The following is a 72,089-nucleotide window of genomic DNA, read 5'->3' on the forward strand; positions in this document are numbered from 1 at the left end:
ACTGGCTCCCTCCCACCACTGTGACTTTTAGATAGCTAGACAAGCCCAGAGGAGATGCAAAACAATTGCAGAAGGCTGCATCCATGTCGGGAGGGTGAAACCCCCATTATTATGAAAACGTTAACCTTCCCTCTTCTGGGAAGAAATAGCTCACTCTGTCAGGGGATGCCGTGTTTAAAGAACCCTGTGGTTTCAAAACAACTTCGAATGTTCCAAAGAGCAAAAAAACCCATTTATCTGCTCTGCAGACCCACAATTATATTATTTGGGCTACTGACTTGTCACCTAAATCTTCAACTTGATTTGCAAGAAGTGTACCATACCAAAGACTGGTCTCTTTCTTTTCCTGCTTTCCATACACAAGAAGAGATTATTTCAAGTCAGTTGGGAGCTTACCTCTTCACACTTCACTATAATTTGTAATTAGCGACATGATGGGCCTGGCTTTTCCTTGTAATTTTCCAAGAAACTCCACTTTCACTCAAGGTGAGATAACGTCAGTGTAAGTTTATTTGGGTAGGTGAGATGCTCAATTTTCAGCAAAGAAATTCATGTTGGAGCTACATGTTTTACTCAACTTGGAGCCTCATTCTGGTAAGAAGATTGGAAACCTCAACAAAGATGATAACCTCTGGTTACTCTGTGCTAGCTTGTTTGCCAGATCTTTTCCTTCTTCTCTCTCCCGAGCGTATGGTACCCTTGTGCTTCCTGGCGCCTTGTGTGAATGGAGCTGTGGCATTAATTCTGGCCTGTGAGTCAGAGTGAAATGACACGGGCCACATCTGGACTGGAGCTTTCATTTTCTGTCCCAAATGCTTCAGAACTCACTGTGGATGACAACAGCTGCTTTCATGATGGAGACTTCTCTGACCATGGAGGAACGGAGCCTTAGTTGTTTTCTGTCCCTGAGGTTTTTGTACGATTTGTCACAGCAGCATAGCCTAGTCTATCAGGTTGATATGCACTCTCTCTCATTCACCCTTGTGTAAATAAACCCTGGCCTGATTCATTCTGATCCCTAAGAAACTAGAGACTCCAAGATAGAGTTTCATTAAAACAAAAAGTTCTAATGTAGAATGAAAACTGTATCATTCTGAATACTGTATTTAGTTTGCCATTTATTATTTAATATTTAAACGATAAATAGTACACCTTTGGTAAACAGGCAACCATGTCAATAACAGGAAGGGTGAGGAAGAGCTAAGAGGAGATGAAAGGAACACTATTTTATCTGAAGACGCTCACAGTGAACTGCTGACACAGGGATTTCATGGCGGACTGAACAAGCAGAAGTGGGAAGCATTTAGGAAGGATAGGATCAGTTATTCAGAATAGCCCTAAATGACAATTTCTTCTCCACTACTCACACATAAACTTTCCATTAAGGGGGAGAGTGGGAGGGGAGAAGGGTAGGGAAGAATGAGTTTCCTTAAATGATCCTTTATACTAGGATGTCTAGGGGAACACAGTTTTGAGCATAGAAGAAAAGAGATGAAACAACCCATGTAATAGGCTTTTTTTATTTTAAATCACTTTTGAGAGCCAAAGAGGTCAGGGATTAAGTGATTCCTCTTGGGGTTAACAGCTCACTGTTGTAATCTTAGTGCTGAATGTAATACTTGGAATATAGGAGGAGCCTGATAAGGTTGTAAAATGAATGGCTGGGTGGGAAAAAAGTTGACATTGAAATACCCCTCACTGCAAACTGAAAGTCATGTTTTTTATTTTTCTTTTTTGTTCCAAAACTTTGCAGAAAAATCTCCCATGATCATTCCATACATTTATCTAGAAACAATGAGTTCCTGAGTTTGTGGCACGCTCACTTACCTCCATAGACAGTTATTATTATAGCATCTGTTTCCTAGATATAGTGAAGCACCAACTCAGTGGACCAAGGGATGATAGTGTGGGTGCCCACTGATTGCTGAAACCGAAATCCAGCCTTCTACCTTGACACACACCCACAACATAAGAGGAAAGACCAGCTGAAGTCCAGGCTCAAGCTATCAGGATTCTAGTCCCAGCTCTGTTGCTGTATCTTTCCTTTCTAGAGTTCCTTTGTTTCCCTCTCTATAAAATGAGGAGATTAGAATACTTTAAAAAGTGTGTACTAAGAATCACCAGGACCTTTTTAAATAGGCAGATTATAAATTGGCATACCCAGAGTTTCCGGTCCCTGAGCTCTGGGGTGGGGTCAAGGAATCTATTTTTTAACAGATCTCCCAGATCGTATAGGGTCATGGCTGATTTCTGACAACACACTTTAATATCATCAAAATGGAGAATCTTTAAGTTGAAAGTCTGATGGTCAATATTTCCATCAAAATAACTACATAAATATCTCGTTCTCTCCCAGAAGGTAATTTTAGGTGTTCGGTAAAGAAGTCAATCCCTGCTAATATGAGATTACTTTTGAGTAATGGAACATTGTAGCCCATATAATTAATGCATCCTCCTTCCTCTTGTCAACTCTGCACGAGGGCCCTAGGAGGGCCCTGCGTCAGCATTTCACACAGGCATCTTCGGATGAAGCAGGGTTCCTTTCATCTCCTTGTTAGGGCCTCTTTATATTTCCTTACCACCAACTTAAAAAGGCTGGTGTGGGGATTTCATTAATTTCTTAAAATTGTTTAGAGATACATCTCTGAATTCCTTTGGTGTATTCTTTTTTATAACTCAAAAGCACTGTTTTCTGGGTTCCTATTAAGCTCTGTACTCAAACACTCAGGGGCTTCCAAAAGAAAGAAATCATTTGTACGACTAAGTGAGACCCCATTTTGCCCAGGAATAACAGGGTAGATTTGGTACATGCTAAATTCTTGCCAAACATTGAATAAATCCTAAAGGCTGACATAAGGCTTCATTTTCAGGAAAGATAAGAGAAGATTTATAATAGAAAACATGATTTTCTTCTCTAGACCAACAATGCATGGGCTTTAGAGGACTCAAAGTCCCTAAATCTTTTCCGCCTAACTTTTCCCTAAGAGCCAGTATCAGAGTTGCCTTACTTCCCAGGTTATCTCAAGTGATTTGTCATCCCAGGCATCTTGCTCAGGGAAATCTGGGGTTAACCATGTGGAGTCTGTAGATTTCAATCCTAGAATTTTAATTCCCTGCCCGAGGCTCAGGATGGGAAGTGCAGGCATGACGCCCACCTCATGGCTCGCCCAGAACAGAAGCGCTGAGCATGCAAGATATGCAGCGTCAGGTCTTGCCCCAGTGACATCCGAAATGGACCCTTGTGGAAAATGTCATGAAATTCATGACCAACTGATATCAGCCACAAGGAGAGAAGAGGCTGAAAACCAAGAGTTTGCATCCTATTTGGATATGGTTATGTTCTAGGTGACTCATTGACAGCTACCCTCATCATCTGCTTTTCTAACTCAGTTTTACTTTCCTCAATTCAAATATTGGTAATTTGCAGCTGCTTCTACTGTAACAATGACTATAGTTCAATTATGTTCCTGCATGTGTCAAGTATAGTACGGTCTAATTTAATCTTATTACACATCACCATATTGCAATTATACATGCTATCCAAGTGTTAACACATATTTAAACCTGCTATTCCTTTGTCACTGATTTACAAAGAGGTACCTGAAAAGAAGCAGATGTCATAATTACACGCTTATTCAGCTCATTTTAAACGAAGTCTCAAAGTAAATTACAGATGAGCCAGGCATGTCTTGAAATTAATGTAGTGATAGGACACTAATGCCACGATTCATTACGGTTTGTCAATGTGCCGTACTTCTGGAATGTGCGATAAAATTATATTAATACTCTGTGCTAATGAGATTAATGAATATGAACATGCAGGAGAAGAATAGGGTTCTTTGTTCAACTATTGAAAAAATAACATATAGGTAATTAAAAAGAATTAATCAAACCATGTACAACCTCATTTATATTAAATTAATTTGTCTGGTTTCATTTCTAATAATTAATCACTTTTTGCAAATTACAAAGCACTTCAGGCGGACGGAAGCACTACTGTAGGAGTAGTGATTCAGAATATTTAGAACCATCAAGGTGGTCCCTGTGGGTTCATATTAATTAAGGTTTAACAGTTTGGAAAATTGTAGCAATATTTTATGATTCATGTAATTAAACTCTGTAACAAAATGTCACAACTGCTAGTTACTTCTGCGCCTGTGATTTATATCGTCCCCTCTTTGGAAAGGAAGCGGCAGAAATGAAGTCTTCTTAAATGTGCCGACACTGTGGATGGGAAAACAAGCTGGTGGGTTCAATGCAAACTGAAGCACTTCACCGAGGGTGCGGTGCAACCTTCCACTCTCCAAATTCACCATGTGGTTATGCAAATTAGAGGGAGTCATATGATCTGACATTCGATGGAAGTCTGGGTGGGTGGGGTGTGGGGAATCTCTTCTGACACATTTGCTTAGATAAAAACAAAGAGGCAAGAGCCATGAGCTTCTTTCCAAATGTAAGGGGGTGTATTTCAAATTCAAATTCTCATTGAGGGAGGCTCCTGAGTTTCCAGAGCCCACAACCCTAGAAAGAAAGGTAGCTGTTAGTTCATACTTAAAACTGACTGGATTATGTCCTCAGAGTACTTCCTAGAAACCATTTCCCCTAGTCCCTGGTATCCTAGAAGAAGGACTGAAATGGTTCTCCTGGGAAGCACCTCCTGAGGAATATGGTGTAGGAAAGCCACCCGCGTGCTTTCTGGCTGGGGTGGCTCTCTTCCTTGGCTGCTGGAGGAACTGGAGAGAGGTCTGATGAGGATGGCTCCGTGGATCAGTGGGTCTTGTTCCTCATTCTGCAGCAGAAGCAACTGGGGTGTTTTTTCTCCTAATATTGTGCTGGCTTCTCTGCCTTTCTCTTTCTGGCCTGTACCCAAGGCTGCTAAACCCTGGTGGCTGGCTCTCCCTGCTCTCTTTCCAGATGGATTATGGCTGGATTTTGCCATGGGGAGCTTGCCCAGTCAGACATGGAAAGCCAGGAATAGGAAAGAGGTCAGGTGGTTCTCTCCCATATCTCCCTGCCTTGGTGCTATGTCTCACCTCGAGGCTGAGTCCCTTGAGATGAGGCAGCCCACCTCCAGGGCTCCGGCCTTCTCCGACTCCAGTGACACTCTTCCCACTCCTGCCTCCTTCCGTGCACTAGTGCTTCACGCTGTTTCTAGCTCCTGGGTGCCTCATGATCTCTTGTTTGGTCCCTTAACCCTACTCTCCTCTGTAAACAAACACTTTATAAACATGTCTTTATTTGAAATATCTGATAGTGAATTCATGCCTGGGATCCACCCTCAAAGATTCTGACTCAATTGGCCTGGGGTGGGGTCCCAACATCTGTATTTTTTTTTTGTTTAATATTTCCTGGTGATTCATTGTATACGGTGGCAAATCCATACATCAGATTCCGGGAAGAGCCGGTGTCTCCAAAAATAGTTAATGCTAACATGGTACTTATTGTGGGCCAGTTTCTAAGATCTTTTAAATACATTGATGTATTCCATCCTCATGACAACTCTAATAAATAAATAGATGCTATTATTATTCTCATTTACAGAGAGAAGTAGTTGAGGCAGAGAAAGGGCAAGTAACTTGCCAAGGTCACAGAGCTGATAAGTAGAGAAGCTAAGTTTCAATGCATAGTCTGAGCTCTCAACCACCACTCTGCTATAATGACATGAGTCTTGGCAATTTATTCTAAGAAGTGATTTGAAAATGGAGAGAACCTTTTTGTTTATTCACACTTACATTAAATTATGTATTTATTCATTCATTCCAAAACATTTGAATGAGTGGCTATTATGTTCCAGGCATCAAGGATAATATCCCTCTAACCATAAGGGCTAACAAAGTAAACAAATAAACAAATCTGTAAGTAGAAAAATACTGAAATATCACAGGATGAATTGAATATATTGTGTTGAGGGATCCCTGGAGAATAAAAAACGTGTTCCAACCAGAAACATGAAGAAAGATTCACGGTGAAGGATACATTTGAGATGGGCTACAAAAGAAATAGGATAATCATTAGACAGTGTGGCATGTGGCTAGATCCACCCATAACACACTCTCACCTGAGGATAAGAAGGTTTTTACAGCAGAGGCTGGAGGGAAGGATTGATGTGATGGTTTAAGAATAATTTATCAAGAGTAATTTATTCCAATTGCTTGAATTTGGGACTTTATCCCTTAAATGCAGAAGAACCAAAATTGTTTTTAAGTAAGAGAATGATATGAGTGTACTGGAGCTTACAGATATTGCTTCACTAATGTTGCAGGAAATAACCAGGAAGAAGACACAGCAAGAGGCAGTGCCATCCTCTGAGATACTTGAAAGTCAGGTGAGAGATGATGGGCTTAGAATAAAAGCCTCCACAGCATGGAGGAAGAAGGTGGCTGTTCCTGAGGAATTTTAAATTCATTGATTTTTCTGCTCTCTGATCCAGTGCACAGAGTCTAACTATTAAACATAACGTGTGTGGTCTGGTAACGATGCCATGTGGAGCTGCCCGGTTCTGCCAGGCCATTCGGGAAGTTCTGGTCCCTCTCAGTCCACACTCAAATTGGATTAACTTGGAAATGAGAAAGGCCATGCTTTTTTATGCCTGTGAGCAGATGCTAGGAATTTTGAGGCTCCCATGGGAAAGAAACATAGATCCCAATCAGCAGCCATGGTGTTACATGTCTGTAAATACCACGAATGGGGAACATTTTATTTTGTTTTGTTTGCTTTATAGAATGTACCACCCCATTGTTTCACTCAAGTATGAAATCCATCCATGGCTCCTTTGTAGGTAACAACTTTGTTCTGACTGTAATACTAATGGGATGGGGTGCAAAGCCTGCTCGTAGACAAATGATGATAAAGTGAAATCTTTAAGAAATCATCAAAAAAATGAGGCAGGGCCATCTGAACTGTCTTTCCAAAGTGACAGGGCTAAAGAAGCTGCCAAGACACCAGCCCGAGGCACTGAAGCACATTTATGATTTAATTCCCATTTTGACATCAATCAACATATATTAATAACTTCAGCCAAAGAAAGTAACGTCCCGGGTGTGCTTTCACAGTGACATGCCTGCATCTAGGAAGCACATTTCTGATTGCCAATTAAACCTCAAACAAGCTCAACCTCTCCCACTCATCTCACCCCATAACCTTGCATCATATTTCAAATAGCACTGTGGGGCCCACTGTCATAACCTTAGTTTGGTATTTCCCTTAAAAACTGACACTAATTTTACTAATCTGAATCTGGTCTTATGGAATTATAAAATCTATTAGTTGGAAATGGGGAACTTAGGGATCATAGAGTCCAGCCCCCTACCTGAGACAGGATTTCCTCCAGTTTCTCCTGACAACTTTTTGTCTGCTTCAAATCAATAACTCTAGTACTGAAAAGCCCCTACATCTCAAAAAAGCTATGTGGTTTTCCAGGGAACCTGTGGATTTTAAGTCAGAATCCTAGCTGTACCCCAGATAAACCTGTTCCTCTGTGTGTATGCGTGTGAATATTCAATAATCCTCATCTGAAAGCAATTTTGCTCCCTAGGGTAAATTTGTCAAAGATGGGTTACTTTTAGTTGTCACAATGGTGGTCGGGTGGCATTGCTATTGGCATCTAGTGGGGAGAGGCCAGGGATGCTGCTGCTAAACATCCTACAATGCACGAGGCAGTCCCCCACAACAAAAGGATTATCTGGCCCAATATGTCAATAGTAATGAGATTGAGAAACCCAACTCTATACATACAGAGAAAAATATACAAACACATCCACATACTTAGTGCAGTTTCAGGCAGATTTCCTTTTATTCTATTTGTTAGAAAATGTATGAGTCTCTTGAACCCAAATCTGTTTTCATTCAATCTTAGATCTACCCCACAGAAAAATATAGATTTACAAATATATGAAGACATCTTCCAAAGTTACAATCTCCAAACCAAGCTTCCCCCATTCCTTTCCACATTCCCTTGTAGGTCAGGGTTTCCAATATACTCATCGTGAGTTTTGTGGAAAATTACAAAATAACAATAGTTATTTAAAGAATATTAATGAAAATGGGGGGCCAGTAGGATGAGAAGGAATTTGTTGGGAAAACACTGGCTTATCTCAGAATCCAAGGGATCACCAAAACAACCTGGTCTTTGGGAGAAAGACAAGATTAAAAACTCTAATCTAGACGAGGATTAAGGTTTGTTTTTATGAATCATCCAAACCTCAAGGCCTAACACAGTGGCTGAAATGTTGTAAGAACTCAATAATTATGTGTTGGAAGGAGAAGAGAAGGAAGGAAGGAAAGAAGGAAGGAAGGAAGGAAGGAAGGAAGGGAGGGAGGGAGGGAGGGAGGGAGGGAAGGAAGAAGGAAGGAAGGGAAGAAGGAATGAAGGAAGGAGGCAGGGAGGGAGGGAAGGAAGGAAGGCAAGTTAATGGACAAGGTTTAAGAAGGAAATTCTCATTAAAAAATAATTAAGAGCAATAGCCAACCTCCAGGAATGTTCTTTGTCCCTTTTAGGAGCCTCTGCTATATGGTAAACAATAAACTGTCAGCAACAATAAGCACCCTGCACATGTGTGAAGCACTGACTCCTACCCTTTAAAGATCTCCTTGCTTTCTTTGACTTCTGTTTGTGATGCTAAATTTCTTGCTGCCTCTTTAAGCTTACATGTTTTGGGGCTTTGCAACATGCAAGTCTGTTATTAGAGATTCTGTTGAATTATTCAGGGCTAAATCAAGATGTGAAGACACCTTTTTTGAGACAGAAAATTGGCAAACACTCTTGAAGATGCCTTACAGCCAAAAAAAAAAAAAAAAAAAAAAAGAAAGAAAAAAACCAACACCTACAAATTCTGCTGCAGTTGTATTTATCATAAAATAGGTAATGATAAAAAATTTGTTACCTGCATAAGAATGACATGTATTCCTCAAGAAATTTTTTTGTCTCCAGTGTCAGTATCAGCTTTTGTCAGCCATAGTTCCACAAGAGATGTACCTAATCTGAGACTCAAAGGGTTAATTCTATCCCTTGTAGCTTCTGAAACACAAATAGGATAATGCACCATCAATATTAGAAATCAACATTAAGTGAAAAGATTCCCCCTTCCTTTGACTTTCATTATAGGGCCAACAATATTGAAAACCACAATGACTCAAGGGATTGTGTCAAAATACACTTGATACACATCAAAAAGAATTGCATCAGCAAGACTGAAAAAAAAAATCAATTGTCTTCCTTTCCAAAATGCTGACCCAAAAGCTCAAGCAAAATGCAGTGAAATTTCCTAGAAAGCTTCTGAATGCAGTCTAGGTGTGCCACTGTGCAGCAATTCTTTGAAAAATAAAAAAGAGCATCCTAGCAATGTTCAGTGTCCAAGGTGTATCTCATTCATCAATAAACTATGAAAGCAGGAAGAAGGAGATGATCAAGCAGACAGAAGAGAGCCATGATACTAAGCGTTATTGACTCCCCAAGGCATGGTGCCTGGATGACAAGAATACAGGAATCTTGGACATTTAAGCCAAGGCTCTGATTTCTAAATGCTGATGTAATTCAGTGTCTGAGAAGGAATCAAAGTGAGTATGTTTCCAGAATGTCATCAGTGTACCTTCACTTCAGTCAAAAGTCGGTAGAATATCACTTTCCTTCTTTCCTGAAAAATTATCCTTTGGACTAGAAGCTCCTTCAGGGAAGTTTCCACCTAGTTTTCCATTTCCCCAGCTCCTATATCAAGTCACTCCTGCTATGCTAGGAAGGACTGTGTTGCCTAAAAACTCATATATTGAAATCCTAACCCCCAAGTTGATCATATTAGGAGGTGGGACCTTTGAGGGGTGATTAGTTTATGAGAGCTTCACCCTCATGGAGAAATTAGTGCTCTTGTTTTTTTTTAAAAAAAGACTTCAGAGAATTTCCTTGTCCCTTGTGCCATGTGAAGACACCTCAAGAGGAAGGCTGGCTGTGAACCAGGAAGCAGGCCCTCACCAGACACCAAGTAAGCAGGTGCCCAGATCTTGAACTTCCCAGTCTTTAGAACTGTGAGAAGTAAATTCCTGTTGTTACAAGCCACCTAGTCTATGGTATTCCATTATAGCAGCCTGAACAGACTAAGAACCCCCTGCCCCCTTGATAGATACATTTGAATTGTGTGCTTGAGTTCTGAGAATTAAGTATCATGTGAACAGTTTATCAAACAGCTAATGTCCACTAGCAATCAGGCTGTCTGTGCATTTCTCCTATTTCTAACTCTTAACGGAGGCCTCAACTAAATCACTGATGATTGAGGTCTTTATTTGAGCTGTTACCTGGTGTTTCTCAAGCTGGTGAAAGATACTCTGCTGTTGTGGTCATGATTACCTTTATCCTTTAAAGCACATACACACAAATACACCCCCGCATATCACTCCTTATTTATTAACGTATCCTAACATGTAGAATGCCTGATATTGAAAAGATGCCGTGAAGGTGGTAGTTCTGTCAACAATTCAGACTAACTGAATTCATGTTTAAATGGTTCTGTGTTCCCTTGCCGGCATGCGGAAAGAAACAAAACCTTTTTCAGTAAGAAGTTTCTACAAAGGGTACACCAAAATCTCACAAATCACCACTAAAGAGATTACTCATGTAACCAAATACCACCTGTTCCCCAAAACCTACGGAAATAATATATTTTTTAAAATGAAACCTTAAAATTAAAAAAAAAAAAAAGAACTAAGTCAAGACCTGCCGCCACCCTTACCTCCCACCTAAATTTGCTGCATTGGTTTTCTAGACTTAATAAACAACTTAGTCATCATAAATCATTTTTTAGAACAATGCTGGGGCAGCACTGCCAGCTAAGTGCCACATTTTCTTCCTGTAATCTTGGAAAGCATTGCTAAATGTTCAGATATACAGATTTTGAGGTGATAACTTAGTAAATCTAAGAGTAGTTACACTTATTTTCTCTTTTAGGCTATACCAGTATTTAATGAGCACAAATTTTTAGTCTACAGCCCTGTTACTCTGTTCCTAATTATAATTTAGCTCATTACTGCATTTCTGTTACATGCTGGGTTGCATGTAACAGAAAAGCCTATTATATCAGCTTAAACTATAAGCAGTTTATTTCCTTATGCAACAAAAAGTTCACAGGAAGGCAGTCCAGGGCTGATATGAAGAATCAACAATATTTTCAGAGACCCAGGCTCCTTCTACTCTCTTGCTTCCATTTTTAGCACGTGGCTTTTATCCTCATGTTTACATTCTAGCTGCTGTGTTTCCAGGGATTGTAGCAGCATTCCAGGTGAAAAGAAAATAAAAGGCCCAAGAAGCAAAGAGGCAAAAGGGACTTTTCTTTTCACTTGGGGATGATTTCTGGTCTTCAAGAATTTCTGCCTGTGTCTCCTTGGCCAGAATCTGTCACATGGCCACCTGTCACTGCAAAAAAAGCAGAATTGATTTTTTTAAAAATCTGAGACATTGTCACCCAGAATGAAATTGGGATTCTTGTGGTGAGACACGGAGATGGATGCTGCAAAACTAGTATCGTTTGCTACAATATTTCATGTGTATGATTTGTTTACCAATTAATATTCCCTATGATAAGCTTCATGAGGAATAGGACCATGCCCATCTTATCATTGTGTTCTCTGTGTCTTAATTTAAAAGAAAGAAGAAAGGGAAAAAAAAAGGAAGGAAGGAAGAGAGAGAGGGAAGAAGGGAGGAAAGCAGAGAGAAAAGGGGGAAGGAATGGGAAAGGAAGAGGAGAACTAAAGAAAGAGCAAAATTAACTCAGAAGATGGAAGTAATGGTTAAATCAGTGGTGGTCAAACTATCGACCAAACCCTGCCTGGCCACCTGATTTTGTATGTAAAGTTTTATTGCAATACAGTGGTGCCTATTCATTTGCATATGGCCTATGGCTACTTTTGCATGGCGTGGTTATCACAAAGACTGTACGACCCACAAAGCTTAAATAAAATATTTACTATCTGGCCCTTTACAGAAAATGTTTGCAGATGCTTGGGCTCAATGATTGATGGTTCCTTAGGAGATAGGTCTTACACAAATGTTATTTGAAAATGAATAAATAACATGGCAGCATGGATGAGGAAGGACTCCGTGACCTGATCTTCCCTCACTCGCTTTTCCTGTCCCTTCTCCCTTTCTCTCCTTTACCCCGGACCTAGTGCGACCTCTGCACCCAGGCTAAGTGACTTAAAGGTAAGCAGAGGGGCTTGCAACACAGACACCAGACATTCTGGATTTTCTTATTTAAATTATCCATCCATTATGCCCTTCAGAACCTCCTACCTGTCCAGGCCCCTAGGGATTTTGCCATTTGGCACAGAAAACAAGATGGCTAAATATCTCAACACTTACGGTGCTCAGCTAATACTGAGTGACAAAACAAATGCTATGGAGAGAGGGCAGCAGGAGAATCTGCACGGTGAGCAGCCGGCTTGGCCTGTCTGCATTCCCTGCCTTTGCTCTCAGAGTGAATGGGAGGTTGCCTGGAGCTGGCCCTGCTGCTGTGTTCTTTCCGCCCCCTCTGCGGGGCAGCCTTCCCTAGGCAGGCTGGAGCTCTCAGCAACTTATAGGCCCCCAGGGAGGTTCTGTATGGCTTGGGGGTAGGAGTGTCGCCAAGGTCCAGGCTTCCTTCTTCCCACCAAACTGAGGGACAGGGGGTGTACCGGGCACCCGGGGCATTTTAATGACCTCTCCCCTCCTGCCGAGCTTTATAGGGCTGTGGCCCCGCCTTGATGAGAACACTCCCACACACTGGGTCCCAGCTTCGCCCCCTCGTCTTCCTTTGCGTGTCCTCCAAACGAAGACTAGATATTTATTTCCCCTTTTCAATTCCTTTACATTCAGATCTTTTTCAATTTGGAAACAGATGGCAACGAGAAACGTGGGGATGGCCCCCGAGCAAACCTAAAAGCCTGATTTGCCCGTCCCGTTCCGTGTGGCCAGACCCCCAGCTTCCCTCCCCAGAGGGCAAAGGCCAGGCTGAACAAAATGCCAAACCAGATTTTTACAAATAAACCTGTGACCAAACTGCGGCCATAAAACTTTGAAAACCACTCTGATTGAGACATTTGGACTAATTACCAGGGAGCAGCAGCTACGGGCCCTCTCCTAATGCTGTTTATTACATTCTCTCGTTACAGAGACTCCCTGGGGTTGGTTTCTGAAATAAAGATTTAATTTGAGGGTAAATCAGAACAACAAAAAATGTAGCTCATTGTAAACAATAGTATCCCCAGCCCAGCTGAGTCCATCAATGTAAAAACAGAAGTCCTCCTCATCCTCTCCGTACTGTAAACACGTTAAATGCTATTTATTGTGACTACATGTGTGTGGCCCGGCATAAGTGACATGGGGAGCATTTTCGTGACTGAGAGACATAAACATCAAATACTGCCTCCATCATTCTTCCAGTTTTAAAGTTATAAGATCTAAATATTAATTTTAATAGAAAGGTTAGGAAATTGGAAACTGCAGTACCCACCGAAGTCATCAGAACAGCACGCAGCTTGCAGAGGAAGCGGCAGCATTCCAGGGAGATTAAGGAGGCAGGTGGGGTCCAGACGTGGTCCATGAAATATGACATGTGTCATAAACAGAGGCTTAGGTCCCATGGCTCCCTACCAACCCCAAACCTTGCCCAGCCAATGTTTTGTAACTCAAGTCATGATGTACGTGGATACAGAGAGAGAGGGAGAGAACAAACAGCCAAACTGCCACCCCTAGGAGAGTCCATTTGACCATCTTTCATCTGGAGTCTGGAAAAGGTACAGTTTGTCATTAACCAAACACCCACTATCTCCAAACGCCATGGCTAACTAGGGTAGGCCTGTTGGAGGGATATTCATGTTTTGGCTGCTCATGCGCAGAGAGTTCTAGTTCTACATGAAACCAGAAAGGGGGCAACGCAGCCTCCAGGGTCTGATTCCTTTGGGCCTCTTCATTTGGGAATTAAGATGCCTTTCCTCACTGTGCTCTCACATCCAGTTGCAAAGGACTGTGAATCTGGCGAAGCCACTCATGTAAAAGTCATCGTCACTATGCAACAAATAGCCTGGCATAAGGTTGGAGGTAGATAACTCCTGTTCTAGCCCCCACCATATACCTAACTCTAGACTTGACCTTCAGCAAGCTGTTCACACCTTGCTCAACTACCTTATCTACCTTCCTGGTGCACAGGTCAAAGAATGAATGACCACTCAGTATGCTCAGTGCACATCAGGGCAGTGGTTCTCAACTGGGAGAAATATTGCCCACTCCAGAATATTTGGCAATGTCTGGAGACACTTTGGATAGTACAACTGTGGGCAGGCTGCTGGCATCTAGAGGGTAGATATCAGGGATATTGCTAAACATCCTACAATGCACAGAACAGCCTCCCACAACAAAGTTATCTGGCCCAAAATGTCAATAGTGGCTAGTTAGAAAATCCCACAATGGGGCTTGATAATCACACATAGTCATTAAGTTATTCAACAATTAATGACCTGCCATATACAAGCAACTGCCTTTGATATTTTTATTCTAAGTTAGCATTTATTTTAGTTATCATGGTGTTCCCTAAACACAGACATAAGTTCTGAAGATGAAGAACTTGCTCCCCTATGTGAAATACAGGAGAGAAGATTCAATCTTGCACCGTCTTCTACTCTTGAGCTAAAGTTACCTAATTTAAACCTGGTTTAAATAGTTTAGATACTTTAGAACACTATAAACCTTTTAAGACGTAATAATGTTTGTATTCAAGGAAAACATAAAGTAAACTGGTTTGAACACTAGACCACAAAAACAGAAGCAGGAATCTTGTTCCTAGATTTTTCAGATCTTTAAGTCTTCTAAGAAATGACCCAGACCCAGAGTCTGCCCAGGGTGGGGACATTCCTCCTGCTTGTTGAGTTGAGTTGGACACCATCTTGCTACTCTGGCAAGACCATGCACCTTGCCTGCTATGACATGGTTGTTCATTTTCTGTGCAGAACAAAACCAATGTGAGATGAATGCAGGAGCATGGGACCCAGCATCGAGTTGGTACTTGATAAATATTTCTGAGTAAATAAGTAGATGGGAAACTGGATGAAGTACAAACTAATCAAGACAGTTGTTTTCTCTCTGGGACTCATTTTCTTCACTTATAAAGTAGAAAGATGCTGACATCTGTTCTGTAGATTCTATGGATGCTTGTGAGGAATAAATTATGTAATTCTTGGAATGTCATGTTAAAGAATGGGAATAAAATAGTCCTTGTAATAAAATAGACTCCGTTTTTACTACCACCCCATTGCTGGTCATCCCCTAACCAAACCGATCTGCATCCTTCAAGCAGGCAGAAAGCAACAGCTCTGTCTATCTAAGGAGGATTCCAATTGCCAGTCACCACAAGGGCTTCCTACAACTGAGGAAAGAGAAAAGGAGAACAGAATTATGGAGCTGCAAATAGATAGAAGTTCAGCTCTCACCAACTGCCTAATCTACAGGATGAAAGAAAGGCTGAGCCATCCCACGCTGCTTGTAGCCAAATGATTATCTTCCCAGTAAATGTCAAACAGAAAGATAGGTTACTGGCCCTGTACTCAATTCCTCACCAATGTAGAATGACTTCATGCAAATTTCACATGGTCTCAGATGACCAGGACCATAATTGCCACCCCCAGAATGTCTGTAAAGATTTCCACAATAAATAGCTCTATAGAATAATTTTTCTTCTGTCGTCACATAAAAATAAAAAATGCTAGATTAAACAAAATTAGCAGATTTTTTTTAACTTACAGGACTTTTCAGAGCCTTTAATGCCCTTTGGAAATTTCCATTGGCTGTAGTGTGTAGATTTCAAAATTTACCTACAGACAGAATCTTATGTTCTCAGTTTACCTAGAGAAAATTATGTTTCAAAAAGCGTAGCTTTGGAAACTGGGAAAAACTGTTTCTATTCTGACAAAGGACCCTCCTATCTTTCTTCTAAAAGAACCAATCTGCGCACTCCAAGTGAGGTCTCCCTTACATGTTCTTCTTTTAATCCTAGACTCAGTTTCTTAGGCCAAATGCCTCAGTTTGTGGATGTTCACTTTGAAAAATCAACTCCTCCTGACAATCAGTTGGCTACAAGCAGCGTGGGATGGCTCAGCCTTCCTTTCATGTGTTGATGAGGTGCTTGGTAAGACATGAACTTGTGTTTATTTGAAGCTCAGTAATTCTGCCCACCCCCTTTCTTTGCACCATTTTGTCAGAAGGCCTTGTGGTGACCCGGGACTGGGATCCTCCTTAGATAAACAGAGTTGTTGCTCCTGACTTATTGAAGGGTGCAGGTTGGTTTGATTTGGAGTTGATGAGCAACTGGGTGGTAGTAATCAACCGCTCTTATAAGTCAAGCTAGGTGGACACCATTTATGGACCGCACATCATATACCTCTACCACATTCTTCCTGAGGGAACTACAGTTTATATATATGAACAAGAGGCAGCTAACCCCACAAAACAGCATCTATGAGAGCACTTGACTGAGTATCACCACCTGGGAATGAGAGAGCATCTCTGAACAGAGAAGAGAACTGAAACTATCAGGGAAGACTTCCGGAAGGTTAGTGGAAATGAACCCAGACCTTTACTACCTTGGGGAAGCAGAAAGTGTCTGGACTCAGAGTTTCAAGCTGATAAAGAAAAAAACCTATTTAGCAGTGTCTCCAATCAGGTTCCCTAAAAAGAGAGCATAAACTACAGATGTGGATTCATTAGTTGCAATGTAGAATATCCTCCTCTTAAAGCAAGGGGTCTTCTGAACTCTCCATGTGTCAATCAGTGATTATGGGCCCGCCCTTCAAGTGAAGGGGTAACCTATGGGCAAGAAGTTCAGCAGCTAAGGCCAGATGCACTGGTCAGGCAAAGGGAATTTAGGTGGAAACTCACCAGCATCTGCTATGAACAGCAAAGATAAAAATGTATAAATGAGCATAAGATTTTCATGGAGCAATAAGAAAGCAGTCTGAGTATGAGACAATACGTGAATTGCAGTGTCGAATCAGGCCCAAACAGGGTGAAGGGAAGGATGCATGGACGCATTTCAGAAGCCTTTTGAGAAAGGCAACACATGCCTGAAGGTAGAGCTCCCCCCATCCTGATATAATATATCTGGAATGTGACCTACTCAGTGATTTGATTTTTTTTTCCCTATATCTGATGTTATTGCTGCCATCCATCTACATTTTACAGAGAACACGAACTGAACCTTTCTTGTGTGCGGAGGCTTCAAATAAAAAGATACATGTGCAATTCGCTTTTCCGTTTCTTGCATTTTATGTTGGCCTTTGGTATGGTTTTCCTCTAAAACTCTTCTTTTGGATAAACTAAACGATGGTTCTCAGGGTTACAGGGAAGAAGACAGATATGGGATATGATCATGTCTAATATTTGCAGGCTGCAAGAGGAAATGAGTCATTTGAATAACATAAGCAGTGATAATTCAGCTGAATATGACTAAGATGTTAAAAATAAGGTGTGTTTACAAAGGAATAAACTTCCTGATTGCACTGCTGCTCTCCAGAGAGATGGGAACGGAGCGGACAAAGGTCCTTGGCATCTCATAAATTGCACTCTATTTTTCACTGGTCAAATGTGGTCATAGTGAATTGCTCCTGGTGGTCTCTCATGTCTCTTTCATGTCTACCGGTAAACATTTGAAGAACATGGCACTACTGGGGAATGCTTTTGAGACTTTACATGATAGCCGTGTCACCGGGGCTCTTTGCCTTTGTTTTTCTATAGATTCTGAAAGTAATCTTTAGGAGGTATCCTTTCTTGAGGAAAAGATCTCATTTATATTCATTATCATCTAATTCTCCTTTCTCTGCCCTTCCCCAGTTTCTTTATTGAACCTCAGGACCCTATTAATTCTGTACTCATCAGATCTTGATAATTGATTAATGCAAATCTGTAAAAGTATTTTGAACTCAAATGCTAATGTCTTAAAATGGCTAAACATTATCTGCTATTCAGAAGACAATAATAACTAATCAAGTGCCGTTTTCTTTTGAACCTCATGACTATTATACATTATATGGGCCAAGACACTGGAAGAAACATTTTTGTTAAAAAAAAAAAAAAGTCTGTCTATCTAGAACTTAGATAACTTCTTTCATATGGTCTATTGTTCCTTGCCATGCATTCTCATGCCCTGCTACGTGCACCCTTATAACGCAGAGGTTGGTAAGATAAAAACAACTTTTCTGAGACCAACTTGTGACCACAGCCCTCAACATGACTTGGGTCCTGTAAATTAGATTCGGGAGATTTGGAAGGTAAAAAGCAGGCAGAAATATTTTTTTTTTCCAGCAAGACTGGCTGACAAACAACCTGCAATGGCTATATGTGTGTGCTGTTGCCTGATTGCAGGTTCCAGTGTCTGGGGACCACATTTGTGGGTATGAGACAGCTGCAGGAACTGGTGGTAGAGGCAGTTTCCTACTGGGTGATGTTGAAGCCAAAATATTAATGGCATTTTCGGTATGCACATTATAGTTCAACAAAAGTTTAAATTAGAAAAAAAAAATATATCAATCCCTCAACTTCTGATCCATCCATTTTCTTCAATAATTTTGAAAGTATTTAATCCCTTTTGTTAAATGCCTTTTTGATTATAATACCGAGAGTGTTTTCTGTTTCCTGTGCAAATTCCTGACTGGTATAATAACTTTCTTCTTTACTTCTAAGAACATACATAAAGGACACATTTTAATTTGATTCAGGAATTTGTCTGGCAATGAAATGGACTCTATTGATGGCTGGTGAGATTGGTATCAAGAAGATAGTGCAAGAAGAAATTGCACAAATTATATGACCGGGTTGTTGTTAAAATAATTTGAACACCAGGCATTAGCTTAGGTTCTATAATTCTTAAAGTTCTGTTCAACTCGAGATTTTCTCATTTTACTAATTCCCCTTGAAAGTACCCTCTGTGAGATGTTGCAAAAGTCAGACAATCAGCCCCTGGAAAGAACTCTCAGTCCTCACCACTCATCAGAAAACAAAAAAGCACACGCATTCAGTTCCCACCATTTTTCTGCTGGTCCTGAATTTGAGAAAAACACCAAAAACATAAGTATATTGTAAATAAGGAAGAGGTCTTCTAACTTCAAACAGCAGAGGCACAGAAGGCAAGAACTTCCCCCACCACCAAGAAATAGGTCTGCCAAGCGTTAGATAGAATCTAGAAGCACCTCTCAGATCACAAAGGCAATGTAACAGGATGAAAGGACCGAAGATAGGAAGATGGCTCATCCCATTTTTGCTATCTTTCATTAGTTCAGAATTCCAAGGACTGCACCAATCAGAAAACTGTTGTCTCTTTACTTACATTAGTATTTCTAGTTGAAACAGGTAGAGTTGTGGAACTCCTTCATCAGCTCTTATGAATGACTCTCCTTTGATCTCCATTCATAGATTACAACTTCTGGAGAATATCTGGATATAAAAGGGGATGGAAGACTAGAAGTAATATACTGAACCCAGGCGGTAGCCACAATGAAGAGAAGATAGGACAATCTGTGGTAGTAAGAGTTCACAAATCCCGTATACTCAAAACATCATAGTGCTTTGAGTAGCATCATAGTGCATCATAGATAGTGAAGGCAGAAAAAATTTCCCAGGTAGACAGAGCCATGACACAGCACCAACTTTAAACTCAGAAGAGAACTCAACAAGCATCCATATGGAAAGAAAGCTGGAGAAAATTCAGACATTTTGCTGTCATACTCTGGATTCAGATAGATTTCTTCTGAGTTAAAAACAACTGTACCTTTTTTTTCTCCTTTTTTTTTTTTTTTTTGCATTCATTGTATTCAGGCACAGGGGTAAGAGCTTTCTATGTATCATCTCATTTAATACTGAAAGCGTTCCCGCTATATGTATAAATATTCCTGTTTTACAATGATAAAACTTAAACTATAAGGGTATAGTTAACTAGCCCAAAGATACATAAAAAATAATCGGGAGAGCTAGGATTTAAACACAGACTGCCAAATATTAGAGACTTGACTTTGAGTAACTCTGCTCTATTGTGATTGAGCCCATGGGAAAATTAAGTCTGTGAAATAGACCGAGTGCAGTGGCTCACGCCTTTAATCTTGGTTGGGAGGCTGAGGCGGGCAGATTGCCTGAGCTCAGGAGTTTCAGACCAGCCTGGGCAACATGGTGAAACCCTGTCTCTACTAAAATACAAAAAAATTAACCGGGCATGGTGGTGGGCACCTGTAGTCCCAGCTACTAGGGAGGCTGAGGCAGGAGAATTGCTTGGACACGGAAGGCAGAAGTTGCAGTGAGCGGAGATCGGGCCACTGCACTCCAGCCTGGACGACAAAGCAAGACTCCGTCTCCAGAAAAAAAAAAAAGAAAAAAAGTCTGTGAAATAATAAAGAGAAAATAAGGCCGGGTGGGGTGGCTCAAGCTTGTAATCCCAGCACTTTGGGAGGCCGAGGCAGGCTGATCACGAGGTCAGGAGATCTAGACCATCCTGGCTGATACCATGAAACCCCGTCTGTACTAAAAATACAAAAATTAGCCCAGCGTGGTGGCAGGCGCCTGTAGTCCCAGCTACTCTGGAGGCTAAGGCAGGAGAATGGCCTAAACCCAGGAGGCGGAGCTTGCAGTGAGCCGAGATCGAGCCACTTCACTCCAGCCTGGGCTACAGAGCGAGACTCTGTCTCAAAAAAAAAAAAAAAAAAAAAAAAAAAAAGAGAGAGAGAGAGAGAGAAAATAAAACCACGGAGAAATACACAAAACACACACATACACACACCTCAAACATCTACCAGCAACCTCAGCTTAGCTGTGTTGTGAGCCATAGCTATCACGTCTGGTGTTTGAAGTTTCCATCAGGTAGCCCTCCTTCTGTTACTTCCTAGAAACTTGCAAGCTACAGTCTTTCCATATCTATTTCTATAAGCAAAATCTAGTTCTTTTTCAAGGTAAAGTGTCATACTCATTGTAGTATGTATTTATTTCTTAACCACCTAACACATGTAAAACTGTTCTACTGTTTTTACTAGATTCCTATGGTGTTTATTATTTTTCAAACATGCTGCTGATATTTTAGAGTGTTGTAACTCTGCTCCTCTTTTCCCCATCAGACCTGCTGTTTTTGCTGTGTGATTTTGTAGAGCACAGTGATCTTTAGGGGTATATCTGTTGAATCATAGCAGGCCTGACTGTACATAGAATAACGCAGTAGAGGACGTAGGAAACTGGTATCCTGGGGAGGCAATTAGAGCTTAGCAATATGAGAGAAATGAGGTTTTCACTGTATTTTCTTTTATAATATGTGTATTTTTTTAAAATGGATTTCAGAAATAAAATAACACTAACCAAGCACTGTGACAAATGAACCTAGATTTAACACTTTCTTTTTTATGGAAACCTAACTCTGATGAACACCTGAAACATAACAAGGTAGGGAATCGGAAGAGATAGGTCAATTTAAATTGAAATGAGAATTCACCCAGTTCTCAGTTAAGGGTCTGTCTTTCCAGTTAGATATGAAATAAAGAACTTAATCGAGTTCTCAGCACATACAAAATGCTTAATCAAAGTTGGATGCATGAATGAAAAATGAAATATGTGGACAGATGGGTGGATGGATGATATTTAGGGAAGGAGGGCCTTTATCAAGATTTCTAGTGGTCTGGGTCCAAATCTCACGTGAACACCAGCACTTCAGACCCAAACGAGTTAAAGGTATGGGTGAAACTAGCCAGGAGTCACTAGGAAAACCTCACAGTTTTTCTTTCATTATGTACCAAGGCGTTCTAATTATCGTTGCTATCTCCTGTGCTGTAAAATATTTTATTGGTTGTGCCACTTTGCAGCATTTTGTCTCAAGCTCTTAACTGTCATAAATGCACCCAACTGTCTGCCAATGTGGAATAATAAATAATTATTATGTGAGTGACTGATTTACCTTGAAAAAACATGAAAGGCCTCTAAACCTGGAGTTTCCTGCCCCCCCATAATGTGCATGAAAGAAATGAGCATCAGTAATCACTGTCAACAGTCTCTTGTAACTAAGAATTGAACCATTTATCTGTCCAGCATGTGTAAATTATCATCATTGTCTATTCCACAGGAAAGCCTAACGGCAATTTATGTTATAAAATTAATAAGATATGAGGGTTTAATAGAAATCACTTCTTGTTGTTCTTCTTGGGAACACCAGCCTCTGGCGTCAGCAGGAATCATCTGCCCTACAAATTCAGGCATACCATCCAGCTGTTGACTCTCTTATTTATATATTTTCCTCTTGCCTTCTCTAAGTGAACTAAGAGCAAAGAGCTTGCTTATTATTTTTATGAGATGACCTTTCCCTACATGTTTCAAGGATACTTTCCATTGTGACCAACACAGATAATGCCAGGGAGCAAATGAGTTCTGAGCACTGAATAATTGTAAATGCTCTGACATCCTCTGAAAATATTATCAGAGCTCCAAGTTGCTACATATCCATCATGTCTTCTCTGGGAGGTTTTTTTTTTTTTTTCTCTCTCTCCTTAAACTAAACTGATCTTAACTTTAACTGAAATGCTCAACAGCTTTTGGAGCCTGCCAGTTTTCTCAGTTACCTTGACCTTGAGGATATGTAGTCTCCTTTGGATACCTTCAAAGAAAGGGCTTTGGGAAGGCGATGCATATGTGTTTACAATAGCACAAGGATGTGATGTGAATTATTCTTTTTGTCCTTTGGGGTGAGCCTTCACAGTTTCACATCCTGAAGACACGGTGTCCCTCTACACAGAGGAGAAAAATGACTGTTTATTGCCTAATGGGAAAGACTTTTTACTTTCTGTCCTACTTAGGTTCCTGTAGTAAGTTCAGCCATGTCAGCTGGAATCCAAGGGGGTAGATGTGAACTTAAGCTGTAGGATATAATTTAGGGGACTGAGGAAGTTGGCATGCTTACTGGAAGAATGAAAAACCACACTCTTGACCTGAGATGTTACGTGTTCAAACCAAAAACATCCTGTAGGTTCAGGAAATTCAAAGATGTCTGAGATATGGTTCTTACTCTTGAGAAACTCAGGTTAATAAATGACATGAATATGTATACAGGTAATTCTTTTTTCTGATACAGCAATTCTTCTAAGAGTTTTTTTTTTTTTGGTCACTATGTTTAAAGATGCTCATATATGTAAAGAGTGGTTGCAAAGATAATCTTTGTATCATTGTTTATTGGACGTAGAGTAGAAACAACCAACAGTCCCTTATCATGGACTGGCAAATGCATTAATATTATGACATATCATGTACTTAGAAGACTATAATTCACTTTAAAAAATGAGGTCATCTGTATATACCAGGTACAGACTTTCATCCCCAGTCAAAGGCCATCTTCTCAATGAGGCCTTCTCTGAGCAGTAGATTTAAAATTGCAACTCCGTCTCCCAACATTTTGTATCTTCTGATGCTACATTGTTTTCCTACATAGTATTAAATACCACCTGTTATAATACATATTATGTTACCTAACATGATACATAATATATGTAAATAATTTTGTTTTATATTATTTTTATTTGTCAATGAAAACTTGCCAATCAAAATACTCAATTTGTCAATCAAAACAACACAGAAAATAAATCAATTAGTGTTGCAATTGTGTCTGTTCAAAGCTGCATCCCTAGAGGTTGAACTGTGCTGGTATGTAGTAGGCATTTGATAAATATTTTTGGATGAATAAATAAATGTATTGATGTGGAATACTCTTAAAGACACACTTTCAGAATACAATCTTTTAAGATATATTTCAAGTAACAAAAAATCAAGGTGAAGAAGTGTGTGTAGTGTCTTCGTTTGTGTGCAAAGTGTTATGCATGCTTCAGAGATGGCCTTCAGAAGGAGACACAAGAAACTGAGACAAGTTGTCTCCTCTAGGGAAAAGTACCAGGGACACAGGGTTAAGAGTAGGGAGGGATACTTATGTTTTACTGCATATACTTTCAGAAGCTCCGATGTTTTTGTTTACTATGTCCACATTTTACCTATTAAAATTGGTTTTAGAGTCATGATTAAAGCTATCAGATGATAACAGTATAATGTGATTCAAAAGAAGGGGAACAGGGCAGTAAGGACCCAAGAAGAGCTTGATTACTTCTTCCTTTGAGAGTCAGAAGCATTGCCCAGAGTTCTGGGACACTGGTAAATATTTTCAGGTATTAAAAAAAGGTATTAATAGAAAGGACACCTTTGGCAGAAGGAGTTACTTGGGGAGACAGAGGCACAAAAGAGAAATACACATTTGAGAAAGGTTTTCATTGTAGACTTAAGAGACCTTTCCAAGAGAAATGTTAATGGGACAAATGTATCATCCTTTATTCTCTCCAAAGAATAGTTGCCCTGGAATCATATATGGTGCCACTAAATAAAGAGTTGGATTGAAAATGAATAAAGTAGGGGAAAACAAGATCATCATACTAAGATATGGGAGTCATGTGGATGACTGGGTACAGAAGAAACAGCCTGGGGCTTTCATTGCACCACCTTTGTCCAAGTTGCAAATACTAAGAATTATATGCTCAGTTGTTTCCTTGAAGTCACTCTGTACGCCTCCAGAGGTGTGGCATGGGCAAGATATAGGGAATGATACTGGAATATTCATTTAGAGTACAGTTTCTAACCTAGATGCCTTCAGGGGTCAAGATGGTGACAATTGTGATGAAAAATAGCTGAAAATACTGATCACTTCCCCCAAAGTGCGTGTTTTTTCTACTTTCCTCAAATTACATGGTTTCTTCCATTTTCCCTGAAACAAACAGAACTCTTTATCTGTCTTTCACTTTTCACTTTTTTGGAGACATTATCATAGATAAATGTTTCTTTCCTTCGAAAAAGCCATGAGTCATGGGCAAAGACTTCATGTCTAAAACACCAAAAGCAACGGCAGCAAAAGCCAAAATTGACAAATGGGATCTCATTAAACTAAAGAGCTTCTGCACAGCAAAAGAAACTACCATCAGAGTGAACAGGCAACCTACAGAATGGGAGAACATTTTTGCAATCTACTCATCTGACAAAGGGCTAATATCCAGAACCTACAAAGAACTCAAACAAATTTACAAGAAAAAAACAAACAACCCCATCAAAAAGTGGGCAAAGGATATGAACAGACATTTCTCAAAAGAAGACATTCATACAGCCAACAGACACATGAAAAAATGCTCATCATCACTGGCCATCAGAGAAATGCAAATCAAAACCACAATGAGATACCATCCCACACCAGTTAGAATGGCAATCATTAAAAAGTCAGGAAACAACAGGTGCTGGAGAGGATGTGGAGAAATAGGAACACTTTTACACTGTTGGTGGGATTGTAAACTAGTTCAACCATTATGGAAAACAGTGTGGCGATTCCTCAAGGATCTAGAACTAGATGTACCATATGACCCAGCCATCCCATTACTGGGTATATACCCAAAGGATTATAAATCATGCTGCTATAAAGACACATGCACACGTATGTTTATTGCGGCACTATTCACAATAGCAAAGACTTGGAATCAACCCAAATGTCCATCAGTGACAGACTGGATTAAGAAAATGTGGCACATATACACCATGGAATACTATGCAGCCATAAAAAAGGATGAGTTTGTGTCCTTTGTAGGGACATGGATGCAGCTGGAAACCATCATTCTTAGCAAACTATCACAAGACCAGAAAACCAAACACCACATGTTCTCACTCATAGGTGGGAACTGAACAATGAGATCACTTGGACTCGGGAAGGGGAACATCACACACCGGGGCCTATCATGGGGAGGGGGGAGGGGGGAGGGATTGCATTGGGAGTTAAACCTGATGTAAATGACGAGTTGATGGGTGCTGACGAGTTGATGGGTGCAGCACACCAACATGGCACAAGTATACATATGTAACAAACCTGCACGTTATGCACATGTACCCTAGAACTTAAAGTATAATAATAATAATAAATTAATTAATTAAAAAAAAAAAGAAAAAGCCATGAGTACCTATGTCACAGACAAACATTCTTCACTCTGTCTTCTACTGTGGTTTACTGATGGCACCTACCCACTCTGTGAGAGAGTAGTTTCTATTCAACTGTAGTTTGTTAACAGGCAGGATTTCTGAGTCACTGATGTCAGATCTTCTGACTTACGAGGAGAAACGGAAAATTCAAAGTGTTTATTTAAAAGCGTTACATTTAAAAATGTTGGTGGCCAAATGAGGTTTATCACAGAATTGAAAATCTGGCTTAATCCTCAACAATCAATCATGTAATTTATCACAGTATATGATCATATTAATACATGCAGAAAAAAGCATTTTACAAAGTTCAGCATTCATTCATAACAAAACCTTTCAGAAAACTAGGAATAGAAGGAAATGTAATAAAAGATATCTACCAAAAACAGTACACCCAACACATCATATTGAATGTTTTCTCCATAAGATCAGGAAATAGTCAAGGATGTCAACTCTTGCCACTTGTATTCAGTTTTGTACTAGATGTCCTAGCAAATTCAATAAGTCTAGAAAAAGAAATAAAAGGCATTTGGAATAGAAAGAAAAATGCAACTATCCCTATTCATAAGTAATATAATTCTCTACATAGAAAACCACAGGGAGCCTACAACAAAGATCCTAGAACAAATAAGTGAGTTCAATAAGGTTATAGAATAAAGGATCAATACATAGAAATCAATTTTATTTTTATGTATGAACAACTAACAAATGTAAATAAAATAATTAAAACAGTACCATTTACAATAGCTCTCAAAAGGACATCGTACATACGAATACAACAAAATATGTGTAGGATCTGTGTGCTAAAAATCGCATAATGCTGATAAATAAGATCAAAGAAGACCTATAACAAACAAAAGACACTGTGTCCATGGAGTGAAAGAGTCAATATAGTTAAGATATTGTAAAGATGTCAATTTTCCCTCAAGTTGATACATAGATTTAATGCAACCCCAATCAAAACTCCAGCAAGATTTCCTGTACATAACACTAACTGATTCTAAAACTTGTATGGAAAGATTAATAAATTCAAATGGTCAAAACAATTTTGAAAAATAACAAAGTTGGAAACTCACACTAGTAAATTTTAAGATGTACTGTAAAGCTACAGTAGTCAAGACAGTGTGGCATTGATGAAAAGGTAGACAGATACGCCAATGGGATGGAATAGAAAACCCGGAAGTGGAAGCACACAAACATCATCAAGTGATTTTTGAATTTTTGACAATAATTTAATGGAGAAAGGGCAGTCTTTTCAATAAGTAGTGACAAAAAAAGCACTTCAACATCCATACACACGCCCCCCCCAAAAAAAAGAAAAAAAAGAAGCTTGATCCACACCTTACACTAGACAAAAACATGAACTGATCACAGACTCAAATATAAAACAAACTACTATAGAACACTTAGAAGGAAATAGAACTAAATATTCATGACATTGGATTAGACAAAGACTTGTTAGATATGACATTAAAAGCACAATGGATAAAATAAAAAATGTTACAAGGAAAAATAATGAACTTTATAATAATTAAGCACTTTTGTGCTGTGACAAAAACAAGAGAATAAAGAGATAAACCACACACTGGGAGAAATTATTTGTAAAGCAAATATGTGACAGAGGACATGTACCAAGAATATATAAAGAATCTCCAAGACAACAATAAGAAAATAACAACCAAATTTTAAAAAAAAGGCCAAAGATTTGAGCAAATCGCTCACTAGGAAAGATATATGGGCTGGGCGTGGTGGCTCACCCCTGTAATCCCAGCACTTTGGGAGGCCAAGGTGGGTAGATCACGAGGTCAGAAGATCGAGACCATCCTGGCTAACACTATGAAATCCTGTCTCTACTAAAAATACAAAAAAATTAACCAGGCTTGGTGGTAGGCACCTGTAGTCCCAGCTACCGGGAGGCTGAGGCAGGAGAATGGCATGAACCCAGGAGGCGGAGCTTGCAGTGAGCAGAGATCACGCCACTGCACTCCAGCCTGGGCAGCAGAGCAGGACTCTGTCTCAAAAAAAAAAAAAAAAAAAAAAAAAAAAAAAAAGAAAAAGAAAAGAAAAGATATATGACACCAAATAAACACATGAAAACATGCTCAATGTCATTTGTCATAGGGAAATTCAAATTGAAATCACAATGAAATGCTACTGCACACCTATTAGAATGATTAAAATTAAAAAATCCTGACAATATCAAGTGTCAGTGAGTATATAGAGGGAGAGGAACTCCCTCTACATTTGCGTTGCTGGTGAGAGTACAAAATGGCATAGTCACTCTGAAAAATATACTTGTAATTTCTGACAATATTAAACGTTAAATATACATTTACCATACGACCCAACTATCCTACTTCTAGATATTTACACTGGACAAATATAAACTTAATGTTCATACAAAACCTGTACTCAAATTTTATAACAGCATTATTCATAATTATTGTTTTAGTCCATTTTGTGCTTCCATAACAGAATATCTGAGACTGGGTAATTTATAAATGACATCAATTTATTTTCTCAGTTCTGCGGTCTGGGAAGTCCAAGATCAAGGCTCTGGCAGATTCAGTGCCCTGTGAAGCTTTGTTTTTGGCTTCCAAGATGGTGCCCTGTTGCTCTGTTATCGTGTGACAGAAGGTGGAACGGCAAAAATGATCAATGCTGCCTGAAGTCTCCTTGAGAAGACCATGAATCCCTTTCATACGGATAGGAGTCCTCATGTCCAAATTGCCTCTTAACAGTCTCCCTTTTTATACTATTACATTGGAATCACCCAAATTTTAGAGAGGACACATTCAAACAATAGCAGTCATCACAAACTAGGAACAGCTCAAATACCCTTCGGTGGGCGAGCGAATAAACAAACTATGGTACTTCCATGGTATATCCATACAGTGGAATATCGTTGAGCAACAAAGAGGAGCAAATTGCTGGTAACACACAACATGATGAATCTCAGATGCATTATGCTAAGTAAAAGAACTGAATCTCAAAATGTAATTAATAGTATCATTTTATTTATATGACATCTTGAAAAAAGCAAAACTATAGAAAGAGAGAGCACATCAGTGATTGTCAAAGGCTTGAAGTTGTGGTGGAGGGGGCACTTGAATACCAAGGGGAAACACAAAGGAATTCTTTGGAATGTTGAATTTCTTCTGTATCTCGCTTTCATTGGTTATAAGAATCTATCCACATGCCAAAGCTCATAGAACTGTACACCAGAAAAAGTTAATGGTACTGCATGTAAATTAAAAAATCAACAAATTAATTTTTAAAATTAAGTAGAAAAAGGGTAAATTCAGTTAAATGAAACAAAACAGATACTTTGGAGATCAAATAAAATCTATCCGCAGTCTGAATCCTACCCATGTACCTTCAGTTTGCAGCTCCTGACCTGAACAAATAGCCTGTTAACAGTGTTCTTAAGGCATCATTTGACTCAATTTCTTAAAATGAGGCTCAGACAGGGAAGAAAATTTCAAAAGCCACACAGCTATTCTACTGAGTGAAGTAAGGTTGCCTCACTCCTGCTTCTCTATGACACATGCTTTGATGCAAGTTGAATATAGAGTTGCTTCCTACTACACCCAAGTGAGATCCTAAAATATAATCTAATTCTCAAACACAGATTTTTAAACAAGAAAAGAAGTGGTGAGAAACTACCCTCATGATTACAAAGGGCAAACTCCTTAAAGCTCAGTCTTTACAAGGAGGATATTAAAAATTAGGACCTCAACAAACTATTCCAGTGAAAATGTGGGGATAACAGGCACAGAACGATTTAACTGTTGAAATAATTCTGTCAAAAAATTAGCAGCGTTATAGGGAAGGCTGTGGGCCCTGACAGGTCCCCAGCAGACACTCATCTGTGCAGGGCGGCTATTGATTTTGAAACAATCTCGCACATGATAAATGAGAATGTGCTTAGGAGACGATTCGGTCACGAGAGCCCCCAGATCAATCAGCTTGTCAACAGGCAGACGAAATTCAATTTTTATTCTTGGTAAATTCTTATTTGGTGGCAGACCATCGTTTCTGTAGAAATTGCTTCACAAAGGCCGAGGGGCAGGCATGAGAACATGAAAAAAGATCATCTTTTCAAACCATGTTCAAAGTGAAGATGTGGGACTTATGACTGAGAGAGAGAAAATGTGATTTCAGGACAGTGATGACCAGAGCCCACCTTCTTTGCTCACTGGGACCAGTTAGGACCAGCTCTCCATGTCCCACACACAGAGTGCACTTTTCTCTCTGTGACCTGACCCAACCACCTTAGAAGGAAACTCATTTAAAACGGGACTCCAAGACGCCAAGCTTTGTAGAAGAAACTCAGTGACCCCGCAACAAAGCTGAAACGAACTTCTATTCAATTAGTTTAAACCATATGTTTAAACCATGTGAAATTGCCCCTTTAGTAGGTTAAAAAAGGTTAAATATTAGCAGTTTAATATGGTCGAACCGTATAATTCGTCTCTTTTCTTATCTTTCACTGCCATGATATTAGAAATTTTCAGGCACCTTTTCTTTTTATAACCACTTCAAAGTCACCCAAGAAATTAACTTCAGGGCTATGACAAGGACCTAGGATTCTTGACTCTCACACTGAAGTTCTTTCCACCATTTGGTGCTGCCTCTTCTCCAAAGACAGAGCTATTCCTCCATGTCACTGTCAGCCCTTGAGTTAATCTTCACTTGCCAGGCACTGACAGTGCAGTGTGAGCCCTGGCCCCATGTTGCTCTTATAGTCTGGTAGGCCACACAGATGTTAAGTGAATAAAAGCATTACTCAGATAATTACAAGTGTACAAAGTGCTACAGGGTAGATGTTCAGGAAGAGCTCTGTGCAAAGAGCAGATTACAGAGGACCTAACGGGACAAGGGGGATAGGCTAAAACGGTCTTATTAGAAGTTGCTCCCAAATTTAGAGCTGATGGATGAATGGGAGTCAGAGGCAAAGATGAAGTAAGGGAGGTAGGCCAGTAGCATCTAGAGAGATCATTCCAGAGAAAATTGTGTGTACAAAAGGGGTGGGTGTTGACATAGATTGAGGGGGATATAAAAGAGGTCCAGATGCCTAGAAATAAGAAAACAAGGAGGGAGGCACGATAGGATAAGGTGGATGAGGAAGGCAGGCCAAGATCACATGTGGTCCTGTACACCTGTTACACCCACAGGTCTCTTTTTTTTGAAAATGTAAAGGACTTTGGGCAAGGACTTTCCTGAGCTTTCTACCTCATTCAGATACACAAAACCAGAAAACCAGTGGGAAGGAGAGTGGAGGTCTTAGTTCATTTGTGCTGCTATAACAAAATACTGCAGACTGGGTAATATATAAAGTATAGCAATTTACTTTTCATTGTTCCGGAGGCTGGGAAGTCCAAGATCAAGGTGCCAGCAAGATTAGTGTCTGATGAGGAACCTTCTTCATTTCCAAGATGGCGCCTTGTTGCTGCATCCTCCAGAGTGAATAAACGTCTTCACATGGCTAAAGAGCAGAAGACCAAAAAGGGGCTAAGGTGGTTCCTTTCAGCCCTTTTATAGGCACTAACCTATTCATAAGGACCTTGTTCTCATGATCTAATCACTTCCCAGAGGGTCCCAGCTCTGAATAACACCACAATGGGGATTAAGTTTCAATACATACATTTCAGAGGCTATTGAGACCATAACAGTGGATATTTACTATTGCCAGCCTCCTTAGGAGACAATGCAGTGCAGATAGTCCATCAAGAGTGTTTCTGATGTTTTTCTGCTTCAATAATTGATGTTCAACTACCCAGAGCCAGTTTCTTCCTAGACAGGAAGCCCCTAGACAACTCCCAGGCCCCTGCCTCCACTTCAGTCTTGCTGTGTCCAGTTCTCCCCTTTCAAGGCTCATGAGGACCCATTGGTTCAAGGGGATAATGCCCAAACCTCCATCATGCTGCCATCAACCACTCCATTTAATCCAGGATTCCAGGCCCACTCTATCTAACTGTTCAGAGTGTGTATAACTTTGAAGAGGTTTGTCAGATGTTTTCTTTGCCAATCTCATGTGAAGATAGAACATGCTGAGAATGTAACGCTTATGCAGAACCAACACAGGGCTCAATCTTCCTTCAGAACACCAAGAAACCTGATGTCAATGACTGAGTAAACAGGATTGTATAGTATCCATTACACTTGGGGAAAATAAATGAAACTCTACATTATTGAATTTAGGGAAATTAGCCACTAGCAAAACAACATCACTTGTGGGACTTCCTTTAGCCCCATTAAATGAGAAGGCAGAGAAATTTCATAAAAAAAAAAACAAACCAGAAAACAAACAAACAAACAAAAACTATGCGACCAGTGTGTACAAGATGAAGGTCCCTACACTGAAGCAGAGTGGAAGTATCTTTTTGGCAAGAGCTAAAATTCAGTCTTGCTTTCCCAGAGCCATTTTATAGTTTTCTTTCGCCAATAGTATGGTACCTATGTTTTTGGAGCTCCTTTTATTTGTTCTGTAAGCTACACCTAAATGTCTTCTTTTCATATCGTCCCATGATATACCATTCTTTCCAATACAGTCAGGTCTTAATCCTCTTATACAAAAAAGAATAAATTACAACTCTACTGATTAAGTCTATTTAAGGGAAGAACAATGGAGAAACACCTTGGTAACTGGACAATTTGATAAATATACAAATCTAAACACGTCTCTCATTTTCAATATCATCCATTTTGTGAGAAGCTGTTAAGACCAAAACATACAGATGATGGTTTTAACCATGCAAAGAAGCTTGTAACATTACCCTTAGTCCTGGGATGCATACTTTAAAATGTCTCCACTCTGACCACAGTGCCACTACATATTTTCTTCAGGCCAAAATACCACTAGGATCAAGTAGCTGTCCTACCCAGAGCCCGGTCTTTCCTCTGGGCCACACTCCGCCATGTACTTAAGGCCCTGATAATAATCCCTGATTGGTCAGTCCTGGCTTACTTTTTGGGTTCTGCTATTTCTTCTGGGGTCTGCTCTTCTGAGAGTGAATGGTACCACCCCATGTGCCCACCCCTAGATCTGAGAGAAAGTCAAGGAGTGACCTCTTGAAAAGGGAAAAATGGAGACTGAGAATGCCAGCCACATTGTTGACACTCACAAGCCAGAGGTTCCCTGTAATGTGAGAGGATATTGGCCATGAAAGGGAAGGTAACTAGACTGAATGCATGGCCGGAGACTCTCAGGAAAGAGCCACATTCCATGGTGCAATTCTAAGGAATTGTGATGTATATTTGTCAAGGATAGAACATATTTAACAGGTTGCTACCTGATTTGTAATTTAAATATTTAAACATATGGTCTATAGGCCTCCTTTGCCTTGCAAATGTTACAGGTGAACCTGTAGCATTCCTGTTAGTGACATCATCTTTAAACACGTACACATGATGGCAAGGCTAACTCTAAATGCCAATAATCCCCAAGCAAGAGTGATGCATAAGTGTTTTGTCTGGCTTCAGAACTTTGTATTCCTAATTCCACATATCATTATGTTTGAATAAATTATCCAAGTATGCATGATATGATACATATACAAAAGTATATACATACATATATCTAGTCATGAATTGCTTAACAGCTGGTATGTTTTCTGAGAAATGCATCATTAGGCGATTGATTTTTTCATTGTGTTAACATCACAGAGTGGATGTACTTACATAAACCTAGATGGTACAGCTTTCTACATACTTATGCTATATGGTGTAGCCTATTGCTCTTAGGCTACGAACCTGCACAGCATGTGACTGTACTGAATACTGTGGCAATTGTAACACAATGGTAAGCATTTGTGTATCTAAACATAGCCAAGCGTAAAAATAGTAAAGTAAAAATACTGTATGAAAGTTTAAAAAATGGCACACATGTGCCAGGCACTTACCACGAATGAAGCTTGCAGGACAGGAAGTTGCTCTGGGTGAGTCAGTGAGTGAGTGGTAAGTGAATGTGAAGGCCTAGGACACTACTATGTACTACTGTAGACTTTATAAACACTGTACACTTAGGCTACACAAAGTTTATAAAAAATATTTTTTCTTCAATAATAAGTTAACCTTTGCTTACTGAATGACCGCCGTCATATGTATAGCACATCCTTGACCGAAATGTCATTATGTGATACATGACTGTACACACACACACACACACACACACACACATATCTACATTCACATGGTTAATATATATATATATATATACTTTCATGATTAAATAATCTTGACAACCCATCCATGCATTCCAAATTATGCTTGCCTCAGAAAAGAGGCAGATTATCTGTGATTCTTGAAGTATGTGAGTTTGGAGTGTTAGAGATCAGGGAAGCAGATACTACACATCACCATCAAAGTTCTGCAGGTGGATATGATTAGAGATGGCTCCAATAATTATGTATATTTTGATTTAATAAAACACTGCATAGAATGAAATAGCATGTGTAGGATGCCAGCAACAATGTGTAGAGCCATTTCTGCAGAAAAACAAGAAACTTCTAACCCCAGAGGTGCCTGGGAAGAAAGATAACTTGCCTTTAAAGCTTCAGAACAAGCCTCCCAGAGAGCAGTTCTTTCACTAAAAATCTACCCTTCCCATTTCATGCCCTTCCTCAAATAACAGTGGAAAGAAAGGGAATGGATGGCACAAAGATTGAAAACCACAGGAAACTTGGACCAAACCAAGAACTTTGAGGAAATACTGCATTTTGTATCATTCTGTATTCCAGCTCAATAGGAAGTGGATGAAGTATCTCATTTCAGGGCTGTGTTTTAACATGAAAAATGACTCGTATTCTTTATCCATTACACTATTAGTATATCCTAGCATTGTGGGTCTTAATAACATTTCCTTAAATAACTGTGAAAGCCTATTAGTTTTATTTCTTCCAGAAAAAACTGAAAGGAGGAAAACATAACATATTGGACACACAGGGATCAAGCTAATTAAATTGTAAATGCCAATAAAGATATCTGACATTTCTTTTCAACGATAACCAATTATTGTAAGCATTCTCCCAATGGTTATTAAATCTATCCCTGCAAACCTCATTTTTTCACATTTGGAATATCTAACACAGATCATTTGTCCTAGCCACTTCCATTAGTCTATGTATAAATATATATGTAGGGGGGTGGTATGGCTTATGTTTGGCCTAATTGGAGTATCACATTCCATGTTGAAAGCAATATTAAGTTACATTTAGGAAACAGGAATATTATATGTTAAAAACCAGAAAAAAGCTACACATCTGGTATATTTTAGCTGTGGGATATGTAATATCTCTATCCCTCCCAAATTGTGTCTACTGGAAACCAAAATCAACAACTTGAGGACGTGTTTTCTTTCAGTTGAAACTTGAGGCCCAGACAGAGAGGTTGGTGAATGGATTAAAAATGGATGTGAAAAATCAATAGCAATAGAACAGGGAGATTAGAGCCTGCAAAAGAAATGATTATTTCTAAAGGGATCACATCTTGGGATATATGGGGCTTGGAGGCAGTTTACACTGAAAACAGCCCAAAAGAAGAGCCCATGGAGTGACTTCAGGATGATGGAAAGTGAATCAACCTTAAGCCATGGCCAGAATATAGGATCCAATAGCCCTGTATCAGAAGTAGAGGATGGCTTCCTTGTGGCCTCGATGCTTCTTCCAGACTCTCCCAATCTTATTTGGTAGCACACACAGTCACCAATTAGAGGAAGATTTTCCCTGGTGGGAGGAAATACGTAGCTATCTACTGGATTGTGTGCAAAGCCCAAAATAATTTAGGTGAGGGCCTTTCTACTGATCTGGAATATTTCAGCATGGTACTCAAGGACGGGAAAGACACAAGAAAGCAACATTTAATAATTCTAAAAGTATCTCCTCTAATCTTGACATATTTATTAATCAAGAGAGCCTTGTGGAAAGCAACCATTATTATTTATATCTTGCAAAAGAGGAAATTGAGGCTTGGAGATGACTCTGAAATCTCTCCAGGAAAATATAGTTAGCCAATGGTAGAGATAACATTTCCATCATTTCCATTCAGATCCCTGCTCACCCTGAGACTCATTTCCGGCCAGTCTTCCACTTGATGACAGTGCTGTAGTCACACACTCCTTCCTGTGCCTCCGAGCTGCCAAGGTCCTTCCTGCCGCAGAATCTTTTTACCCAGTGTTCCCTCTGTCTGGAGGGATGGCCTCTTTAGATGCTTCCAGTTTCTTTCACATTAGAGTCCTTCCCTGTTTATCATTGTTAAAGTGATCTCCCCTCCCGTCTTCCCCCAGCCCAGCTGCTCTACACCACATTACCTAGTCTACCTCCTTTCTCAGCAACTCTCTCTGACATTTTCTTCTTTGTGTCTATACTTACCAGTCAATTGTCGATCAGCTGACCTCCCACTGAGGGCATAGTCTTTGTCTTCCTCTATTTTGTGAGTATTCCTAGAGCCTGGCACAGTGCCTGGTACAATGTGGGTATTCACATTTATTGAATAAATGTGTGAATAAATGAATGCATGAGAGAGGTTTCTAGCCCAGGTGTATCTAAATCTAAAACCTGAGTTCAATTTCCTCCACCAAGCTGGCTCCTTTGGTAAAAGCACAGCAGCTTTGAGGTTAGTGACATAGGTAGAGCAGTTGCTGAGGCACTGCTCGTGAAGGTGGATGGGAGGGTGTTAGCACTTTTTCCTTTCTGTGAGTGGCAAGTGACCAAAACAGTTCACTCTGAAAAGCAAGGGGGAATTGAGATTAATGAAAACATGCTACTTAGAGTCAAAAATCCTCCAAGATAGAAGAAAAGGGAAAATGTCAAAAAATGAATAAAAATACAACAGAGCCTATCCTTCCCTTTTCTCAATTTAGATCAGCCAAATAATAGCTGATATTGTTTGTTTCAGTTTATTTAGCCACTGTTACGTGCTACCCACAATGTGCTATTTGCATGGGTTATCTCATGCACATGACCATTCACAACTGCACATTGCAACTGCTACTAATATCATTCTCATGCCATCTTAAAAAAAACAAATGGAGCTCAAAGATGTTAATCAATTTGCCCAAAATCACATCATTTCTGAATAGCTTTGCTGGGACTTTCATACAGGTTTGCTGACTCCAGTGCCTATGACAGTCTGAAGTACTGGAAATAATTTAAAACCATTCTGGTGAGGAAAAGAGAATGAAGGAAGAGCAGGAGAAGATATTCCAAATTAGAGACCATTGTGGACAACTTTCCCAGTCTACCAAGATCCTAATGGTGTAAATACTACTGCATCTAGAATATACTTCTCAGCAGTGCCCAGAACCCATAGTGCAGAAGCTGTTTACACAAAAAAGAGAAAAGAGGCAAATATGAAATATATTCACTGATCTCATTCTTAACTTTTCCCTTCCCTCTCCCAGGGTATCTCAGTGAAGCTTTCTGTAAATCTTTGGCCATCAACCAATAACTTTGGTTTTGGCCGTTAAAAATAATTCTTCAATGACTCCTGAAAAATGAAGCACTAGCCCTCAAACTTCATGGATTTCCAGGTCTTGAGTCTATTCGAACAGAGACACAGTGACATCTATGTTTATTGTCTTCCCATGGCTTGGTTGGCCAAATGTGCCTGTAGGAATGGTCTTCCCAGAAGCCCAAGGTGCCTGGCGCCATGGCCAATCCTTGTGTAATCCCTATGCCTCCTAGCAGTCTTCCCGAAAATGCATATTTATCTCATTCATCCTCCACTTCATAACCCTGTGGCCCTACCAGGTGCAGGAACATAACTCATAAGAAATATTAACATTGGCTGTTTATCATGGAGCTTGCAAAACAGAAAAGCAATAAAAGTGCAGGCATGCTCACTCAATTACCATTGAAATAGATATCACAAAAATTATTCAGTGTCAGAAATCTAATTTTGTATGATATTTCTATATATTTCCACTGCTAATTTTTCTTCCTTCCAGTATTAGTGAATTAATATGCTTCAAATGCCCCTCAAGCTACCCTAGAAAAAAAAATACGACTTATTTAGTTGAGCTACCCAAATCCATTAGACAAATTTCCTTTACAGCAAAGCATTGATGAATGAAATGTCTCATGCTAATGTAAGAATAATCAATTTAGAATGCTTATGACAATTAACAAAGCTGAAGATACGCCTTGAAGGCTCCATGCTTTGTCAGCCCTGATTTGGATTAAACTTGTGCTAATGGGATCATTTTTCTTCCAAAAGGTATTCTTTTTAGGCAGACCTATCAATTAATATGAATTATGCATGTATAAAAGTACTAATGTCATTAATTAGACAAATTAATTTTTATGATGCAGTGGATAGACTAACACTAGATTATATGTGATAACTTTCCCCACGGCGCCCGCCGATTTGAAATAAATGAATAGTTTATATTTGTGTGCTTTCCATAGACTCAATCGGGATTAATCAGGCTGGTCTCTGGGCGGGAGATGGTTGAGATACTGCATATTCTTGATGGTCTTCTCAGCCAGAGGGGTCATTTCAGAGACAACAGAGCCCAAATTGCAACAGAGAGAAACTTTAGAATAATGCTACGCAAGGTTGTGGGGGAAGTTAGTAAATTGTAAGCATTTGTGCTGGCAAGTTTTAATTGATTATTTTCCCCAAATTTACATGCTGTTGTCCAGGTAGACTAAAAAATACAAATAAAGATCAGAAAATAAAGAGTAGGGGGAAAAAGCATTTTGCAACTGTTGCATTGACAGACATAACTCATTAATGTCGGTCAAATTTGATTGGCACAATAGTTATCTTCTAACTCTGGGTCTAATTTGTAATTTTTTAATCGAGTATGAGCTAGATTAATTTTCAAATTCATGGAAACATTGATTTTTTCAAGCCTAGTAAGTTACCTAAAGTGTTAGAGGATGAAGACCATCTGTTAAACTAACTGGTTAAACTAACTGTTATGTTTTCAATGTTTGTGTCTCTCCAAAATTCATGTTGAAACTTAACCCTAAATGTAATAGGATTAAGAGGTAGGGATGTTTGCAGGTGATTAGATCATAAGGAATCCTCCCTTGTAAATGGGATTCATGGCCTCATAAACGAGGCTTCACATAGCATTCATAATTTTTGCCCTTCCATCTTCTGCCATGTGAGAACACAGAAACAAGGCATCATCTTGGAAGCAGAAGCAAGCCTTCACCAGACACCAGATATGCTGCACCTTGATCTTGGACTTCCCAGCCTCTAGAACTATGAGAAATGAACTTGTGTTGTTTAAAAATTACTCAGTCGATGATATTTTGTTGTAGCAGTCTGAATAAACTAAGAGATTAGTCATCACCTTTCTCATCCATTTTGCAATAAGGCTTATGATTCCAACAAAATGACAGCCATGAGGAAAGTAAGCCCGAAATGCTTTAACCCCTTTTATTGCTTTTTACTCTTTAAATCTTGCTTTGCAGAAACTTGATACATGAACCTTAAGTTTTCCAACAGGGATAATTGATGACTTTAACAACATATCCTAAAGTCAAACGACTGTATCCCATCACAGCAAGGCTGGTAGGAGTTACAGCAAGCTGGTATAACCTAGGTAATGTTCAAAAGTTAGGCACGAGAGGTCAAAAGTTATCTCTTGCCCAAGGTTCACACAGCTTCTGCCTGGATCGTGGTAAATGCTCAATCAATGTGGGTTAGAAAAAAAATAAGTAAAGGTATTCATTTAGCTAAGAATTTGACATGGGTTCATAAAACATGGTACATCACAGAGACACTGAAGACATTTACTCTGTATTCTCAGTGTCCTTTGTTGCATTCCATGATGGTATGGCATGGTCATAAAAAGCAAGCTCTTTGAGGACAGAGAGTCCTTGATTCAAAGCATGGGGTTTTCCACATTCTGGCTAACTAACACTGGGGGTTCCATGTTGCCTTCCTCATTGAGCAGCCATAAGGCTTCAGTGAGATGGTGGTAAGTATCTGCATCTTTACCTCTTACAGCAAAGCATAAAAGATATTAGGGACTTCTTAGAAGAAATGTTGCCTTTGTCCATAATTAAATACCTCCCTGGGCACATATACTGATGAGTAGTAGAATGGACTTAAGCCTCACAGGGAGATAGGACATGGCATCCCATTCTCCACTCAGTTCTGACTATAAGGTCATCTTTTTACAGTAAGAGGTAGGTGGGGGAGGAGATAATGGAGTGAGTCAAATAATGGATTTAAACCTTACTCCTACCATGTACCAGCAGTGTAACCTTGGGCAACCTCTCGAAGCTTTCTTTTTTGTCTTTAAGATAAGCATAATGATAGGGTCAATCTCAAATAATATGATTAAATGCATTAAAACTCTCCTGAGGCAGGAGAATGGCGTAAACCCGGGAGGCGGAGCTTGCAATGAGCTGAGATCCGGCCACTGCATTCCAGCCTGGGCGACAGAGCGAGACTCCGTCTCAAAAAAAAAAAAAAAAAAAAAAAAAAAAAAAAAAAAAAAACTCTCAAAGTGCTTAAAACAAGAACTAGCACATAGTTTGCAAGTCATCAATAAATACAAGTAAAATTTATTTAACATCTATTGTTTTCTAAATACTTTAAAGACATGATCTAATTTAAGCTACACTACATTCTTGAGAGGTTACTGTAAATAACCCCATTTTACAGATGAGAAGATTGAGGCTTAGAGTGATCATCTTGCTCAAGGTCACCCAACTAATAAGTGAAAGAGGAAGGATTTGAACTTGGGTTGCCTGAGAATTTATTTAATGGGACTGGGGAGTGCTGTGAGAATAAAGTCTAGAAGTTAGAAACAGGAACCTCTTCATTTTGAGAAGCCTATGACTCATGGAAAAGAGAGAGGGTGCTGGCCATGAAGGTCGAATACAGGGTGGGTTGGGTGACAGTGACAGCTACTCTGGCCATCAGTTAGGCACACCTACTTGGAGTAGCTATTATTAATGGGGCAGATATTAGTATCTTCATTTTATTGATTTGGTTAACTGGTTTATCTTAGATCACAAAGTTGGCACACAAATACTAGTCTGTCTTATTTCTCAGCCTATATTATAAACTTTTACACTATAAGGTTTAAAGATGTCTGAATACACAATGATGTACCAATTGGGAATGCCTCATCTTCCAGTCACCTGTCTCTTCTCCTTACTCTTGTCTTGTTGTTATCTGTGATAACTAAGACTCTACAATCACCCCTTACTAGTTTCTGGAGGAGGAGAAAACAGCTTATAGAAGCCAATCCTATAGCTGTGAAAGGAAGCAATCTAGTCTAGACCAGCAAAGTGGTGGCGGGTTATGACCAAGGAGAGTTTCATTTAATAATATCTATCAAAAAGATTTGCTTTCTGGGGTGTCATGCAATGATCTAAATCAGATTTACAAACCTCTATATATCTATGATGTCAAACACATCTTTTAGCAGGTTGAGATTCCAGAGCAGGTAACTGTATTTATCTGTCTAGTCATGGTCTTCATTCAGAGATGGATGGTCATGTTACTCAAGACGGGACAATGATACTACATTCCTGGGCTTTTGTTGAAGTGGAAAGTATCTGCTATAAGGATGATGTAAGCTTGGAGCTTTGAGAGGACCAGGATTTTGAGGGAGTCAGCCTGAGAATGAAGCCAGCACATGGGAAAGCAGAAACCAGAGATGGGGCAAGAGACATTGAATCCTAATGGCATCAGGTGAACATTGGGATATATTCTTCTCTGAAGCCAGATAACCTAAACTTTTCAGTTATGTGAACAAAAGTCTCCATGTTTGTTTACGTTTGTCAAGTTTTTGTTACTTGTATCTGAGAGATCAGAATAATACAGAACAGAAAATAACCAAACCCAACAATATCAATGGTTTCTAATAGCAGAGTCTGATAGTCACTCAAATTCACTAAACATTCCTAGAGACTTGTTATTTGAATGAAGCTACCTAAAATTATGGTGGGAGGTTTTTCTTTTGTTTTCTTTTTCTTTTTTTTTTTTTTGACAGTTACACTTCAGCACATGAAATTCTCGGCTACCAGATTACTTTAGACACAATTTTATAAATGTGTCTATTTTATAAATATTTCTTGAAGTCCTTTTTGGTTGTTGTTACAAAGGAGATTACATAATTTGTTAATTCAGTGTGAGTGAGGGTTTCCTGGGAGAGTGAAATGACCGCTGATCTATATGGTTCAGCCACAGTGGACTTAATATTCAAAGGAAATGGTCATTTAGAAACCAGCATTCACTTGTTCATCTACATTTCTTTCTTCCTTGGTATCTACATTTTAGTTATCAGCCAAATCTTCAATAGTCTCCATTTTTATTCTGAATATAAAAAATTTCCCATGATGCTTAAAATTGAGCAAACGTGTTCTATTGATTACTTGAGCGAATCATCGATAAGATCAACAATTTTTCCTTTAGTCATTCACTATATCTTGTGTAAACAAGTGAGTACTGAGTGGTGCGTTTACTCCTCTCCTCACCATCCTAAGGGCATTGACAATGGCATGAAGACACCGGACCAGTTCTAAAGCCGTGGAAGATTTGGGTCAGCAAGGCCCTGTAGATGCAATATTTTCCCAAAACATTTTCCATTCTCTGATCACTTTTGTTTCCCTGAAAACTTCAAAATAAGGTTGTGGTTAAGATTGTAGTCTTTGGAATCTGATGACCTGATGTACATCATTGCTTTATCACTTCTTAGCTACAGGCAAGTTACTTAATCCCCGATTTATCTGTACAAAGGGTATAGTGCCAAGTCAGCAAGTTCATTTGACAAAATTATTGAATATCAACTATCTACTGACAAACCAAACCAGGCACCTTTCTAGGTGCTTTGAGACACAAAAAGCAAAATAGATGAAATTCTCCGCTCTCATGAAGCATATGTGTGTATCTGTGTGTGTGTGTGTGTGTGTGTATATATATATATATATATATTTTAGAGACAGATTCTCGCTCTGTCACCCAGTCTAGAGTGCAGTGGCACAATCATAGCTCACTGCAACCTCGACTCCCTGGGCCTAAGCTTTCCTCCCGCCTCAGCCTCTTGAGTATCTGGAACTATAGGCGTGTACCACCATGACTGACTAATACTTTATTTGATTTCATTTTTTTAAAAAGATGAGGTATCGCTTTGTTGCCCAGTCTGGTCTCAAATTCCTGGGCTCAAGTGATCCTCCTACCTTAGCCTCCCAAATTGCAGGGATTACAGGCATGAGCCACCATGCTTGGCCATAAAGTCAATATTCAAGTCTGTCTTGGCATAATGTTGGGGGAGATTCAATGAGATAACGCCAGTAAAATGCTTAGTACTGCACCTGGCAAATAGTAAATGCTCAAGAATAATGCTAGCTTATGTCGTCAAAAAAATGCAATTAGTATTAGCATTTGCTAACAGTATCATCGTTAGCATCACTGATATTATAGGGACCTAATTGTCCCACTTGGTTCTGCCTACTCTCAAATCCAAGACTACACCTTTCAAGAAGAGGCCCCAAACCTAAATGTTAGACCTTTTTACCAGAGTCTCTTTGTGCTCCTTGAAGACTTGATGATGGGCCACTCCCTTTATTGACTCACCAAAGTGAAAGCTTGTTTCCCCCAAAATACCTCCCTGGTCATTTACACTCTGAAAAAGGAACAGTTTACTACAAGATGAATACTATAACAGAATTGTATTCTCTTGTGTTACAAGGGAAGAGTTACATTAACTCAACAGTGCTTGGCCTCCTTGTTGGCTATATGGAATCACAGGGCTTTGAGGACACCACGTGAGGCTCAGCTTTCACTGTCTTTTTTGTCTGAGATGCCACTTGCCAGCTAGACATTCTCTGTGCAAAATCCAAGACTCTCTATGCTGTACAAGTTGGTAACATGGCAAGTCAACTAAGGTTCTTTGGTTGCAAGCATCAGAAACCAACTCCAACAAATATAAAGCAAAAAGGCAAATAATTGGTAGAATATGGGGTAGTTGCCACAAGCCATGGAAAAGTTAACACACCGTGGTAAATACTACAGTTATCCCAGCAGGGATCAGTGCAGCATGATCTAATGAATTGTCTCTTCCAGGCATTCCCTCAAATGGAAGTTTTTCTTTTGTTAGTGGTTAGTTCCTTGTATGTCAGTTATGGTGAATTCACCCCTTACAGCAACCCCAAATGCAATATATAATCGATTTCCTTTAACAACATCTTCTAATGATCATGGTTGGGTGTCTCGATGACTAGACAAAAAATATGAATAGTTTCATCTGTGACTTAGCATGTGCTCATCTCAAGAGAAAATATTGGTAGAGTTCTTAAAAACTGCAGCCTGCATCAGTCTGGTCAAAACATTAAGACACGAACCAGCAGATGTTTTTGGAATTAAGACTCACGTGGTCCTCATGGTGGAAGGCAAAACCCAGTCCTTGTGCTACTTCTGTCTGCTCTTCAGAGAGCAATATGTTCTCAGGGCTCCACATAGGGAGCTGTTTTTCCTACAAGCACTGTGGAAACTCAAAACTCCTGGGACTTAAATTGCTAACCTTTACCCAGACTCAAAGTTTTTTTTTTTCTTTTTAATAAACTTTATAATTGAGTAATAACAGAGAGAAAAGTACATAAATCATACATGTGCAGCTCAATAAATTTTCACAGTGAACATACACCTGTGTGTCCACTACCCAGATCAATACATAAAATATAATCAGCACTGCTAGTTTTGTTTATATCTCCTTCAATTGAAACCCATCTCTTCCTCAAGATAATCTGTTTCTTGACTCTTTATAACATAGATTAACGTTATCTGTCTTCAATTTGTTTAAAGGATGTTGAAATCAAATAAAATATAGTGATGAATCTTAAGTGTCAAACATTTTACTCAGGAAGCAAGAATTGCAATTCAGGGTATACACACAGACTGGGCGGACTTCAATAGTTCCTAAAAACAAAGAGAAGGTTGGAGGTTTTATAAAAAGAAGAAATGTTGTGTATTATTTTTCCAGGAAGTTCATCCGCAATACTAAGGTTTTGGGGAGCTGCTAAGTTCTAACTGGTAACTGAGGGCAGTGAGTAAAACCAGTCTTTACCCACAACAGCCTGTTTCAGTAGCTTTTAGATAAAACTAGTTTCAGGTTACAACAGGCAGTTTCAGCAGCCAGGGCTGGCCTGGCCTTCATCTCAACGTAATGAGTACCCATTGCTCTACATATTCATCAACATTTAGTATTTTTAGACTTGGTGTATGTAGATATATCTCATTATAGTTTTAATTTACATTTCTCTAATGACTAATAAGTGGTTTTTAAAATACGTTTCTTGGCTGTTTGGATTTCCTCTTTTGTTAAGTGCCTGTTCAAACTTTCTTATATCTTATGCCATTGGTTGTCTGTCTTGCTATTGATTTGTAGAGTTTATTAGATATGTGGATTGCAATATCTCCTCCAACTCTTTATTTGCCTTTCTACTCTCTTAATTTTAAAAGTGCGATTTATCAATCACTTTCCTTTAAGTTTGGCACTTTTAAATTTACTTTTAAGAGATCATTGCATACTCCTCGTTCATACAAATATTCTGTCGTCTTCCAGAAAGTTATTGTTTTACAGTTTATATTTAGATCTGCAATCTACCTGCAACTCATCCTTTCTTCTGGTGTGAAATGAAAACCAAGATTCACTTCTTTTTCTCTACAGATATCCAACTGGTCTAGCACTATTTATTGAAAAGCCTCCTTTCCCCACTGCACTGTAGTCTCACATTTGTACATCAATATGGGTCTGGGGTTTTGTGTGCTTTCTATCCTGTGTAATTTTTTGTGTATCTATTAATGAACAGATACCATGTTATCTTAATCACTATAGCTCTATATAAGTCTTGATGTTTGGAAAATGTAAATCATCTAGTTTTTTTTTTTTTTTTTTTCATCAAGCCAATTTCACTATTCTTGACCCTTTGCCTTACATATAAATTTTGAATCAGCTTGTCAGTTTTCCCAAAAGGGAACTCTTAGGATTTTAAAAATGTAGATGGCATTGAATCTATGAAACAATATGGGAGAGTTTCCATCTTCATTTAATGAATTTTTAAATGCATAAATATGATACAGCTTTTCTCTTACTTAAGTTTTTAGAAATTATCACAATAATGTTTTGTAGTGCTTCTGTAATAGCTTATAAATCCTTGTTTAGACTTATTTTTAAATATATAACATTTTAAAAGGGTTTTGAATGGTAACTTTAAAAAATTTTGTTTCTTAGTTGATAGCTAAATTTATTTAATTTTTATAGTTGATCTTGAATGTCTGCCTGATACTTTATGTATATAATTTTATATTATTAAATGCAGTTTGAATTCTCAAATAAAGTTATTTTGTTATGATGTAATATACTGTTTCATATCATTGACATGAATTTACTAATTTTTAAATAAGTTTTATTTATATTTATGAGATAGATTAATCTGTGTTTCTCCCTTTTCTAATATCCTCTTACATTTTAATATCATAAGAATGTTTCTTCTTTTTCTCTTCTCTGGAAGACTCTGTGTAAGATGGTGTTGTTTCTGTCTTAACTGATACAATTCAGTTCTTAAGCAATATGGACCTAGCACTTGTTTATTTGTGTGTGCTTGGGGGGTGCAGGGCTTGCTTATAGGTTATTAATTATGCATGTGATTTTTAGTAGATACATGACTATTCATATATTTCACTTAGTTGTATTCAATTGTGTTTTTCTATTTGCTGATTATGTCTAAATTTTTTAATGTATTAGCTTAAATTTATTATATTTAAAATTGTCAGAGTGACTCCTTATTATCTGTTCATTACTGAGGTCAATAATTTGTAATATGTGTGCATAGGTATATGTGTGTTGTGAGTCCCCAAGACAATGCTCAGACTTCATGATTCAATAGAAGGACTCACAGGATTCAGCAAAGCCGTACTCATGCTTATGGTTTATTGTAGTGAAAGTGCACACATTAAAATCATCAAAAGGATTTTCTGAAGTCCAAAAGAAATGAAGTACAATCTGCTAGGTGTTGTCTCCCCGAGGAGTCACACAGATGTATTTAATTCTCCCAGCAATGATGTGTGATAATACACACAAAGTTCTATCAACTAGGGAAACTCACCTGAGCCTTGAGACCCAGAGTTTTTACTGGTGGTCAGTCATGTAGCCATGCAACAGTTGCGTGACTGACTTCAGCTACTTGATCATATTCTAGTCTCCCAGTTCAAAACCAGGCATTCACCATAAATTATGTTTCTAGCATAAACTATGTGATTAAACTGGTATGATGTGGCCCAAGGCCTCAGACATAAAAATACTCTTGTCAGGCAGAATATTCCACGGGCTCAGTGCTCACCTCCCAGGAGCCAGGCAAGGGCCAGTCTTGAACATAGATTTGTCTTAGGAATGTGCTGGATTTGCTGATTTTCTTAGGAATATGCCAAGTTCTGCTGATTTTTTTTTTTTGCATACTTTCTTTTCTTGATCATCTTCATTCTTGCCAGGTTTTATCTATTGTATTAATCTTTTTAAGAAACTCCTTTTTAGCTTTGTTGATCTTCTTTATTTTATTCTTAATTTTATTAATTTCTGCTATAGTCTTTATTATTTATATTCTTCTTATTTGGGTTTAATTTCCTCCTTTTCTAAGCTCTTGAGATAAACATATTAATTTTCAATCTGTCTACATTTTAATAAAAGCCTTTAGGGATACCAATCTCTCACTAAGCATGGCTTTAGCTGCATCCCAAAATATTTACTGTGTTGTGCTTTGATGAAGCTCAAAATATTTTCTAATTCCCATTCAGGTGTTTTTCTTTAATGCATGTGTTATATATAACTGTGCTGCTTAATATCCAAATATTTGAGGATTTTTTATATTTTTAAAAATTAATATCAAAGCTAATTGTGCTATGATTGGAGAATATACTGTAGGTAGTATCAGTCCTTTGAAATTAATTGACATTTCTTTTATGACCCAAAAATATGTTGGTACATATTCCATGTCTATTTAAACAAGAAAGTGCATTCTTCAATTGTTGGGTATAGTGTTGGGTAATGTCTATTAACTGAAATATGTTAATAATATAGTGCCAGTCTCCTGTGTTCTACATACAAATTTGAGTAAGTAAACATTTAAATTTATTTTATATTCCTGATTATTGTTTCATTTAACATAAAATTCTCGTCTTTATGACTTACTTTGGCTTAAAATATACTTTTTCTAATGTTAGCCTAGCTGCATCAACTTAATTTGGTTAATTTTAGAATGGTATGTTTTTAGTGGTAGATACTTTTACCCCATTTGTAAACATATATTGTTTTGTTTCTTGTAAGCAGAATATCATTATGTTTTGAATTTTTATCTAATCTCACAATCTTTTTCATGTAATGGGAACATTTAATCTGAATAAATTTAATTACTAACATATGTGTTTATATCTACCATTTTAGTGTTTGTTTTTTATTAGTCTCATAGATTTTATGTTCCTTCTTCTCTTCTTTTGTTACCTCTTGTGATAAATACAGTATTTTGAACTTTTTCATTTTTCACTCCATTAATTGTTGGTTATATATAATTCTTTTCATGGTTAAACTAGATATTCCAATACGAATTCTTATTATAGTACAATAAAAATTAGTATTTTTACCAACTAATTTCTGCTATATGCAAAGGACTTAGAAAAATTTAATTGTATTCAACCTCATCAATTCTATATAATAACAATACACTGTTAATTTGTATTTTAAACCCCATAAAGCATTGTTTGCGTAGATAATATTTAGATTTACCCACATATCTATATCTTTTTTGTTTCTTAGGCTTTTCTTCATTTTTATGTTCCTATCTGACTGAGTAATCTAGCAATTCTGATTGCCACCTTATTTCTTTTAGGACAGATCCTTTGCTGACAAATTATTTCATATTTTGTTTGTGTTGAAATACTTTTTTTACCTTCATTTTTGGAGGATATTTTCACTTGATACAGAGTTATAAGTTGAGAAGATTTTTGTTTTCAGCGCTTTAAAACATATCTTTTTGGTGTTTATCCATTGTTTTTGTTGAAAATGTTCTTCAGTCTTGTTGTTTATCTCCAGGTAAAGTGTCTTTTTTCATCCCTACTTTCTCTCTATGACTATCTGCTTTTTCATTTATCTTTGTTTTGTTTTTAGAAGTTTTTTATTGTGTGCCTAGGTATGTGATTTAGAAAAAAAAATTCTTACTTTTTACTTACCTCATTTGGGCTTACAGAGCTTATGCACTTTGTAGCATAATGACTTCTAAAATTCTTGATTACTATCTTTTTAAGTCTTTTTGTTGCTTAATTCTGTCTCTCCTATTTATTAACCCTTCAATTACATTATGTTAGACTTTGTATGTGTTCCCCATTTTTCTTGCTCTCTATGCTTCAGTCAATATTTTCTATTGACTTGTTTTCTATTTGACTAATTCTTTTCCTGACATGTTTTATTTTCCATTTAACCTGTCTGTTGAGGTCTTAATTTCAATTATTTTTCAATAATATAATTTCTATGTTATTATTTTTATACATTTCAATTCTCTAATGATATTCTTCATCTTGTTATCTAATTTACTGAACCTATTAATCACAATAATCTTAAAGTCTGCATCTGCATATACCTATGTCTGGATTGCCTACGCTTCTGTTTTATTTCAATTTTTTTTCTTCTTGACTTTTCTTTATATAGTTCTGTGTCTTTGTAGTCTGGCAATATTTTATTGAGTTGCAGTTATTGTGTAAGGAATCTGTGGAGGTTCTAGGTGATGCTATCTATATCTAAAGATGTTCTATTTTGTCTGTCAGGCAGTTAGAGGAGGGATAAATCATCGTAGTTCAGTCTAGAATGAAACACATGTGATACTGAGTCTACTTCTGAATTTCCCTTACTCCCAAGACATGACTATTCACTGGTGCCCCTGGAAAGCCAGAAATAGTTGCCACAAACCCTTCTTTCCTTGGCAGACCCCAGGCTACAGTTTTTTTTTTTTTTTTCTTCCCAGCACCATGAGACTGTCAAAAGCTCTCAGCAGTGTCTCAGCCTCTGGGCTGCTACTTATGAATTGCCAAATGCCTTACCTGAAAAAGTTATGTGTAATGCTGAACTGGTCTCTCTATGCTTCTCTTGTCTGTAGGATTTTCCCCTCTCAAAGCCTGGCTACCATGCAAGTTCTAAATTCCGATTTTTATCTCCCCAGGCCAAAACTCCTCAGTTTCTTCTTGTAGCTGATATATTTTACTTAGTTTTATATTCTCCCACTCTTTGCTGCTTATGAGCCAGCCTCAAGTAGAAAAGTGCTACAGACTTTCAGGTTTAACACAATGCATTTATTCTTTCTACAAGAACACGGTTCTTTAAATTTTGATTGCCACAGCTCTCCAGTGTCTTCAGATGGATTTCTAAAATGTTTATCCAGCTTTTCTAATTTTTCCAGTGGGAGGATTGATGTGATACAAGCTGTTCTGAAAGGAAGATGGTTATAATAATAATCATATACCATAAAAACTTGTAATCTTATTGCAGGTATTACAAACTCAAATTTCTACAGAGATTAGGCAAGTGAAATAAATGAGAGAATTATGCCTGGTAAGGACTGCCAAAGTGCAAATCACATGATCTGTCTAAAAAGGGAAGTGCTATATGTTATCCACCTTGGGCTTACCAGTGAAAACCAGCAACACAGATGTATGTATCATCTTTAGACTATATGCAGCCATAGGATGACAGCTGCCATTCTCTTTCTTTTTATTTTCTAAAGTCTATTGTTTCCTAGACCATATTTTGCTGTATTCAAATACTATATTTATAATTAAATACTTAGTAAGCATCAAAGAGAGGAATTTCAATGGGAATTTGAAGAAAAGAAAGATCGCTTTCAGCTGGCTGATCTGGAGAGAAAGAGGAACTGGTTACACTTTCATAGAGCATTCCTAAGGAATGAACTGGGCAGAGATAGAGGGCCAGGAACTAGCAGGTTGCTTTAGGGAATTAGGAGTGAAAGAAAGTAAAACAGCATTTCTCCACTTCAGGAGGGTGCTAAACAAGTCTGGGTTTAGTCTTGTGCTCCAGAGTAAGTGACCTGAAGCCTGATCCTTAAAAAGGAACCACCAGTGTCTTTAACAGAGAAAGTGAGAGACCCACCAACACCTTCTGCTATCGGGTCAGTTTTTCAGCCTCATAAACAAGCTCCTGTGTATGTAATTATAACTAATATATGGGAGGAACGGACAGGGATGAACAGATGTTGGAACCAAATGAGGATATAGAGAACACAACAGTGTGGTATAAAAAACCTGAGTTTATATGGTGCAGCTGGCTGCATTGCATGCTTTATTATTATTATTTATTTACAAGGTGTGGCATCTGGCCTTCTATTGTCAAACCTCAATTTTTCTTGCAGTTATTTCTATCCTAATACAAAGGCACTCAGGCAACACAGGTGAGAAACTTAGTTAAAAATCTCCTCTGAAAAGGAGATCCAAGGAATTAGAAAGAAAGGTGACCTGGAGGCTCCATTGGAGCTAAATGGGCTCAGTTTTATTTGCCTGTATTTTAATCTGGACTCTGTGAGTCTCTCAAAGCTGAGGTCTATTTTGCCTGTGTCGACATGATGCTAGTCAAGCAGGTTAATGGATTTTCCCCTACTGAGACGCCCACTGAAGTGGAGCTATATAGAGCTAGGCAGGAAGTTAGAAGATGGAAGAAAATACATGCTATTGACAAGAGTGAAATCTGACCTAAATATACCCTCAACTCATTCTAAATGAGTCCCCTGGAATTGTCCTTGCTCAATCACTAGTTTTCAAACGACCTCCACAGTTGGAGAACCCACACCTTCTACAGCAACATGGCAGCTTTGTAGAGGTGGTCACTGAGGGTCATGGACTTCCTGTGGTCCAGTGTTAATTTTGTTTTTATGTTTCCTGGGTTTTGAATCATTTTCAGTGGAGAAGTCTGTGTAACCTCTTTTATCCTCAGCCTTATATTATGTGTGTCAACCAGCTTGAGTGACAGTAGAGTATTTGGGTTAAAGCAAATGTCTTTACATCTAGGTGGTGTAGATTCATATTTTCTACCTACCAAGCTGTGTTGATTGGAAGAGTTGCTTAAATATCTAGTCCTTAGCTTCTTCATCAATACCATGGAATAATCCAATCTACCCCACAGTCCTGTAGGTAGTATTAATCAAAACAATATATGGAAAGTACATGACATAGTGCCTAGGACATAATATCTACAAAATAGTACCTAATATATTTAATACTACCTTCCTTCTGTGCCTCAGCTATGATAGAGTTGTAAGTATAAATTGGCTCATATCATTTATTTCCAGGTGGTTTTTTTGTTTGTTTGTTTGTTTTTGCTTCATGAATAAATTTGTTCTCTTAGCATATCCCTACTCCTGTTTCCAAACTTAAAATGTTGCCCTTTCTGAGAAGTACTCCCTGACTTTCCCCATCTTCCTGAGTCCATCACTTCCTCTGGAGCACCGTGGTAGAGCAAGCACATTATTCATGCTCACCTCTTCATCTCAGCACCCTCAAGTGCAGCTTTTCACTGTCGTGCAATTAGTAATATATATGCACATCTTCCCTACTTAATGCTGAGTGGACCCACATCCATCAATCCCAGGCTTTTGAATATTCTGTTTCCTGAGCTGCTTCTAGGGCAAAGTCAAGGTCTGCAAATGTTGGTAATGTAAGGGTAGATGAGAAAGTAGGCCACCTATTGCAATAGACTCTCATAATTTGAGCAGAGTTTCAGCTTCTCATAGTCCATTTGTATCTGTCCTCCTTGCTGGGTCTCCTATATTGCCATTAAAGATCAGAGGTCATTGATTGAAGCTAGCTGAATTCTCATTTTGTTTTCAACCCCACTCCACCAGTGCATGGCATCTGAGGGCCGCTGCAGCTTCCCACAGCATGAAGGAGCTTGGCCTTCTGACTAGGAATATTACTTCTCCGCAAAGAAAATATTTATCACATCATTTAGAAGCTTCTGTGACCTACTGCAATTTTGGAAATTAGCAAATAGTCCTTGTTCATCTTGCAGACGGTATTTGATTATTGGATTAATGTGCAAAAAGCCCCTATTTTGTGGCACCAAATATTTACTTTGGAGACATTCTCTGGTTTTATCACGGATTTGCCTTGTACTGTCAACAAATTACTGCAGTGTACATAATGAACTATGGGAAGAAAGAAAATATACACAGGGTTAGACTTGCTTGGAAACATATATTTTGCTTTTCGGGAGGGGATCAGTGAAGAGTTGACATCCGGTCACCCACTGACTTTATCTTGTGACCCTATCTCATAAATCATGCAGAAATTTTGCTTTTTATTTTAAGCATTTGGGCTGCTTTAAAAGTATAAGCCAGATGTCTATGCCCAGAGTTCAATTTTAGGGCTTAGTTCTGTATCATAAAGAGTGTTTACAAATCCTCCACTAAGCCAGGTAAAACATAGTAAAATGACAACTATGGTGGGGCCGTGAGGTGGCTTTTGCCGTGGTCAGGAGGTTCTTATGTCTCTACTCAGGAAGCACCTTTCAGGAGCTACATAAATTCTCCACTTTAGAAGAAATATTTAGAGATTTAGAGGATGAAAGTATGGCAGTTACTTAGTTCTCTTACTGACATAAGAGAACTATATTTGGGCATGTTTGGGCAAAAGAAAAAAAGCCATCTTCCCTGGTAACTGGATAATTTTTGGACATGCTTCCATCCTTGAAATGGGAATCAGTATGAAAACTGTCCACTTGTCCATTCAACACAGTAGCTTTCTTCCTGTGACATAGTGGCTGATAGAGAAACATTCTCTGCATTATGTTCTAAGCATACCTGTTGACTGTATAGCAAGGTTTTTGATAAACCTGTTGAACATCTCTCTGAAGCCCCCGTATCCCTCTCCCCACTTTACTTTCCAGCTTTACCACCATATCCTAGTCTAAGCTCGTGTTTTTCTTGGGCAATGCCATTTTCCTTTTATCATACCCAGCATGAAACCTTTAGGCCCTCCATTTTCTATGCTGCCTTCAGAATATGAATTTACAAATACACGAGTTTTTCTGCTCTTCACCTAAAGGCAATAATCCTTAGCCTTAATCCTTGCCCTATCTTGTATGCCAACCACGCTATTCTTGTGTGTCTACCCAACCAGGCCTTCTTCCAGACAACAGAATGTCCTCCTTCTTCTTGCTGCTACTGAGCCTTTGCCCATGCTGTTCTCCCTGCCTAAAATGCCCTTCCTACTCACACCCCTGGACCGAGATAGCATCTATTTTCCATAAGATCAGATCAAAGTCCTCTTCATAGCACTTGATTACAGTTGAAATTGTATATTGTATATTTATGTTGTAATTTTTTTCCTTAGCATAGGCCTCTCCTAATAGAGTAACAGGGAGTTCTAGAATTCAGCCTCAGAGAGGAAACTGTAGAGTGCCTCAAGGGCAGGTCGGGCTGGAAATCTATTTGTGGCTAGAAAATGGAAGGACAGAAGAACCACCACCACCACATACACACAACTGCCCCACACAGATGATTCTGTCCCTCTGCTTCCTCGACATCACAGCCAGACATTGCCAGAGCAACCATACAAATACCCAGCCCAATCCTTGTCCCTACAAAGTGAAAATCCAAAAGTATTTCTCTAACCTCAAGCCCTAATGCCCTTCCTCCCTGCTTCTACCCTTTCAGTTCACATTCTTAGAGATGCCATGTACAGATCTGGAAAGAAATAAAACAAGCTTTTAATTGTTACAGGTGTTTAAGAAAATTGCTTTTGGGTAACTGCCTGAATTTTTAGAATTTTCTATAATTAACACTTTCATAATCTCAAATAAAAAACAAACATCAAAATATAAAATATATTTTAAAACATTTAAAATATATAAGCTGATTTGTCAATATTCGGGTGCCAAAGTCAATGGTAGGACACAAAACAACAACAACAACAAAAAAAAACACATACCCAGAGTCTTGTCCATAATGCTCCCAATTGACTGTAAGCTCATGGCACCAACAGGAAACCAGAGGACGACTTTACAATATTTTTAACAGTGCTCAGCTGCTCTCAAAGTTTTGTAAACTTCCTTCTGATCTCTCCAGGATTTTCATTTAATGGAGTGGATTTATGCTGGAGAAAATTAAGGGCTGAAATTATTAAATGAGTATGACCCCAACTGTGAAAGAAATTTTTTTCACTTATTTCTTTAGGTGACAGAGTTTGGGATGAAACTGATGTGCTATAAGTTACCTGGATGATCTTTCATATTCTGTTGATTCTGTAGGACACACAGGGTCTAGCTGTATATTTGGAATAGTAAAATCCTTTAGTCTGAAAACCTTAGTTTCAAATCCCTTAGTTTCAAATCTTAGTTTGAAGCATATCATCCGTTAGTTTGAGGCAGCATCTCAATTTGGGAACACTGATGAAAGATAACACCTTGTATTTGCAGAGCACTTTTTATGATCTGTTGCTTTCTTCCCCTCTGTGTGCCTCACATCCATTATCCTACTCATTTCTTGCATCACACCATTTCATAGGTAGGATAAGTATAATTCCCCATTTACAGGTGAGGAGACTGAGCCTAGAGGGGTTAAGTGCTTCATCTAAATGAAAATAACAAGCCAACAGCAAAGAGGGCCTAGAGATTGAGGCTACTAATTTCACTGCTTTTATAATAATGTCAGTGGCTCCTACTGGGCCCCTAATACATGCCAGAGACTTGACCTTTATGAACTCCTTTAATACTCATGATAACTATACATGTATTATCTTCATTGTAAACATGAGGAAACTGAGGCTGAATTGATTTGACAAAGAAATGTAACCATGGCCACTCAGACAATGAATCTCAAACCCAGAACAGTCTGAGGGCAAAGCCCATACTGTTACCACTATACCGTCTCCCACAGGAGAGCACGCTCATATAGATTTTAGAAGCTGATGCAGTGAAGATGAGCAATAGATATTTTCACACAGTCCATATTGGTCCTTCAAATTAAACCACAAAGACCAGAGAATAAATGTTGCCAAGTTTTTCCTATGAAGGTGACGTGGAAAATGAAGACGTGGAACTTCTACTTAGCCACTGATATTTTGTTTAGGTTTGCTTAATTTGTTTATCTCAAGACAACTTTCTGGGGTTATGTATTGGAAACAGAAAAGAGAAAATTTGGGTTAATTTGGAAAAAAGAAGGTAAACAGATGAGGTTGAACTGGTATAGTATTTACTGGTTTGTTTTTGTCCTGCAGGTTTGAAAAAAATGAAGAAAGCTGATGTGAAAATTCTGTAATCTTGAGATCATATTCCTGTGAGGTTGGGGCGTGGGCAAGGAAAGTCCAGAAGAGGGAAACGGCTATCATAGTAAGGCCTGATGAAAATTCTGGAACATTGTGCATTGTGAACATGGCACAAGAGTATACAGGTCTTGGGCATGGCAGGGAAGCACTGGCTGTGATGGAGACTTCTAGAGTCACTTCCAATCTGTACTGGCCTCCCTTCGCATGAATGGAATTGTTGCTGGGCTTCCATCTGCTCAGCTATACCTCATTTTCCAGCCCCCTCGCAGTTGATTGGCCAGGTGACAAGGTTCTCATCTGTGGAACGTTACAGGAAGTCATGTGTCTGGTTCTTGAGATATTGATTTGCTTCCTCCATACTTTCTTCTCACTGGCTGGAATCTGAGTATTGGAGCAATCAGCTTCAATCATGCTGTGATAACAATGCCTGGATGTAAAGGAACAATGATTCATCGGCGACCTGGATCCATGTTGTGTAGAGCTGGGCTGCCCTCCCAACCTGGGGCCTGGTCAATAAAAGAGACACAAACTCATTTGTTCTTAATGTTTCTTGCCACGTTGGGTCTCTGTTACGGCAGCAAAACCTTACACTAATTGATACAGCAAATTGATGTAGGGGAACCCAAAGCTTTTTCTTAAGTATGCAAGTTACTCCCCAAAAATGAACCAGAAACTTATAAACAATACTATAAACCTAGAATTTCTCAAAGATAAATTTACTCTCATGAATCAAACCACAAAAACCTAAGATCACTTCTTGATCTAAAACTCTGTCTTGGTTTTTGCCTAATAAACACACAATAACTAATATATCCATATCATTTAGGAAGTATGTTTTATTCTTATAATCTCCTCTGTGACAATTATTTTTATGTTGCATTGTACTGAAAGCAGTTTATGCAATACAAAGGGCAGGTTGATTTGAGAATTTCTTCAGTTGCCATTTTTTCTCAAAATAGCAGGCTGAATCACAAAATGAAGTTTTATTTATCTTGATGTTACCATGTAATAAATCCATTCTGTCAATGAATTTCTTTGAAATGTTGTCTATTAAGAAAATAATGAAATGAATTTATTAAAAAACATGAAGACGTACAGACGTAGAACACCAGAAGTCAAAATTATGTGACTCTTTCTGTATTCATACCCACATCTATGTGTTCTATCACACGCATCTGTTCTCTCTCTCTCTCTCAACTTTTCACAGTCTATGTAAGCTTCTCAAAATAGGGCTACAAACAGGTTTAAAGATCCTGGAACACAAAGTGATTGAAACAGTGGGCACTTAAAATTCATGATTGCAAGGTGAACATCTGGAATGCATTCAAAAGAGGAAAATAATATGAAATGAGAGCATTATTAATAGCTAACATCTTGCAAGAAATGAATCAATGGACAACCTATTTCCTAGATTCATTTTGGGGAAAAAATATCTGAAAGAAAAATGCACAGGACTGTGGAATATAAAACTACCATGAAAGGAAATATGGTATACAGCATTACCTTTTAGAGATAAACTTTTCCACTTGTTTAAAATGCTGATAATGTCTGCACACTATTCTTTTCTCCTACCTTACGTGTTGCTGAGGGAAGAGCTTTGTAGTTAACGAGGAGTTTTTTCTTCACCAACGAAGTGGGATTTTCACACGTGTGCTTCGCAGTAGCGAGTCTCAGCCCTGCAGTTTATTTTTGTAATAATTAATAAAATATCACACTTCCTGGCTTCCTTGCCCCTGCCCAGAGAATGGCTTGCTGCCACCTTCCTGGATGCTGTTGTAGGAAATGAACTGATGTTACATGAGGATCCAGGTTGGGGAAGAAAGTATGAGAAGATTCTTAAGCAATTGAGTGCTTTCTCAATGACAGTTTCAATGACAGGTGACCCTCACGGATCACCAAATGTATTGTGTGGTAGAGATGGTGACCAATATTTATAGGTCCTGGTGTTCAAATGCTCAAACAAACTGCATCTGTATCATTAAGAGAAAAACAGTCTTCTACTACTCTTATTTTAAGTGAAAGAAAAAGGGATGCACCGGCCTGGCGAGGTGGCTCATGCCTGTAATTCCAGCCCTTTGGGAGGCTGAGGTGGGCAGATCACTTGAGGTCAGGAGTTGGAGACCAGCCTGGCCAACATGATGAAACCCCATCTCTACTAAAAATAGAAAAATTAGCCAGGCATGGTGGCACACACTTGTAATCCCAGCTACTCCAGAGGCTGAGGCAGGAGAATCGCTTGAATCTAGAGGTGCAGGTTATGGTGAGCCAGGATTGCACCACTGCACTTCAGCCTGGGCAACAGTGTGAGACTCTATCTAGGGACTCGCTTAATTGCAATGAAGCTGGCAAATATGTCTCAAACTAAATAGAAAAAGCAAAAAATTCACTTTCGGGGGTAGAAGGGTTATTCATAGGTTTAATAAATATTTATGGAGTGCGAGCTGGGCTTCAGGCACTATTCTTGGCAATGGTGATATGGCTCTGAACCAGAGAGACAAGCCCCACCAAAAAATGAAAGAGGCAAATGCATAGTCTGGGGAAAGAGCTCTTTGATCACGTCATAGGCTCAAGTATCTTCTAGGATCACATTATTAATACCCAAGGAAACCTAAGAACGGTGTTCAAAACTTTTCACATTCTGTCTTGTAGGAATCAAATCCATCTCCCACTACTTCTGCACCATCTCCATCACCATCACCATCATCTTCATCTTCAGCAATACATACACTAGCAAGATTTTCTTCAAAAGGTTTTTTGAATGCTCACTGTGGACTACACATGATACTCAATGATGTATGTGTTTTACTCCTTTCCTCTTCTCAACAATTACTTGAGTTGGGTGGTATAATTATCCCCATTTTGTAAATGAGGAAACTGAGGCAGAGATATGTTAACAATAATATGAGAAAGAATATGAGTGAGAGGTCAGGATGAGAACATGAGCAACTGAATTCCTGAGCCTGTGCCATAGTTACCCTTTCCCTCATTGTTCCTGACAGTGCTCTAGATTGCTCCTTGTGTAACACAGCCTTCCTCAATGAGTCAGGCACTTTCATGTCCCTGCATGGTGGCCCATCCTATTTCCTTCACCAAACCCTGGGAAACTTGTTCTAGCAGGACACTAGAGAAAGCCTCCCACTAGAATCAAGATCAAAGAAAGCATGTGTTACTTGAGACCTACACATGTCCTCTCATTATGGAACCTGCTGATACATCATGAACCTCAAAAGGAATCCATGTGTTATCCAGTGGGTAGCCTCAATGAATGTACAGAACATGAGTCTTTAAGGTGTCATAAAACGTAAGAGAAAGGCCAAGCATGGTGGCTCATACCTGTAATTCCAGCACTTTGGGAGGCTGAGGCTAGAGGATCACTTGAGACCAGAAGTTTGAGACCAGACTGGGAAACACAGCAAGACCCCATTTCTACAAAAAATATTTTAAAAATTAGCTGGATATGGTGGTTCATGTCTGTAGTCCCAGCTACTGGGAAGGCAGGAGGATGACTTGAGCCCAGGAGGTTGAGATTGCAGTGAGCTGTGATTGCAGCACTGCATTCCAGCCTGGATAACAGTGAGACCCTGTCTCAAAAAAAAAAAAAAAAAAAAAAAGAAGAGAGAGAGAGAGGTAGAGAAGGTTTTGCCCCAAGTTTGAAGTGAGAAAAGCAAATATGCAGTTTTTTTTTTTTTTTTTACATACTTTAAGTTCTGGAATACATGTGCAGAACGTGCATGTTTGTTGCACAGGTATACACGTGCAATGGTGGTTTGCTGCACCCATCAACCCATCATCTACATTAGGTATTTCTCCTAATACTATCCCTCTTCTAGCCCCCCACCCCCAACAAGCCCCAGGGTGTGATGTTCCCCTCCCCTGTGTCTATTTGTTCTCATTGTTCAACTCCCACTTATGAGTGAGAACATGTGGTGTTTGGTTTTCTGTTCCTGTGTTAGTTTGCTGAGAATGATGTTTCCAGCCTCATCCATGTCCCTGCAAAGGACATGAAGTCATCCTTTTTTTAATGGCTGAATTTGCAGCTTTTTATTTGTGTTAATTTAAAATTCAACAAACATTTGCCCAGTCCAATGCTGCCTGGAAGTCAAACTATTTTATACCTCTTCCAGTAGCTTTCAATTTTGAAGACAGAAGACATACTACAATAAAAACGGGACCTCTACAATCTTTCATTTAAAAATCTCTTTCTTAATGCTTTCATAAGCATCATTTTGTATGAAATTCAAGCACTCTAGGATTATCACCACTTGATGTGGGGAAACTGAGGAAAGAGAATGTGCATCCTTAAAGTGCATGCCAGCATTTAGGTTCCTGACTCATGATCTCCTAAGTGGAACATGCCGCCAAGGCATGTGCCTCAGCCATACTTCTAAAGCAAGCAACACTTCAGCTCTAGGTCCAGCTGGAACAAAGGGGTCCACAGTAGCACTTCATTGGCACCATCCTCTGTGCCACTTTAAAGCTGGGAATAAAACAAGTCCCAGCAATAGTGGCTCTGCCATATGCTACCACACTGCTGTGCTGCCTTAAGACACTGCACAGGTTTTGGCAGCTCAAGCAGCTAGACTTTTATCATTGGTTCACAGTAATGTACTTGGCAATCACACAGAAGGGCTTTTAAATCTAATGGCTCAGACAATAACAAAGCAAAATTACATAAGCATTTTCAAAATATTGGGGCTGTGACCCTTTTAGGTATGCCATGTTGCCTTATCCCTGGGACTTGCTGGAGTTGTGGTATATTACATTGACTTTGAGCCTGTTCCTATTTGCCCAAGTATGGCACTAAGGGTTGATAACTTGATAATATAGGCAGTGTGAGGTTTTTCAAAAATGTGAATCTGTGCCATCTTCTGTGTGTGTGTGTGTGTGTGCACACTGTGTGCATCTGTGTCCATGTGCTCAAACCTGTACCAGTGTCTATGACCAAAATTGCAATGAGACAGATCACTTGAACATAAGTACTCAGGTTCAACAGGACTAAACTTCAGCTGTGACTCATTTCAGAGAGGGCATCTAGAAGCCTTTATTGTGCTCTATGTCCTTTCTTCTTGAAATTCTAAAGCTTCTCTCATTCTCCATTGGTAGCTATGAAGAAAGGTTTTCCCTAGATTAAAAATTGTGCTTAGATTTTCAGCAACTAAGTTTGTAAAGTAAATAAAGACCTTCTTTCACCTATTTAAAGTGTTACAAAATTATTATTTTTAATACAAGTATAAAATATCTATCATATAGGGAATTAATAAAATACATTCAAGGTTCTTCATATTTATCAAGGCACATTTTTTTCCTTCAATTACTTGCACAATCCGTTTCCAGGTGATACCATTGTTGGTCCTCTTATCAGTGTCAATAATTCCATTTGGCAGGCAGCAGCTAATTCTTTTCATGTGCTAATGATTAATCAGACAAGCCTATTTACTAATGTATCAGAATGCATTAGAAACATAAGGTAATGGTGGACAGAACATCAATTCAAATATAAATGAACTACATTTACATTGGATATCTATTGACTTATGTCACAGAATGAAGTAGAAAATGCAATTTACTTGTAAACCATTAAAATGAATGAAAATAGAATTTCAAACTCCATCTTCAAACATAACTTTATTGGCTTGGCTGTGAGCCTTAAGGGAGTGCCTAACTAAGTTTAAAATATATAAATAACACACTAATTCATTTTACCATAAAAGAGTTAGTGTCTCACCAACTGAACACCGTGGAATTTACTTAAGTTGGAACTAGTACAAAATAAAAAGAGGTCACAGAGTATAACGTGAGGACACGTTAGCATTCTCATGTTGGGGTTTTCTGATTTTAGCTCTCCTCTAACCTATTTTTCTCCAAAATCTTCCATCTTTGCTGGTCCCAAGGGTGCTGGCCCATATCTTACAAACCAAAAATTTGAAATTAAAATCCTTGTGAGAGTGAGGGTGTGTTAAGTAAGATCAAGTTATAAAAGTAATCATAATATAGACTAAAGTACTGGAAACCAAGCTCTGTAGGCATCTACATTGGACTTCCACTGGCTGAAAAGGATATTATAAGATATTCAGAGAAACATTACAAGCAGTAAGATAAACACTGGAAAGTGAGTGGATTTGACCCACTTAGTATGGAAAATTTCTGTGACACTAATAGGATTTTTTTAAACTGAAGTCCAGATATTGAGCATGAGATAGAGATAGACAAGACTTCTTGTGTTAGATTTTCTCTGGTGCATAACAACAGCACAAACATTAAGAACTTGGAGGTATAAGAACTGCACAAACATTAAGAACTTGGAGGTAATCAAAGAAATACCCTTAAATTCCAAGCTCCTGTTTGTATCTGTGACAGCTCAGATTATCACCACTTGACATGTGGGGAAACTGAGGAAAGATAATGTGAATCCTTAGAGAACACAATAGCATTCAGATTCGTGACATTAGCCAAATGACTAACAATTACTTTCAAATTAGAGATGCAGGCAATTGTTGCAGTTTTGAAAAGACAGTTTTGAGAGAGCCCAAAGGAGATGTAGGACAGTATTTAAAAATGTACCCACTTGACTTTCCCTTTCCTTTAGACCTTTTCTTCCCAGGGTAAACTGAAAGATGCGAATAAAACGAAATGTGTACCCCGAGCACTGTTTTCAAAAGCATATTCCCTAGCTGGACGTGGTGGCACACATCTGTAGTCCCAGCTACTCAGGAGACTGACGTGGGAGGATCACCTGAGCCTGGGAGGTCAAGGCTTCAGTAAGCCGTGATTACACCACTGTACTCCAGCCTGGGTGACAGAGTGAGACCCTGTCAACAAAACAAAAGAAAAAAACAAAGCAAAAACCTTATTCCCAAAGAGGTAGTTGAGAGAGAGGTGGTTGGTCAATAAAGATTTTCATAATCAATTACGTTTAGGAAATTCAACTTTAGCTTCACTCTCCAACCCCTTGGAAATTCACAGGGAACCTTAGCATATTCACAACTCTGAAAAGTCCTTCAGTAAAGAAATCTTTCTAAATCTGTTCCACTAGCACATCTCAAGCTTTACTAAACAGAGTAATATTTCCTTCCCATATTCATGGATTTAGTGTTTCATGGAGCATAGGTGTAGAAATACTAATGACAAATTAACATACTGGGAAAACTAATAAAATTTGTAGAGCCAAGCAAATCTGTTTCTTATCCTGAAGAAAAATGAAGGCTGGGCACTGTGGCTCACACCTCTAATCCCAGCACTTTGGGAGGCCGATGCCAGCAGATCACGAGGTCAGGAGTTCACGACCAACTTGGCCAACATGGTGAAACCCTGTCTTTACAAAAATCCAAAGTTAACCAGACATGTTGGTGGGTGCCTATAATCCCAGCTATTTGGGAGGCTGAGGCAGGAGAATCGCTTGAACTCAGGAGGCAGAGGTTACATTGAGCAGAGATCATGCCATTGCACTCCAGCCTGAGATGTTATCTCAAAAAAAAAAAAAAAAAAAAAAGAAAGAAAAGAAAAAAAAGAAAAATGGCAATCATCTTTTAATGCTAGTAGATTTAAAGAGAGAAGGGATACTGCTCCAGCACTTTGCTAAAGAAACTCTTGTTGGCTTCAGCTTGTTTTTGCAGCACTCACTCAAGACTTATTTGAGACCAGAAAAATTTGACTTCATTATTTCTCCATAACCAGAACACTTGTTCATGGCAACACACTCCAGCCCGCCCCACCTCAAATTATATGTATTTGACATCCAGAGCATGTCTCAATGCAGTGCTCTCTTATCTGGTGTTTGGATTCTGTTTCCTAAAACATACCAAATACACTTTGCATTGAGGGACACATGCCAGAACAGGCACAGCTCTACGTGCCCCCAGGAAACCACCATCTCCAACACGAATTACCCCACTCAGAAGGACATTGCACAGGTATTACTGCAGTTACCAAGGGAAGAACTAATAGCAGCTTTGTCTGTGCCCAAAGAAGCACATAAAAGCCTCTCCAGTTTATTCCCAACATCTAATCCATCAGGAAACTGTCAGAAAGATAAATTGGGGCTAAGTTGACTTTTGTTAATAATGTAACAATTTTGAAAGTGCAGCTTTAATCAAGGGGAAAATTTTCCAGAATTTGACAACCTTTTCCATTCCCTCTAGTATAGACTCCATCTTTTTTTTTTTTTTCAAAACTGTCTAATGCTGTTTCTTAGGTGGTGTTCAATAGAAACCAGTCTATAAGGCAATGCACTCTCTTTATGTGATGTTTAGATATGAGATTGATCTCCGTGGACACCCTGGCATTCTGAAAGTAGGATTATTGGATTTTGTGGCTTTCTCAGATGTTGAAGATCTTTAAACAGTGTCTTGCAAAGTTGTTACATCTCGCCTGTGTGTGAAACACTTATGAACTCATCAAAGAAGGTAGTCTCCGTGTTAATTAGACGAGGTTGGCGAAGGGGAGCTGGGAGTCGACAGCCCCTCACCGCTGAGTTAAGTGCCTGGACCCGGTCCATTTTCATACCTTGAAAAGAAAAATGAGTTCACCCGTCTCCAGATCAATAGGGCCTCAACAGGAACGTTGCTGACAGAGGGTTGAATTCAGATTTCAGAATAGCAGAGAGGACAAAAGACGTGGTTGTTACAGCAGAAGTTTGGCCACCACATTACACCAAGATGTCTCAAGATTTTAAAAGCTCTGGACTTTAGCTGAATCAGAGAGAAGCAGTAAAATGACAGGTTGGCCTCATGGGTTGTGAATCTCACTTAAGGAAAACAGCATAATTAGGACACGATGTATTTCCTCCAGCTTTAAAGGTGCCACATGTAGCCTTCGTGAAAGCAACCCTACTGTAGCTACTGTGGCTCACTCCTACCCTTGCTTTGGTCACCCTCGTACACACTAGCCAGTGTCAGGTATCTGCCAAGTGAGCAGAATGGATATTACTCCATAGAAAACAGCAGCCATTCTTACAGCACAACCACCTGGAAACTGACGCTCCACAAATCAGACCATGGCGGCTTTCGCCACTAACGTCAAATAGTGGCTCTCCTTTTCAGATCTGCAGCCAATGGATAATATATCAACCAGTCCTTAAATGCATAGAACAATAAGAATAAAGGAGTTTTCTCATTTTGAATTTTTCTTTTCTTTTTTTTAATCACTCTCAGCATTTGTAATCAAACGTTTACATGCAAATATAGTATAAAGTTGTATCTGACGTGGCACAAAATTTCATGGCCTTATTTTCCATCTACATATACATATATCGCACAGGTCTATTGACCATTTTCTTGACTCTGAGGATAGGTGAGATCTCTGAGATGGTTTAAGTGATCCTAGCCGTGTATTGATGCTGGAGGGGTTTCTTTAAAATACCACCACACTCTCTGGATGCACAGGGCACACGCCTTCTGCCTCAGGTGTACGCAAGTGTCCAGTGAAATCGAAATGGTAGTTGTCCACATAGGATGGGTTGGAAGAGATCAGTCATTGGGCACAGATGACTATGGCTCCTGCTAGCCTGTCAATCAGCAATATGCTGACTGTGTCAAAGGGGTTCATCCACTGAGAAGGCAGCCACTGTTGATCTCAGGGAAGACTATGTCTTATGCCCAACTCAGCAGTGAGTGGGCACTCTGCAGATATGAAGATGTCCCTGCCATCTGACCTCCAAGGGTAAACCACAGACAAGGGCTCCTTGAGGAGATGCAGTGGCTGGGGAGCCTCCAGATGGCACTCTGTTTTGTCCTACATGCTCACCAGCTCACCAACCTCTCTCCTTCTTTACTTCTCTGTTGTATTAGTCCGTTCTCATTATGCTATAAAGATCTACCTGAGACTGGATAATTTATGAAGAAAAGAGGCTTAATTGGCTTACAGTTCTGCAGGCTATACAGCAAGCATGGCTGGGAAGCCTCAGGAAACTTACAATCACAGTGGAAGGGTGAAGGGGAAGCAAACACATCTTCACGTGGTGGCAGGAAAAAGAGAGTGAAGGGGAAGGTGCTACACGCTTTCAAACAACCAGATCTCATGAGAATTCTCATTATCACAAGAACAGCAAGGGGGAAATCCACCCCCATGATCCAATCACCTCCCACCGTATCCCTCCCCTAATATTAGGAATTACAATTTGACATGGGATTTGGGGGGTGGGGACACAGAGCCAAGCCATATCACCTGTCAACCTCCCCTTCCCAAAGTCCAGGGTCTTCTTCTATTCTTGAGGATGGGAAAATTTTCTTATGAGGCTCTTCCAGATGTATGCCCAAATCTACCCTCATGAATCTTCCCTTGCCCTGCATCTCAGACTTCAGAAACTCAAGAACCATACAGGTCTCCTCTTTTCTCTCTATCTTGTGATTGGATCATCTTTTCCTTGAGCAGTGAACACATTGTGCCTTGATGACTGACTAGGAGAAGGGCTAAAAAAGAGAAGAAAATGTCCCATGTGTCCTAAAACACATTCCTTTCAACCTTTAAAATGTTATGGCATTCCATAAAAGGCATCAGGACTTCTAGAGACTGTGGCTCCTGATCATGCTTCAAATGTCAGGAAGAGTCTCGAGACAACGCCTCTTTAGCTAGAAGATGGAAAATACAACTGGGACCATTAAGGTTTCTGTGGGTGAAATGGTATTTTGGGACACCAAAGTAGGAGGAACAAAGGAACAAGAAGCTATAAGAGGTGGTGCTGAACCCCATCCCCATAACACACACACACACACGCACGCACACACACACACAACATGTGAGCTTCATCTCAAAATATAATAACTGTCTATACATGATTGTACACAAACCATCATGATTTGTTTCTAGGTAAGAGAAAAGATCAATAGTTCTGGCCCCAATGTGAAAAATAGTCGGTTTAGGATGAAAACTCCTGCAACCAAGACTTACTTATCCTTTAGAAACTGTATGAGCTTGGGCAAATCCTCTATTATTTCTGAACCTTAGCTTTCTCGTCTGTTAAACAGAGATAATAATCTGTCTTTCCCACCGGTCTTGCAGAGCTGAGAACTTTACACGAGCTCAAGAACACAGAAGTGGTATTAAAGTTGGAAGGTGTCATCCCCTCTCCAATGCTCTGACTTGGGAGGAACTATTAAAATAACCACCTAGTTTGGGGAAAGAGAAGGGAGAGAAAGGGAGTTGATCCACATGTGTGTGAATGGAAAGGAATCCTTGTAGCTCATCTCCCCAACCTTTCCCTTTCAAAGGCCTTTCCCTGATGAACCCCCATCTCCTAGTCAATCTCCACACTTACAGGAAACCAGCTCTGAGTTAGGGGAATGGGGAAATGGCAGTGCTCCCCCAAAGCCCACCCAGAATCCACTTCCTAGAAGGAAATTTAAAAATAAGTTTAAATCTGCTCCCTGGGTGTTTTTTGGCACCATTTGGTTCCTAGTGGGTAGAATTTAGACTGAGTTAGGTAGTCAACGTCTCAATTTTCTGTGCATGTCATAGAGCAGTGCTTTTTAACTATGGTCCACAGACTGCCTGCAGAAGCATTAGTGCAGTTGTTAAAAATGCAGCGTTCTTGGCTCCTCACAAATTGTGAAATTAAACTTTGAGTTTGTGGCCCAGAGATCAGCTTCTAAGTGATTATGACACTAGAATGAAGAGGAACTAAATATGAGTCTGGATAATCATACTAATACTCATAATGGCTCAAATTAATTAAACTTCTCTTTATGTGGGGGACACTATCCTTAGCGTTTTGTATGTGTTAATGTATTCACACCCATAATCGTGCTATGAAGTGAGGATTGTTACTATCTCCAGTTTACAGATGGAAAAAATGGAGCTCATGGAGGCAAGTGACTTCCCAAAGGTCATGCAGGGAATAAGTGCCATAGCTGAGGTTTGCACCCAGATCCTGGGCTTTCCAGTTCACTTACACCCAGTCACACCTACAGACAACATACAACAGAAAATACATGAAGGTACGACATTCCTCACCCCAGGCAGGATAGATTCCCCAGATCATGCTGGGGCAAAACCAGCAGCTCCCAGAGTGAAGATTACTCTTGGTGCCCAAACAGTCTCCAGAACCAGGCAGCCCCGCTCTCTTTTATTTCATTATGTTTTGCTTCTAGAGATGCATTTGTGATGTTTAATTTATACTCCCCGATCATAAAGTGATTGCATCACTAAAAAGGCTGTGATGTTGATTTATACGGTAGTTGCTTGTGTCTGTTAATTAGAGAAATATCATTTGGCTTCCTACAGAAGAAAAACAATAAATTATAGAGGAGGAGGGAGGGGCAACCACCCCCCAAACCTATGCCGGTTACTCCTCTTGAATCATATTTATGATCCTGACCGATTTTATTCCATTTACACCAATAATCTTCAGGAAAAAAACTGCAACTTGGGCTGAGGGGGAAATAATAATAGAAAAAAAGGTGGGAATATAGATGTAGAAATAATCTCTATTTGCATATTGGTGCATATGAACACTAGGACACAAAACTGTGATGCAGAAGTGTCAGTCAGCTCATGCCAAGTGTTTTTCCTAAGATGCCACCCTTCCCACCCCTTCTCCAACCTGAACACCACTGTCTCCGGGTCAGGATGCTCTCTAGCAAAACCAAAAAATAAACAACTTGCAAGTTGACAGAACTTAGTTGCCTCTTATGATCAATGACTTAACATTTCCTGTGCAGTGACTTAATACTTCTGTGTACCTGAACAAGGGCTGCCTTTTTATCCAACAACCGTTATTGACTTCATAAGCGAGATGAAGGGGAGTACAAAAAAATATATTTGTATTCATTAATTAATTTACTTAAATCATCCACACATTCAATAAACATTAACACGTGCCTACTCCATTGCAGGCCATGAGAACATGCTGGGCACACAGAGGTCAGCACAAATGATCACAATTCCAGACCTCACCGAGTTTACTCTCTAATGGGAGTAGTGACATATACCAAGAAATCACTAAGAAATTGCAACTATGCTCTATGCTATAAAGGAGAGGGACAAGGGATCATCAAAAACTTCCATGAAGAAACATTTGAGTTAAATCTTAAGGCTGAAATTTGGCTAAGACAGAGGGAAACGCATTTCAAAAAGAAGGAACAGCATATGCAAAAGCTAGTGAAGTGAAGGACAGAATGAATTCAAAAGACTAAAAGACGCCCAATGTCACCACAATGGATGGTGCAGAGGGGCGCATAGTGGGAGATGGGGCTGCAGAGGCTGAAGTCAGACCACACAAGGTCCACAGGCCCTGGCACAGAGGTGATTTTTTTGTTTGTTTGTTTGTTTGTTTTGAGACGGAGTCTCGCTCTGTTGCCTAGGCTGGAGTGCAGTGGCGTGATCTCTGCGCACTGCAAGCTCTACCCACCGGGTTCATGCCATTCTCCTGCCTCAGCCTCCCAAGTAGCTGGGACTACAGGTGCCCACCACCATGTCCGGCTAATTTTTTTGTATTTTTAGTAGAGATTGGGTTTCACAGTGTTCGCCAGGATGGTCTAGATCTCCTGACCTCGTGATCCGCCTGCCTCGGCCTCCCAAAGTGCTGGGATTACAGGCGTGAGCCACCGCGACCGGCCGAGGTGACTTTTATTCCAGGAGCAGTGGGAAGCCACTTGAGAGCTTTAAACTCAGGCAGGGGATGTATGATCAGATTTCCATTTTGAAAAGGTCATTGTTTATGCCTTGAAAAGACTTAGAGTTTTCCGTGATCAAAAAGGCTACAAAATTTGGGCTAGGTAGGCAGATGCCATGTGGAGGTGGGACATTATGGAATGTGATGGCACATGGCTAAACCAGGGCTCTGACATTTCTTGTCAGGGAGGAAACCATCTTCTTCTCAGCCCCTCCAGCCCTGGATCATCCATCCACGGGTACCCATGAATATCCATGCCTGAAAGCTATTGTCTTGCAACTGTCAGAAGTGGTGGTAGAAAAGGGAGGACGATTGATGGAAGGGATGACATAGCATCTGCTCTCTGCCTAGCTCCTTCACCTAGATTTGAGCCCATGTTATGACAGTGATGAGAACTAGAAGGGGACAGAGAAGAGGCTTGTGAAACCTGCTCCTTTTGATCCTTTCCTCACAAAACTTCATGGACCACTGTTTATTTCCACCATGAAATAACCCAGTGCATTTATTAACTTCTTTATTTGCCTTCCACTAGAATAAGACCAGATGTCTTTCCTTTGTTCTATTTCTCTTTATAACATAGCATAGTCCTTTCCACATAGTAGCATTTGTGTCATAGATGAAGGGTGAACAAGTGAGTTATGGCTTTAGCAGCATTAGGAATATTAACTATTCTGAGAACATGCAAAAGCATGCTAAAAGAAAAGTATAAAGAAGTTAGGGAGGCCAGGCACAATGGCCCACATCAGTAATCCCAATACTTTGGGAGGCTGATGTGGGAGGAGCACTTGAGCCCAGGAATTTGAGACCAGCCTAGGAAACATGGTGAAACCCCATCTCTACAAAAAAATGCAAAAATTAGCCAGGCGTGGTGGTGTATGCCTGTAGTCCCAGCCACTTGGGAGACTGAGATGGGAAGATAGCTTGAGAAGATCAGAAGGCAGAGGCTGTAGTGAGCCAAGATCGTGCCACTGGACTCCCATCTGGGTGACAGAGCAAGACCCTGTTTCAAAAAATAGAAGTTAGGTTAAGGAAGATAAATAGTGAGGGGTGCTTTTATTCTAGGGTGGTCAGGGAAGCTCTTTTGATGGTATTTGAGTACAGAACTGAAGAGTGAGATGTGCCATAAAGATATCTGGGGATAGAGCATCCCAGGCAGAGGAAGGAGCAAGGACAAAAATGACAAAGAATTACTAGAATTTAGGAATGAGTCATGGTTGACTCCCAATTGTCTTGCCTGAGAATTTGGAAGAATGGGATTGCCATTCTCTGAGGTGAAGACTCTGGGCACAGAACTAGGTAGGGTCTGCCTGGATACCGTCAGTAGAAGCCACTGCAGGACACCCTCAAGTGGCCTCACAGATAAAATTTCAGGAAAGGGAAGCCAGAGAGAGAGAAAAAAATGGCAAATGTCAGGTAAGACTGTCGCTAACAGAGCGACTGTTATCAAGGGTCATAGGCTGTGCCCCTCCTGGGGGCAGTGGGGGAAACCTGTTGTGTAAGGAGGAAGACGTTGGTGTAAACCTATCTATAAGACAAGCGGAGAGGCCTCGGAGGAAACCAATCCTGCCGACACCTTGATCTTGAACTTCTAGTCTCCAGAACTGTGAGAAAATGAATTTCTGTTACTTAAGTCACCCAGTCTTTGGTACTTTGTTATGGCAGCCCTAGTGAACTGCCACCCTCACGCCGTAAGATGCCTGAGAGTGAGATGATGCAGAAGTTTTGTTGGCTAATGTTATGTAATATTGTGACACCCTTGGTATCCTCTTATCAGGGGCTGAAATCCACTTGACTTCTAAGGACTCCTTTTTCCAGAAAGATTCTCCAACCTTGTTTCTCTTCTTTCTTTATCTCCTCTGAATGCCCATGAAGCCTACCCTGCAATGACTCCAGATCAGAGATGCACATAAAAATGACACTGTTAAATTGTACTCAGCAAATATTCCTATGCTGCTTCAACCTCTGGGCTCCTGAATTGGAACCTCAGAAACCCTAGGTGGGAAAAGTTACATTCAAGAAAAAGATGGAATATAACTGGAGTAACCACAGATAAGCAGGTATCCCATGTGACACTTATTTTGAAACATACAACTGGAACTTAAGGTGGCAGAGTTTTATATCATGAACCCTTTCACTCCAGAAATTCAATCTGAATTTCTTCAGTCTTAAGACACATGAGAATCCTTT

The 72,089-nt window shown here is 39.3% G+C and overlaps 1 long non-coding RNA gene across 3 annotated transcripts; it reads left to right on the forward strand.

The window, feature by feature from the left end:
- The first annotated feature begins 4,592 nt into the window (after positions 1–4,592).
- On the forward strand, positions 4,593–56,565 carry LOC105492271 (uncharacterized). 3 transcript variants are annotated; one of them, XR_011616445.1, is made up of 5 exons: positions 4,593–4,770; positions 6,263–6,325; positions 9,104–9,555; positions 9,880–9,974; positions 12,151–12,162. It is a non-coding gene; the product is annotated as an uncharacterized lncRNA (long non-coding RNA). The 3 variants fall into 3 exon arrangements; XR_011616444.1 differs by lacking the exon at positions 12,151–12,162 and adding an exon at positions 56,249–56,565 and having other exon boundaries at positions 4,594–4,770; XR_011616443.1 differs by lacking the exons at positions 9,104–9,555; positions 9,880–9,974; positions 12,151–12,162 and adding an exon at positions 56,249–56,565 and having other exon boundaries at positions 4,601–4,770.
- Positions 56,566–72,089: the final 15,524 nt, after the last annotated feature.

The sequence above is a fragment of the Macaca nemestrina genome, chromosome 18, assembly GCF_043159975.1.
Source record: "Macaca nemestrina isolate mMacNem1 chromosome 18, mMacNem.hap1, whole genome shotgun sequence".
Taxonomy (NCBI): Eukaryota; Metazoa; Chordata; class Mammalia; order Primates; family Cercopithecidae; genus Macaca; species Macaca nemestrina.